This window comes from Medicago truncatula, chromosome 5 (genome assembly GCF_003473485.1).
Source record: "Medicago truncatula cultivar Jemalong A17 chromosome 5, MtrunA17r5.0-ANR, whole genome shotgun sequence".
Taxonomy (NCBI): Eukaryota; Viridiplantae; Streptophyta; class Magnoliopsida; order Fabales; family Fabaceae; genus Medicago; species Medicago truncatula.
In genome coordinates this window covers 20,046,844-20,118,932 of record NC_053046.1, presented here as the reverse complement: position 1 = coordinate 20,118,932, position 72,089 = coordinate 20,046,844, and the positions used below count along the sequence as shown (strand labels likewise).

The 72,089-nt window shown below is 32.7% G+C and overlaps 6 protein-coding genes, 1 long non-coding RNA gene and 2 other non-coding genes across 12 annotated transcripts; 4 read left to right on the top strand and 5 right to left on the bottom strand.

The window, feature by feature from the left end:
* The first annotated feature begins 2,496 nt into the window (after window positions 1-2,496).
* TRNAD-GUC (transfer RNA aspartic acid (anticodon GUC)) lies at window positions 2,497-2,568 on the top strand. Its single transcript has one exon. It is a non-coding gene; the product is annotated as a tRNA-Asp (tRNA).
* A 10,885-nt stretch (window positions 2,569-13,453) lies between these two features.
* LOC11433134 (probable UDP-arabinopyranose mutase 1) lies at window positions 13,454-16,154 on the bottom strand. The gene is made up of 4 exons (XM_003614140.4): window positions 15,781-16,154; window positions 14,665-14,915; window positions 14,406-14,574; window positions 13,454-13,978 (listed from the first exon to the last, which is right to left on the bottom strand). Exons 1-4 carry the CDS (start codon window positions 16,099-16,101, stop codon window positions 13,631-13,633), a joined length of 1,089 nt encoding a protein of 362 aa, XP_003614188.1. The 5' UTR covers window positions 16,102-16,154; the 3' UTR covers window positions 13,454-13,630.
* A 9,362-nt stretch (window positions 16,155-25,516) lies between these two features.
* Window positions 25,517-25,622, top strand: LOC112422273 (small nucleolar RNA R71). Its single transcript, XR_003012640.1, has one exon. It is a non-coding gene; the product is annotated as a small nucleolar RNA R71 (small nucleolar RNA).
* A 9,247-nt stretch (window positions 25,623-34,869) lies between these two features.
* On the top strand, window positions 34,870-36,509 carry LOC11432076 (UDP-glycosyltransferase 73C4). Its single transcript, XM_003614136.4, has one exon. The coding sequence runs from the start codon at window positions 34,907-34,909 to the stop codon at window positions 36,407-36,409; it is 1,503 nt and encodes a 500-aa protein (XP_003614184.4). The 5' UTR covers window positions 34,870-34,906; the 3' UTR covers window positions 36,410-36,509.
* A 591-nt stretch (window positions 36,510-37,100) lies between these two features.
* On the bottom strand, window positions 37,101-38,942 carry LOC11423436 (UDP-glycosyltransferase 73D1). The gene has a single exon (XM_003614135.4). It carries the CDS (start codon window positions 38,744-38,746, stop codon window positions 37,262-37,264), a length of 1,485 nt encoding a protein of 494 aa, XP_003614183.1. The 5' UTR covers window positions 38,747-38,942; the 3' UTR covers window positions 37,101-37,261.
* Window positions 38,943-41,840: 2,898 nt separating this feature from the next.
* Window positions 41,841-46,472, bottom strand: LOC25494670 (uncharacterized). Of its 3 annotated transcripts, none has more exons than XR_005646210.1 (3): window positions 46,263-46,472; window positions 42,304-45,681; window positions 41,841-42,212 (listed from the first exon to the last, which is right to left on the bottom strand). It is a non-coding gene; the product is annotated as an uncharacterized lncRNA (long non-coding RNA). The 3 variants fall into 3 exon arrangements; XR_005646209.1 differs by having other exon boundaries at window positions 41,841-42,979; window positions 45,437-45,681; XR_005646208.1 differs by having other exon boundaries at window positions 41,841-45,681.
* A 3,428-nt stretch (window positions 46,473-49,900) lies between these two features.
* LOC11435839 (CTD small phosphatase-like protein 2-A) lies at window positions 49,901-52,679 on the top strand. Of its 2 annotated transcripts, none has more exons than XM_003614131.4 (2): window positions 49,901-50,036; window positions 51,692-52,679. In XM_003614131.4, exon 2 carries the CDS (start codon window positions 51,742-51,744, stop codon window positions 52,654-52,656), a length of 915 nt encoding a protein of 304 aa, XP_003614179.2. In that variant the 5' UTR covers window positions 49,901-50,036; window positions 51,692-51,741; the 3' UTR covers window positions 52,657-52,679. The 2 variants fall into 2 exon arrangements, with proteins under 2 accessions (XP_003614179.2, XP_039690527.1); XM_039834593.1 differs by having other exon boundaries at window positions 49,979-50,036; window positions 51,716-52,679.
* Window positions 52,680-53,702: 1,023 nt separating this feature from the next.
* Window positions 53,703-58,381, bottom strand: LOC11426659 (39S ribosomal protein L41-A, mitochondrial). The gene is made up of 4 exons (XM_024783626.2): window positions 58,230-58,381; window positions 56,458-56,608; window positions 54,926-54,990; window positions 53,703-53,995 (listed from the first exon to the last, which is right to left on the bottom strand). The coding sequence occupies exons 2-4, from the start codon at window positions 56,600-56,602 to the stop codon at window positions 53,927-53,929; spliced, it is 279 nt and encodes a 92-aa protein (XP_024639394.1). The 5' UTR covers window positions 56,603-56,608; window positions 58,230-58,381; the 3' UTR covers window positions 53,703-53,926.
* An 813-nt stretch (window positions 58,382-59,194) lies between these two features.
* LOC112421961 (receptor-like protein kinase 2) lies at window positions 59,195-63,298 on the bottom strand. The gene is made up of 2 exons (XM_024784249.2): window positions 60,218-63,298; window positions 59,195-59,932 (listed from the first exon to the last, which is right to left on the bottom strand). Exons 1-2 carry the CDS (start codon window positions 63,123-63,125, stop codon window positions 59,445-59,447), a joined length of 3,396 nt encoding a protein of 1,131 aa, XP_024640017.1. The 5' UTR covers window positions 63,126-63,298; the 3' UTR covers window positions 59,195-59,444.
* Between the last annotated feature and the right edge of the window lie 8,791 nt (window positions 63,299-72,089).

The window sequence follows — 72,089 nt, the reverse complement described above, 5'->3', positions numbered from 1 at the left end:
AAAATAAAATAAAAAATATAAAACACCAAATTAAAATATAACCCTAAAATTTTAAACTATAACATAATCATTGCAAACATTTTAACTAAATTAATTAACTAACATCTAATCTAAAAATGATTTATAACATGTAAATCTAATTAAAAACTAAAATAAAAAAATAAATATAAAACACCAAAATAAAATATAACCCGAAAATTTTAAACTATAATATAAACATCATACAAACATTTTAACTAAATTAAGCAACTAACATTTACTCTAAAAATGAATTATACTATGTAAATCTACTCAAAAACAAAAATTAAATAAATCTACTCAAAAACTAAAAAATAAAAATATTTATAACAACTAAAATGTATGTTAATAGCATTATAATTACTTACTTGTGATTTTGTTGAATAAATTTTGTTGGGTTTTTTAGAGAGATTTGAAAAAAAAAATTGGAAGATGAGAGAGCTTCTGCCAGATTTGTAGCAGAAGATCCTCGGCATTTAACTATCGAAGTTTTCCTCGGCAGTTAACTGCAGCCGATTATTGAATTCTTCAGCAGTTAACTGACGAAGGGGCAAAATCGTATTTTACTTGTGTGCCTCAGCCTTATGAAATGTGTCAACAACAATTCTCAAAGGCTTATAAGGCTTATCCAAACTGATTGGACTATGATATTTCAGTATCATCTTTTTTTTTTTTTTTGACAAGGATAATTCAATTTCTTTTGATAAAAAGATATTTCAAGTTTTAAATTGGCAAAAGAAAAAATATAAAAGTCGAGGCAATAAATTAATCTTAAGTAGGGGTGTTCTAAGTGAGGTTTAGTTCGGTTTTGATGTTAAAAGTCATCTGAACTGCAAGATTAAAAAACATGTGATTTGATTTGGTTCGGTTGACTTTTAAAATAAAATCCGAACTAAATCAAACCAATGCGGTTTGAATTGGATCGGTTTGTGCGGTTTTTATCGATACAATAATTTTTTTTTGTTTTCAACATTAAAACAAGTTAATAAACTAAAACACAACATATACTCAAAAAAGAAAAAAACTAAAACACAACATATTTCCAGCAATGTTTGCAACAATGTTTTAAATTTCATCGAACATTAAAATTTCATTTTCATCTAACCATATTCTGAACAACATAAACCAAATTAAAAACGTGTGCAAAAAATAAACTTATTATGTAAGAAATGCAAATATATACATTGAGAAAAAAAATATTTAAATATATTTAATTTTTGTTTACACTATTACGTATAATAGTTATAAATAAATAAATAGAAGGATAAAATCTATATCTATATTTTTATAGTATTATTTATGTAGTTTTTTCCTAAATTTTGAATTTTTTTTTTTGTCAAGTAGTCTAGTGGCCAGAGAAATTTACCTTAAAGGTGAATAAGTGGAGTGTCCGGGGTTCGAACCCCGACCCCTGCATATAAATGCATTATCCCTTACCAAGTGAGTTAAGCTCACAGAGACCTTAAATTTTGAATGTTAACTAGTTTTCAAGAATACTAGAGATTTAAAATAATGACTAAATTGCATTTTTGGTCCCTTAACTATTTTTGGTCCCTGTCTGAGCTCAACTCGATTCGTTAAGAATTAGCTCGTTCGAACTTCGGTTTGAGTTTGACACGAGCTTTTTTTTCAGCTCAAGTTCGGCTCGTTTAAAGTTCACAAACAGTTTGGTTCGGCTCATTAGGTTCAATTCGTTTGTTCAAAGCGCATAACTTTCAGTATGAAAACGAGTAATGCCACTTGAACACGAAACTCAAAAGTAAAAAAATTTAAATTTTTGACACATAAATATATTGGAATTTATACTAATTTTTAATGGACCCAATGAAGCTATTATTACACTTAGTAATTAACTTTGGTATGCAACCATCAAATCCGGTTGTGCCTTATTGTGTCATGTGTTTATCTTATTATAGATAATTGTATCCTTCATTTTTCATGCATGTTCCGCATCAGGACTATCTTAGTTTTGAAATCCTTAAAAACTACAACAACAACGTGCATAGTGTTGTCTATTAATTTTAATGTAGCTCATTTTTATCCTATTATTGCTAAGTGTTTGTATTAGTTTTTAAAGTATTATATATAGAATTAATTATCTAATTGTGTAAAATCAATTATATATATAATCGAGTCATCTCATGAACCAAACGATTCGAACTACATATAGCTCAAGTTCAGCTCAATTAGGCAGCGAACTTAATTTTGAGCTCAAGTTCGGCTCATTTGGTTCATGAACCAAGTTCGATGAATCAATTATCGAATCGAATTACGAACTTAATAGAGTTGGTTCGGTTCATTGCCACCCCCCAATTGTATCACTTTAGTCCATTAATTAAAATTCAATTTATTTCTTCAAATAAATTGATAACAAGCTTGGTTTACAAGTTTAAATGCGAACAAAATTCGAAATTGATATAATAGGGAACTAGCAAAACCGGAATATAATTGTTATCTGGCAAAATTGAACATCAAAAAGTCGTTGTAGTATAGTGGTAAGTATTCCCGCCTGTCACGTGGGTGACCCGGGTTCGATCCCCGGCAGCGGCGCTTTTTATTTTTTGTTTCTATTTTTTCTAAAAAGCACTTGTCTACCTTTGCTTGTTTTATCACGCACTAATATCAGTCAATTCACCTCAACTTTTTTATTTTTTACTTTATAAATAATGGATGAAAATTATTTCACCTCGACTAGCAATAAAAATTGAGTGTAATTTTGACCCAAAATAAATGAATGTAATTTCACATTATATTTATGAATTTGATAACCTTAAATAAAATTATCAAAAGCTTTTCTTTGACAAAAAAGAAAAATACTCCATCCGTTCTGGATTAACTGAGCCAAAAGCTCATTTCACGTATTAAGAAAAATGCATAAATGAAGGAGAGATAAAAAATAGTTTTAAGTGCATTTGTTAAGTACTGATGCATTCTCCATTATCATAAATGTAAAGTGGAATATATTGAATTGAGAATGATGAAAGTAATATTAATTAGAGTTATAAAGGGAAAAAAATAATTAATATTGTATTAAAAAGTGAAATGACTCAGTTAATTTAGGTCTTTTTTTTTTTTTTGCAAATGACTCACTTATTATGAGACGGAGAGAGTAATTTATATTTACAAATCTTTCTCAACGAACCAAATTTCAAATGATACTCTCTCCTTAACGGTTATCAGCTATGTTTATTTGTCACATCCTCTTTACAATATGAAATTACATTTATTATTTTATTTCGTTAGTTTTTTTGTTAAGTTTTTTATGGGTGATTTAAAATCAATTTTTACCATAAAAGCTATCCTTAAACTAATAATTTTTTTGTAAAGCTATCCTTAAACTAATAATTTTTTTGTAAAGTTAAAGTTGTTTAGCAATTTTAAATTTTTCAACGTAAAAGCTATCCTTAAACTACTAATTTTTTTAAAGATCCTTAAACTAATAATAGTTTGTTGATTTTTTTTATTGAAAGTCTTGATCATAAAAAATTATTATATTTTACAAATTGAAGAAAAAGTATTTTAAAACTATATTAAATAACGGACTGATTATTTTAACACTATATTGAAGATGCAACATTTATGCATAACAAGTTGGTACTGGCTAAAACTACTTCTTTTCATTCATCTCTTCCAAGTCAAAGAGAGGGTAGCATTTGGTCGATATCTTCAATAACTTATCCCTTCAAAAAAAAAGTTCTTCGATAACTTATGTTCAAATTTATTGGTTAGGTTATCTTTTTCTTTTGGGGGAGAAAAGAAAATTGGTTAGGTTATCTAGGAGTAGGGCTGACAATGAACCGAATCAACTCGATTAGAGTTCGTAATTTGATTCGATAATTGATTCGTCGAACTTGGTTCATGAACCAAATGAGCCGAACTTGAACTAAAAATTAAGTTCGTCAACTAATTGAGCTGAACTTGAGCTATATGTAGTTCGACTCGTTTGGTTCACGAGATGACTATATATATACAACACTTAAAAATATTTTTAAATTTATATATAATTGATTTTACACAATTAGATAATTGATTATATATATATAATACTTTAAAAACTAAGACAAACACTTAGCAATAATAGAATAAAAATGAGCTACTTTAAAATTGATAGACAACGCCATGCAAAATGTTGTTGTAGTTTTTAAGGATTTCAAAACCAAAATAGTTATGCATCGGATCATGCAGGAAAAATAGATGATGTGATTATCTATAATAAGATAAACATATGACATAAGAGGGAAAAACTGGATTTGGTGGTTGCATACCGGTGTTAATTACCATATGTAATAATAGTTAATTCTTTGACTTTTTAGTTACGTGGTTCAAGTCAATCTACTCATATCCTTACCTAGAGTTATGTGCTTTGAACAAACGAATCGAACTTAATGAGCCGAACCAAACTGTTCGTGAACTTTAAACGAGCGGAACTTGAGTTGGAAAAAAAGTTCGTGTCAAACTCGATCCGAGATTCGAACCGAACAAATTCTTAATGAGTCGAGTCGAACTCAGACAAGTTCGATTCGACTTGACTCATTTCCAGCCCTATCTAGGAGGTAAGACGATACAATATCCCATAAATTAACTAGGGTGATTATATAAGTATATGGTTAATCCCCAAATTTTTATTTTGTTAGTTCGATTGTATTTTTCCTAATCTTATTTTAATTAATGAAATGGATTACATTTATTGATACTCTTTCTTTTCGAAAGATACATCTATTGATACTTGAGAATACTATATTGCCTCGAATTATATTTATTTTTTTGTTAATTTAAAACAATTTTTTAATAATTCACTACTAAAAAAATAAAAATTAGTGAGAAAAATTTAGTGAGAGAAAACGTAGAATCACTCTCTAATTCTGTCATTAAATTTTGCGATCAAGGAATTTGTGAGGAATTTTATTTTTTCCGTCACTAATTTCCTTCGCTAATTTTGCTTTTGCTAATAGTGATTTATTAGTTTAAAACTTCAAATATCTTATTATTTAACGAACTACACTAGCAATAATCGTGTTTTCCACTAAATATATTTTTTTGTTTTTATTTTAATATTAACATAATATTTGTGTAATCGACCATGGTTAGTCTCTTTTCTTCTTTTCAAGCCATAGTCGTCCCAACTTTTTATTTTTGATCTACTGAAGATATGGGTGATTTAAGATCAATTTTGACCTAAAATATTCCATCTTAATTGTTTTTTCTTTATTTTAGTTAAATAAGTTATTTCTATATATCTTCAATTTTATTTCGTTTGTTTTTGTGATTTCGTTGGCTTTGCATCACTCTGTTTGTTTTTATTTTCCGTCTTTGTGCGATGTGTTTTTTATTTTCTGCATTAGTGCGATGTTTATTTGATTTAGGTTAAAAGACTAGGTTTAAGCAAGTGCGGATTCAATCAAGGTTGCAGATCCGAAGCATGAATATTTCAGAGACTTAAATATAGTAATATTTGTAGGCATAGATACTCTGTGGTTTTATGCTATTGACATGAATGTTGTGAGTTTGTTCGTAAATTTATTATATTTGTGTTTTAAGGCATTATTATTAATTTGTAGTGTGTCGATGTACTCTATTAATTTAAATAAATGAATATCATTTATTTTTTTAAAAAAAAATCCTGGTTGATAATGAAAAGAACAATAATTTATGTTTTCAACATAATATTTATTGTTGATTGAAGAAAAAGATGCATAATAAATAAGGGTATGTTAGTAAAGAAATAATTAATGTACTTGAAAATACTAAAAGAATCTTATAATTAGGGACGGAGGTAGTGGTTATTTTGAAATGGAGATCCCATGGAAAACAAACATTGTTGTTAAAAAAATGATAATGCAAACCAGTGCCCCGACACTTTTTAAGGATGCGAAAAAATGATGTTTTTACTATTTTTTTTTAATTTTATTTTGTCAAGTAGTCTAGTGGTTATAATTCACTTTTTTCAAGGTGAATAAGTGGGGTGTCTGGGGTTAACCCCGACCCCTGCATATAATAATGCATGTCCCTGCCAACTGAGCAATGCTCACGGTGACTAATTTTTTCTTTTTCTACTTTTTATTCATTAATTACACAATTTTCAATGGAATAACTACTACTTCCTCCGTCCCTAATTATAGGGCCCTTTTGAAAAAATAACGGGAATTAAGATAGTGGATATTTGTATTAAATATGTTTGTAATTACTATTGTTTTTACAATTTTATCCTTTAAGAGAGAGAGTTGGTTTATGTTTTCAATATGTTATTTATTGCTAATTGAAGAAAAAGATGTATGATAAATAGGGGTATGTATGTAAAGAAATAATTAATGTAGTTGGAAATAGTAAAAGGGTCTTATAAAAAGGGACAAATTTTTTTTTCAAAAGGGTCTTATAATTAGGGACGGATGTAGTATATAATTTCTCTTTTTAGTATCACTAATCAGTGCTCCGAGGCACCGGTTAACATTTTCCTTAAAAAAATGAAAAACAAACAATGAAATGTTAATTAATATTTGGATTGATAATTTAATTTGGCAATTGGCATTGTTAATTGAAATTAATGGTGGTCGATTGATAGCCTAAAACAATTTTTTTTTGCAAAATTACTTGTACAATCAATCCATCATCATTAAACTCTTTTAATATTTACAAGGGGCAAATGTATAGGAGAATAATCAAAGTGAGACAAAATTGCAAAGAAGAACTCCTTCAAAAAAAAAAAATTGCAAAGAAAAACTAAAGCGCATCTCGCCGGTTAAAGAAAAAAGAACTAATGCTCATGAGATTTTAACTAAATTATGAGCCATTGAATACTTGAACAAAAAAAACTATTGAATCAATAAAAATATGACAAATTTGATTATATGATCATTTTTTTATGTAATTAAAAGAAATGCACACATATGATTATATGATAAAAAAATTCCCTAAAAAAAAATGATAATTTTTTTTATATCATTTGGCATCATCCTGTCTTGACAGCAAGTTTCATCCAGTAATTTAAAATAATCACTCAAATAATTAACAGTGATAAAATATTTCTTTATTTCATGGCAACTCCCCATAATCTAGTATATCTTTAATTTCTTTTTTTATTCAATACTCATTGATGCAGATTTATTGTTTTTCTGTTTGCCATGCCTGATTTACGTTCTTGAAAAAATTGCAAGGAGAGTAGTGATCACATGAGATTATAATTAATTAAATATGAATCACTGGTTCGGTAAAAATGAATAGATAATCCTGAAAAAAAACCCTTTCTATAGCATTAGCCACAATGAAGGTAGAAAAATAGTAGAACAATCTTGAATAATAGTAAAACCTTCATCCATATATATACATCCAATTTAGCCAACTAATTTGCACTAAAATTGTCATCATGCAAAGTATAAGAAAAAGACAACTTCCAAAAAAAAAAAAGTTTGAACTCCACAATATAATTATATTTATTCTGTCAAAAAAAATGAGTATATTATATATTATACTCCTCCGTCACAAAAATGTAAGCTAAAATTGGTTAACAAAATTAATGTATTTGGTTCAAAATTTGTACAAAATACATCGACTTATATTAACTCATTTTTATTTACATTTTGGGAGTATATATTTATTATTATTATTGATTGATCTAATGACTCATTTAATTAATTACTTAAAATCTCACATGATCATTAGTTTCCTGAATCGAAAGAGACCCTTATTGTTGCATAGCAATATAGCTATATATAGTAACCCTTAAAGCAAAAACAGATAGAGAATTTGTTGAAGGTGAAAAACTTTTGATCAAAAGAGACACTAATGGAGTATGAGAGTGGAGGAAGTGGTGGTTCTTTTGATTCTCAAAGTAAGAAAAAACTTCATCGTCGTCCTCGCACTCCTGACGAGATTCAAAGTAAGAAGAAACGTTATCGTCGTCCTCACACTCCGAATCAGCTTGAAAGGCTTGAAGAGTAAGAATTATAATTTTCTTGTTGATTGTTTCTCTATATATATTTCAAATATTTTTTTATATGGCCTTGTTATTTTATTTTTCAGGGTGTTTAAGGAGTGTCCAAAACCTAATGAAAAACAAAAGTTGCAATTAAGTAAAGAATTAGCTTTGAGTTATGGTCAGATCAGATTTTGGTTTCAGAACAAAAGGACTCAGACCAAGGTTCTTGCCTAATTGGGTGTTTTTAATTTTTTTTTATACATGATATTGTTATTAGGGTTATGCTAAAGGCCTTAACGACATTTGTTAAGGAAATCAAAAGTAATATGATTGTATTAGATTCAACAATGTTTTAACTTTTAAAAAGTGAAATTCATCACTTTTCACCGTTTCTCAATGCAATATTTCTATTTGTATACTCTTAATCGATGTCATAAGAGCAGTCTTTTAACATTTCCTTTATTATTATCATATTTGTGTATGTGTTATTTTTAGATGATTCTTTATAGTTTTGATTTGAACAAAACAGGCAAAACTTGAAAGAAATGATAACCGTTTACTAAGGGCAGAGAATGATAAGATAAGATGTGAGAATATATCTATGAAGGAAGCCCTAGAAAATTCAATCTGCTCCTCTGGTGGTTGTCCTCCAATCAATGGTGATTGTTATTTTGATAGAAAAAGGTTGAGATTTGAAAATATTCTACTCAAAGATGAGGTATGTAAATCATTATCTAAAGAAGAGGAATGCAAAAACTTGTGTTTATTCATTCTAATTTAGGAGCAACACTTAAATGGCACAACCCTAAATAGAAATGATTTAGGCCCACGCACATCTAAGTATATTTTGTTTATTTATTAAAAAATATGCTTTGTTTTATTTCTTTTTGAGTAAATTACACTTCCCTCCCTTCAAAGATGCTTGAATTACACTCCCCTCCCCTCTTATGTTACAATATACACTTCCCTCCCTTGAAAACTAAAATTTATACTCCCCTCCCCTATAAGATGCTTGAATTCCAACCCGCTCCCTTAATAATTAAATATGGACTACACTTTAATCTATTTTGACATAAATAAATATTTTTATAATATATTTTAAAAATATAAATTCGTTTCTTTATAATTTAAATGTCAATGACAATTAAATTTAAATATTTTGTTATTAATTTTATAATTTAGAATATAAAATTTACTTCTAAATAACCATACTTAATTGACTTTAGTAATTTTTCACATATTTTAATTTTATTTTGGGTTGTTTCATATTTTATAATTGGATTTAAAACTATATGTTAATGAAATTGTGAATAAAGAGAATAAAGAAAGATATGTATTCAAAATTTAATTATATTAAAATGAACCAGCAATATTATTTTTCTTTGAAGTGTTTTAGATTATTTTTTTGCTAGATTATTAGAAATAAAATAAAAAATTATTGAGGGACTAAAGTGTAGATTTTAACTTAAGAGGGGAGGGAAATGTAATTCAAGCCTCTCTTAAGGGAGGGTTGTGGAATATTTTCTAATATGTTTTGAATAAGAGGGAAGGGGAGTGTATATTTTAACATAAGAAGGGAGGGGAGTGTAATTCAAGCATCTTTGAGAGAGGGGGAGTGTAATTTATTCTTTCTTTTTCTTTTAATTTTATTCATTCATGTATGTGTCTAAAACCTTTATATTTAGGTTTGTGACCAAGTAAGAAATGACCCTAATTTAGATGAAAAATTTAAAAGGTTAAATATGCTTTCAACGTGTGTATTCATTCACATTATACACACACAATTTCAAGGGTTAAAAAGGTTTTTAAATCTTACAGTATTACCAATTTTTAAGGATACTCTCTTAAAAAGTTTGTTCAATTTAGTCCCTCTTTCTTTAGTCTCTATAAAAGAAAAATAAGAACCAAAATTCATCAAAATATTTGTAAGGACTAAACTTAAAAATCATGAATTTTACAAGACTAAAATCATATTTATTCCGAATTTAAAATTGTGGCTGCATGGTTGGTGTGAACATTTATATTGTGCTAAAATGTAGAAAAAAACACTCGAAATTGATGTTGGAGCGTCGTTGCGAAAACCTCAGATCAAAATCTTTATATTGCGACCACAATTGCAATTGCTGACCAAAAATTTAAAACATATTTACTTGTTTTATATTTGTGATTTGAATTTATGAGAACATTTTTTTATTCAATTGAAATTGTGATTTTTGAACTTTTGTAGCTTTATAAAGAATCAAGCATTATATCTGAATACACTGGAAGATCAGTTTCATGGTTTCCACCAGTTCCACCAATTCACATATCATCTTTGGATTCAACAATGGGGAGTTTTAGTGGACAAGGATTGGTTGGACATTCATTTGATATTGGTGAAAGTCATAACAATCATTCATCGTTGCTTTGCCCTAAAGGAAAAGGAAAACTCTTGAATCCATCAAGTTTACCAAGTAGTGGTCAGTTGTTGATGAATGAACAATTACCTCAACAATCATGGACTCCGAGGTATCAAAATATGCAGGTCGATACCTTTGGCAACGCAATGTCGCATGCGCAATATTTTGGACAAGATTCGGCAACTGTGCCCCCACATTTTGATTTAGATGTCCAAAATCATATTCTCTTAGGTGTCGATTTCGATTCATCCGATCTTCTACTCCCCACCATCGATTCATCCGATCTTCTACTCCCCACCATCGATTCATCTGATCTTCTACTCCCCACCACTATCCCGGGTTACACCACTTCATTATGTGAGACCGGTGCTTCGACAATGCAATTAGGGGAATTTGGATTCGAGGGTTTTGATGATCCGTGGGAGTAAGTACTAGTTTAAATTACATCAAGATTTTTGCTGAATTTGCAATTAAGAATTGTTTATCCTTTTATTTTTAAATTATATGACATGCTATTGTTTTTCATTCTTTGTAGATCATTCATGAATAGCATTTGGCATGATGAAATACTTTCACCTGAAGATATTCAAAAGATAGGATAACATGGTAGAAACACTTGTGCTAGGTTAAGGACAAAGGTTTAAGGGCATTGGTCAATCTTACCACATTGTTTCTGGACAACAAAAATGTAATATTTAGGTTCCACCTGAATACTATTTAATCTTTTCCACGTGTCATCTTTATTATTTATGTTAGGATTTGAGAAGAAAATATGTACATTTATGAATTATGATAAGAGACAAACTTTTGTGTCAATCTAAACTTAAGCTCTTGATGTTCTTTTGAATGCTCCAACTTCTACCTCACTTGAGCAATATCCTAATTGCTCACTTTGCTGAATCATTTTCAGCAATCATGTGGGTATTTCAACAATCATGTGTATGAGATTAGGAAAAGAATTCTCCACCAAAAGAATCATTTTCAATGTTGCAAATATTATTATTTTTTAAAGAATGAAAATAAAACAGGAATGTCAAGCCATGCACTATAGTTTATGATGCACTGTACAGAAATGATGATGTGACAGAAGGACAAAATTGAAAACATTTACAAACTTAAATGACTTATATTTGACCAAAATAACATAAATGATCAATCTATTACAACCCTCAAATTTAAAAGAGCTCTAATGTAATTTAGCCAAGATAATATGGATACTTATGTGTAATAAGAGCTCTAATGTAATTTAGCCAATTCATTCTTTTGAATGAATTATAATCTTTTCAATTCAGTTTCGTTTTCTTTTTTTTTTCGGCTGCGGTTCGAACCCCGGACCTTGTATATATTATGTGTTGTTTTTGGATTTTTTAAACCGTTGTATTTGGATTTCCAAATTCTATTATCTACTGAAATTGTTATTAGGTTGAGTCACGACCAGGTCACTCTCTTTAAGACGTTTCGTGGCATTGTCCAAAATTATGCAAGACAGACTATTAACCACGCCACCTCCATGATAAAACAAGCTCAACTACAATTGTGCGGTTAACTACTGCACTGTAGAAAACTGTTCGAGATTTACACCCTCAAATATGATACCAAGACCACTCTTTAATATTGAAACCACTTTAATACGGTATTGCTACCATTCTGTTATGGTGCTGAGACCACTCAAATATGGTGTTGCCACCATTCTAACTTTAATTTCTCCAAAATATCAATATGGTACTACGACCACTCAAATATGGTGATACCACCATTTTCACTTTTTAATTTCTCCTCAATTAGAAAAATATTGAATGAATATTTATATACCGTTAAGATCATTCTTAATTTTGAAGGGACATTAAACCGAACAGGGACTATGGTCTTAAGAACACTCTTAATTCCGAAGGGATAGAAAAAAGGAGATGAAGAAAAGAAAGACTCGTCAACACAAGTCAAGAAAGGGAGAAGAGATAAACAGTTCCCGACAACTCAATGAAACTCTTTGGTGTGATTTTTGAACTGAGTGGAGTCCTCTATTTATATAGAGATTCTGTAACTGTTTTAGCAAAAGTTGAGACAACAGTTACTCTAATGGATAATATTAAAATGAAGTTTATCCATTAATCAGTTCAACAACACTTATGGATAGGATCAAAAGAAACAAATCCACATAAGTGGAGGAAACAAACTATTGAATTTGAACGAAGGAAATATAAGAAATTCAATTAAATTCTTATTCTTATCACAACCACCATAAGCTAAATTTATAGGAAGTGATATTCTCGAATAAAAATAATAATTACTATTATTTTTATCATTATCAATTTAAAATTAAATACCGTAATTTAAACACTACTAATGTGTGTGTTCTATTTTATGTGGGTCCCACATCCTATTTTCTCAATTCACACAACATTAGATTAAAGTATAATTACTTGGTGTTTAATCTTCCAATTTTTCTACCAGCATCACACCAATGTTCCAACATTATGTAAGGTCCTTACCAACTCAGGACAATTTCATTTTCTCTCTATTTTGCTATGTTCCATTCTATATCAATCCCTTCGTTTTAAATTATCCAAACAAATATATGACGTCAGGCGTGAAAGCGTTCCAAGTGGGAAGTGTCTATATTTTGCCAAGAGACAAACTCTTACTAATTATTTCACAAAATAATTAAAGACTCTTGGTCCTTACTAAATTGTTTACTTGATCTATAAAACAGATAGATTATATTTATAAGACTAAAATGAGTACAAGATACCAAAATAGTTCTGCTTTTCTTCCTTCTGATTTTGTCATTAGATGAATATAACATGCTTTGTATTTATCTTTTTTCTAGCATCGGTATAATTTAAAGAGCCGTTCCCGAGTTTACTGTCGTAGGACAATTGCTCTTTAGACACTTCAAAATTGCCCATGTTGCTAAAAATAGTCGGTCAGACATTACAATCAGAACAGATTTTACATACAACAATAGCTGATCGGAAGTTAACACCCGATTGAGAGCGAATTTGATGTGCCTAAAGAGCAATTGTCCTGTCGTAGAAGCTACTTTCCATTTTGGCCGGCTTGACTAGTCAGGCCCAGACTGGACAGACCCGCAATACAATAAGGATCATATTTATTATAAGAGTAATAAGAATAAGAATAATATATAAATATTAATAACGACATCAATATCAATAAGTTGTTCTGGAATCTAGCAAAATCAACAAGAATCATAATATAATAATGCTAACAAATATGATGATAATGATAAATTAAAACTGATAGAAAACTAATCTCCTCCTCATCAACTATAGCAAGTTGTTTCTCACTTGGGACCAGCCTCAGAAGCTTTGTCTGAAGTTTTCACTTCAGCTGAGTTGTTAATCTCATCCCAAGCTTCAATCCAAGTGACCATGGCATCAGCTAGTTTGACGAAATAGGGATCAATAGTTCCAAGTTTCTCCTTGACTTGCTTCGAGAGTTCAATGTAGCATTTCTGAACAGAGGTGCAATCTTTTGAAAGGGTTGCAGCTTGGAAAAATGGAATGATCTCTTCTTGCCAGAAGATACCTTTGTACTCCTTTTTCAGATTCACAAATGGGTTACTTGCTTTGCTGTGCCAAATGTATGGAAGTCCAGTCTTCACTCCAAGTCCCAAATGGTCACAGATAACCTGTCCATTCATCAATGAGTTGTCGATCGTGTTAGGTTCGGAGAAGTAGCAATTAAAAATGCAACTAGCTACTAGTTAGGTGGATAATGCATTAATCTATTGAATTTTATAATCATTCACTAACAGAAAAATGTATTATTATAGGTGGAAGATGCTTGGAAGCAGTAAAGAAGGGTCATTTTTTATTTCACAGAAAAATAATCCCAAGGAATTTGAAATCACAAAGCCAACTAAGAATAAACAAAAACTGAATAAACAAAACAACACTCGTATAATCATTAGTTAAGAATATATCAACTAAAACTGAATACGAAAGATAACGCAAAAGCCAACTAAGTAATCACGTGAGTAATTGTAACAGAAACAGCAATTTCGTATACTATATATTCAAGGGTTGTTAACAGGAAAAGAGACACGATTTATATACCTTTATGCACCAGCCAGCCCACATATCATCGTAACGTCCAATAGGCTGACCATCACCCATGAGTCCGAAGTACATTGCAGGTCCGATCAGCTCACGGTCGAAGGCCAGATTCATACCGCACATGGGAAACAGCGTACCCTTAGGAATGGTCATAACAGCATCAACGAACCTGAAAAATATACTCAATGGCTAAGCAAATGTCCGTAAACAAAAGCATATGTATATCGAATTAACCACAATGAAGAAGCTAATTACACACCTAGTGTTCCTCTCATGGGGCTTGACAAGCTGTGTTGGAGCATCATAATCAGGTATGTTGAGCCAAAGACCGTGAGAAACGGCAGTGGGGACACCTTCACGAAGACTGAAAGGGTATCCACGGACGAAATCGGCACCGTCTCTGTATGGATCGTAAAGGGTGTTGAAGAAAAATGGAGTGGATGGACTGAGGAGATTCTTAATGTGCTGCTCAAGTGCATTGATCTCATGGCCAGTTGGGTCTTTAGCAACCTGCACATTGAAATATAAAACATTGAGAAAATCATATATATACATTTTCATATGAAATACATTACATTCCATGAAATTACGAATAAACATGCTGTTATTATCGTCACAGATATCGAAAAACCAACTTACACAAATAACAAATCAGACTCAACAATTCAATGTTAGCTGAAAATGGGAAATTCAAACAATAAGACATGAAATTTCACTTTTGATTTGACTCGAAACCATTATATCCACAATATATATGTTCACATTATTTGCCTCAATCATTCCAGAAAGATAATGAAAAACAAGATCCATATAAATGTTAACAATTTGAATAGATCCAGCTGAGAATGTATCAAATCAGAATCAATTCCTTTTAAAATCAATTCTCATGTTTGAAAACTTCGTATAAAATCCTAACTCCGCATTGAACAGGAATCAAGGCATTTGATTCGAACAATCAAACTAAAATCGAATCAAATCAAACAAAACTATAGTGTATTTCAAAATGCTCAACAATTTCCAAAGTCAAAACTCATTCTCCAATTTTAAAAAAATTCAAGCAAAAAATAAAACCTAATCATGAAGTTCCTAACAAACACACTCAATTCAAAAACCAAATCAAGCTATAAAAACTAGCTCAAATTCAACGATCTTCTTATCAAAAACCCAGATCTAGCTCAAATTCAAAAACCCCTAAAACCCTTCAAAAAAAAGCAAATCACTCAAATCAAGTCAATTCACCAAAACAAAATCCACAATTAAGTCAATTCAATTTCAAATCACAACAACCCATAAAACAAATCAATGAAATTAAAGTCAAAGCTACAAACTTTCCGATCCAAAAACAAAAATGAACAAAAGGGTAATTAAAACTTACAAAGCAATCATCATCAATGGTATAAATATACTTCTTCTTAGAAACCATATAACCAAAGCAACGACAAGCAGAATCCTTAAAGGAGATACAAGAAGCTTTAGGACCCAAGATCCTATTGATATCATTACGATTGTAAAGCTCGTAATCGAAACCTTGAGGAACTTTGATGACTTTTGAAGGGTCACCATCTTGAACAATGATGAGATGATATTGTTCGAAAAAGGGTCTCCACATCTCGAGGAAATCGAGGTTGCGGATGGTTGGGATAACGATGTCGAGTTCATCTTTGAGAAGTGGTGTTGGTTTGGATGAAGAAGCCATTGTTGTTGTTGTTGATGAGAGTGTTTTTGTGTTGTGTTTGGGTTTGTGAAGGTTTAACTTGTTGGTATATATAGAAAGATTAGGAAAGTAACAAATGAGTGTTGGATTTTGCGTAACACACGTAACAAAAAATAAGAATAAATTTAAATATTAAAATATGTAATAAATACGATATGAATATATATGTTTTTTTTTTTTTTTTCTCTAAGTGTAACAAACTAAATGAATATATTTATACTTATTTTTTTATTGTTCCAATTATACTTTTAAATAATTTTTTCTATAATAAAAATTGTTTTTTGTGTCATTAAAAAAAGAATTTAAATTATATTTTTTGGTGAATTTGTTTTTTTTTTTTGAAAGAATGGTTTGTTTGGTTTGTTATAACTTGAAAACAGCAAATATTTATATTTTTTATTTTAATTTAAATTTAAATTTCATAGAAAAAACACCGTTCATAATTTTTAAACGTTAGGGCAATAAAAAGAGCAAGTGTCCGTCTTTTCGCTAGTGTATCATAGAGTCTTTTAAGTTTAACTTTTGTATTAGATTAGTCATTTTAGTTTTTTAGTTTCAAATTGATTTTTAGTTTTTTAAGTAAAATTCGAAAGTGGAAATTTGTTGTTTTAACCCTAAAGGAAAGTCATATCGTTGTCAAATGTTATTTTTTGACTGGGATGTGCTTGTCAAAGATGAGTGCCATATAATGAGCTTGAAATTGTTATTTGAAAATCATTTTGCTTTCCGTCAAAAAAGAAAATATTTTTTCTATGAACACTTTCTACGAAAAGGGAAAATATTATTGTTTCGTACGATTCTCCAATTAATTACCTATTAATATTATGTTCTTATTTTGTTTAAAAAAATGATAACGTGAATTCAAAACACACTATAGTAAATGCCTTTTTTGTGGTGGTGTCAGTGTTCGAACCCCGAATCTTGCATATTTTATGCATTGTCTCTAACAACTGAGTTAAGCTCACGAGGACATAGTAAATGTTTTTTTTTTTTTTGTGGTGGCCGGAGTTCGAACTCTGAATCTTGTATATATTATACATTGTCCATACCAACTGAGCTAAGCTCACGAGGAGAGTACATGCCCTTTTAAAGAAACTAATCACGTTTTAGTCTTTTTTTAGAATAAATCAATTTTATTCATTATACAACATATGTTAGAAGTATTTGACTTTTCATATATTTTGGTTGATTATATTTGTTATATATCTACATAAAATTGAAATAAATTAATAAACTTAATGAAGGAGAACACATGAAGAAAGTGACTGATATTAAGTATAAGTAACGTGAAGAGAATATAAGATATTAATTGATGATATTCATGATTGAATTGGGAAATGGCCCACATGAGTAACGACCGTCTACTCACGATTAATTGATGGGTGTGCTAACCGGTGTCCCAGAGCACTAGTTAAGCATATTATAAAAGGGAATTATTATCATAAAAGAAAATTGTTTTTGACTTTATTATAAATTAATTACACAATTTCAATGCATTAACTACTATATAATTTCTTTTTTTATATTTTTAACCAGTGTCTCGGAGACACCGGTTAGCATTTCCATTAATTGACAGTGGAAAAGCAGGCAAAGTTAAAATATTGCAATGCATGTGTTTGTTCATGTTTGTGAGTGGTGAAATGCTGTATATCCTGTAAAGTCTTGCCAGGCAATGACAGGGTAGATTACGGAATAAACAAACAAAGATTTTTCAAATTTTTCCCTTTTTTCGTGTTTTGGATCTTAGAATAACCATCATCACTCAAGAATATGCTTTCTAAGTTGTGTTCACAAGCACATCCCTTGTGATATGTGTAAAAATGTGTGAAGTGTGGGACATGTTCATTTAAATGATAAGTTTGGCTTATTTTTCACATTTAAAGTTATAGTTTTACTTTTAAAAAAAAAGTTTATTTTTTTAAGGTAAAATTAAAAGTGTTATTTCATCGTTACGATTCAATGACATCTCAACTATGTTGACGCTCTATTGAACCAATAATCTTTTTTTTTTTTTTTTAAGGAAAGAAGTTTATAACATTTCATTACTTAAAATGTGTTCAATACAATCTGATATTTCTATCAAAATCTAGAAACTAGCTGAAAATGCGGCCGCCTTAACTAATATGCAGGCTGTTTCATTTGCTTGTCTCCTCACAAACTCAACACTAGAATTGACATAATATTGTTCAAAGATAGTTTTACAATTATGAATAATCATCTCAAACTCTATAACATCTTGATGTGTAGATAAAAAAACTATCCACTATTTTGGCATCAAGCTAAAAACTGATAGGCCCAAAGTGTAATTGATGGACTCATTCTAAAGCTCATAACAATCCAAGAGTTTCACCAACATGTACCGTTATTGCCAAAACAAAAGTGTATGTATCATCCCTTATACAAACTCTTATTCCCGCTTTATTAGAAAGTTACTAGAAGAAAGAAACATTAATATTGCACTTAAATTTTCCTTTAGTTGATTTGAACCGCGAATCTTTTGATGAACTTCTAACAACAACAACACCAACAATAATGATCATGATAATAGCTTGATCAAAAAATAAGAAGAAGTGGAGGGGGGCATAAACCAAACCCACAAAACAAAGTTAACAAAAAACGATAATTAGTCAAAGCAAATATATCACTAAAATGGGTTTCTCTAAAGGAAAATTCTATGGTGAAGTTCGAAAATTGACTTTTTCGGTGAAGTAACCCTACAGCTAATAATAACGCGCCACGTTTGTTAATGATGCCATGTCATACTGGCGGATGCATGGTATGTACTGTGTTCCTTTAGGCAAAAATTTAATTGTACTTTAGCCAACTAATTATAATTGCACTATTTCCTTGTTGTTTTTAAAAGATCAAATTAAATTATATGTTAACAATTAAGTTAAGAAATTGAAATTAAGTTCAAAAATAGACTTTCAACATTTCCATGTTCATCATGTTCGTTCTCCTCTCCCACAATAGTAAAAGGATTGTGCCTCCAATCTCCACCCTTTTCCAGATCGTTGCCCTTCCATTGTCTACCATTCACTCGTAACTCACACTTTCATTTCATCCTTGCCCTTGCATCTGTATTTCAATTGTGAAGCGCGAATGGTATCAAGAGTTAGAGAAGAAACTGATTTAAACTCTAAGGTAAGTTCTACTACACCTTTGCAACACATCTCCGCAAGAGTTGATCGGCTTCAATCATGAAGAGATATGGGTCATCCCACACATAATGAGTAGAGTCTCGAAGAAACTTCTTCTTCATTTGATAATTGAAATCCTCCGGTATGAGCCCTGTTTCTTTATAGTTCGCCATATCGGCAAACCACGGCCTCTCTTGCACCATTAGCAACTTCTCATCCGGGAACTCTTCAAGAACATCTTGCTCATTCTTGGTCACCTCAATGTTGATTAACCTTGACAAGTGATCGGCCACCAAATTCTCCGCTCCCTTCTTGTCCTTGATCTCCATATCAAACTCTTGTAACAAGAGCATCCACCTAATGAGCCTCGACTTTGGTGATCAAGTACTTGATCGCTGCATGGTCAGTAAACACAACAATCTTGGAACCAATGAGATAAGAACGAAATTTCTCTAATGTATATACAATAGCAAGCAATTCTTTTTCGGTTGTTGCATAATTGATTTAAGCATCATTTAAGACATTGCTCGCATAATCTATAGCATGAAAAATTTTGTTCTTTCTTTGGCCTAGCACAGCACCCACCACATAATCACTAGCATCACACATAAGTTCAAAAGTAAGGGTCCAATTAGGAGCAGTGATTATGGGTGCGGTTGTCAAGCTTTATTTTAAAGTTTCAAAAGCATTTAAACATTCTTGATCAAAATCGAAAGACTTATCTTTGTTGAGCAAATTGCTCAATGGCTTTGCAATCTTGGAGAAATCTTTGATGAAGAGCCGGTAGAATCCGGCATGACCAAGAAAACTTCTTACCCCTTTGACATTAACTAGCGGTGGGAGCTTTCCAATGACATCAACCTTAGCTTGGTCTACCTTGATACCCTTTGAAGAAATCTTATGACCGAGAACAATGCCCTCGGTAACCATGCAGTGACATTTCTCCCAATTTAGCACCAAGTTGGTCTCCTTACACCGTTTCAGTACAATGTCCAAGCTTTTCAAGCACAAGTCGAATGATGATCCGAAAACCGAAAAGTCATCCATGAAAACCTCCATGCATTTCTCAATTAAATCAGAGAAGATGGCTTGAACACACCGTTGAAAAGTTGTGGGTGCATTGCACAAGCCAAAGGGCATTCTTCTATAAGCGAAAATACCAAACGGACAAGTGAAAGCCGTCTTCTCATGATCTTCCAAGTTTACGGTGATTTAGTTGTAGCCGAAATAGCCATCAAGGAAGCAATATAAGGCTTGACCGGAGAGTCTTTCAAGCATTTGATCCATAAAGGGCAAAGGAAAGTGATCATTCCTTGTAGCTTGATTAAGTCTTCGGTAGTCAATGCACATTCGCCATCCGGTGACGATTCTTGGAGGAATAAGCTCATTCTTCTCATTTGTGACCACCGTCATACCTCTTTTCTTTGGAACCACTTGAACCGGGCTAACACATGCACTATCCGAGATTGGATAAATCATGTCGGCTTCAAGTAGTTTGAGCCACCGGTTTGAAATTCTCCTCCATCATAATCTTATGCATACAATAGGAAGGACTTAAACCTTTGAGATCGGACAACTTCCAACCTATTGCTTCTTTATTACTCTTGAGGACTTCGACCAATTTTTTTTCCTCTTTGACGGACAAGGAGCTACTAATGTTAACCGGTTTGGTACCATCATTTTCAAAAAAAACGTACTTCAAGTGTGATGGTAAGACTTTTAGTTCAACCTTGGCATCACCAACTTTGGATTCTTCCTTGGACTCATCTTTCAACTCCTCAAGTTTAGCTTGATGAGGAGGAATTTCCTTCAAGGAATCTAGCTCCTTCAAGAACTCTTCAATATCTTTTTCTTCTTCGGAACCTATGACATTGAGTGCATCCATCAAAGCACTTTCAAGGGGCGTTTGGTTATGAAATTGCTTCCGAGTGGTCATGATGACTTCTTCGGTTGCATCCATTTTAAAGCATACACTCTTATCTTTTGAGTGCTTAATGGCTTCACGAATGTTGAAAGTTACCTCTTCATTAACAACTCTTAACTTTCATAATATTATCATCGAGGTCAATCATCATCCGTGCCGTTTGCATGAAGTATCTTCCCAAAAGTATAGGTACATCATCATCCTCCTCGATATCCATCACCACAAAATCCACCGAAAAGAAAAATTTATCAACTTTCACTAGCACATCCTCCGCTATTCCCAATGGTTTTGTGTAGGATTTATCGGCCAATTGCAAAGTCATCCTAGTCCGCTTAATACACAAGTCACCAACTCTTTTGGCAACAGACAAAGGCATGAGGTTGATGCTTGAGCCAAGATCAAGTAGTGATTTGCCAACATGAATAGTGCCTATAGCTACCAGTAAAGTGACTTTTCCCGGATCTTGTTCTTTCTTGGGCAACCTTCGTTGAATGATGGCACTACAATTTGCATCGAGTTGGATGATTTCTTCATCATTAATTATCCTCTTCTTGTAAAGAATGTCTTTCATGAATTTGGCATAAGACGACATTTGCTCCAAGGCTTCCGAAAATGGAATGTCAATTTGTAACTTCTTGAAGAGTTCAAGAAACCTTGCGTATTGCCTTTCTTTTTCTTTCTTTGATGGAGCATGTGGATAGGGAAAGTGTTGAGTCAACACATTTTTCTCAATTTCTTTCTTCTTTCCCTTCTCTCTCACCACATCTTTTTTCTTTCTCTCCATCTCATCTTTTTCAACTTCTTTTTTTTCTTCTTCATTTTCAACTAATTCTCCTTTATTTTCTTGCTCTACTTCCTTCTCACTACCTACCTCATCACCATCCTTATCGATATCAAAGTCTTCAACAACCTTCTGCTCCACTTCAATGTCATCGCCTACACCTTTACCAATTACCTTACCACTCCTTGTTGTTATGGCTTTGCACTGTTCTTTTGAATTGGCTTGTGTGTTGGTGGTGAACGCTCCTCCTTGTTGGGTGACTTGAGCTAATTGTTGATCCATTTGACCCATTTGTGTCTCAAGACCCTTGATTGATGCATCGATGTTCTTTTGGTTGGAAATAGACATTTGCATGAATTGGTTCAAGGTTTCATCCGTGCTTTGAGGGAGATTTTGTTGTTGTTGTGGATTATTTTGTGGCAGATGTTGATAATAGTTGTTGTATGGTTGTAGATAGTAGTTGGGTGTTGGTGGATAGTAGTAGTTAGGTGGTGGTCTCCATGGTTGGCCATATTGGTTCCCTCTTGGAAAGTTATTGTTGTTACCCGGATATCTCCCTTGATTGGAATTACCCGGATATTGGCCTTGATTGAACTACCGGCTTGTTGCCCTTGTTGTTGATTTGGACTTTGTTGGTTTCCCACAAAGTTTACCTCTCCTTCGCATGGTGGTGGACAAAACCCGGTGGGATGGTCACCGGAACACAATTCACAAGCGTTTACTTGTGAAAAACCTCCTTCTTTTTGGAATTGTTTTAGGATTTGCTTGGGCATAGCTTTCCTATCTTTTTGCATTGCTTCCATTTGTTGAGTAAGGATCTTGTTTTGTGCCAGCACCGCATCACTAGACTCCAATTCAAGAATACCGGCTTCCCTTTTTGAAGGACTTCGGTTGTGAGATGCTTTGCGGTCATTGAGTGCCATTTGGTCAATAATTTTCACGACATCAAATGGAGTATTTACCATTAAACTACTGATGAATCAATAATTAGTAGTTTTAATATAATATTTGATTCCGTTTTATTTAGATTTAAGTTTATTTTATTTAAATATTATTTCCTTTTAGAACTATTTTACTTAAATTGCATATTATTATTTTTCGGGAATGAATATTTGATAGATTGAGTCTTGGAGCAAAATAAAGAGGATTAGAAGCTGATTCGGGATGAAAATACGAAATATGGGAAAAAAATATGTCACTCCCCAAGTCAGAGAGGAGGCACGGCCCGTGCCACCAGCAGCACGGCTGTACCAAGCTTCAGGGTTCTCTTTTGCTGCTTTTGCTTCGGAAACAAGCTACCTATTTTGACCGAAAAGCCCGTGATTTCTTGTAGAACATTCTAGTGAATAGTTGCTTAGGTTTTGAGTCGACATAAGACTTTAAATAGAGTAGCTAGCTATCACAACAATTCATCTTTTGTTATTGGAAAGAATAAGTGACAATTGTTTCTTTGAATAAAAGTCCACCTTTATTTTATGTTTTTCTTCTTCTCTTCTATGTCTACAATGAACGTTAGTGAGTAGACTATTCTTGTCTTCGGATTGTTGGATAAGTCTAATGACATAATCCTAATCAAACCAAGCCTTAAACCCTAATTTTATGTAACCCTAATTTCTAATCTAAATTCACCGTTTTAACATGAATTAACAATTATAAAATTGTAGAAGCGAAAGCGGGGGGTTAGTAATTGTTAATTCATCATCTCAAATATCAATTCAGAAAACGAAAGTGGAGTTTTGATATTCGAACAAGTGAATTTAGGCAAGGATTGTGAAACATGAAAATAGTCTAGCAAAGCTTGAGACATATAAAGTTTCAAACTTCAAGGATTCTAATAGCAATCAACCATGAAAATAGGCGTGGTTGCTAGAGGAACCCACTCACTGAGACCGAAAGGAGATGTGATAGGCTAAAGAGAAACCTGTCTTTAGAAATTAGGTCTAACATAAGGTTCTAAAGGTGAGAAAAACACAAGAAGGGGGGGTTGAATTGTGTTTTCTTTTTCTCAGAAAATTCTTCTTCTGATATCACTTCAGAAGCTGGATGAGAGTGCTTCTGATGTGATGTTCAAAATCCGATACGCAGCGGAATAAAAACAGAGTAGAGAAAAGAAAGAGAGACATAAGCAATTATCCTGGTTCCTTCCACAAACCGGAAGTAGTCTAGTCCCCCTTGCACTTCCAAGGAGATTTCCACTAAGAAATAATCACACAGATTACAACTGCTCAATACTACCTAGTATGAGACTTCCCAAATGCTCAAGCACGCAGGCGAGAGACTTTCTATGCTCAAGCACTAAAGCAAGAGACTTCTAATCAAACAGAATTACACAGAAAATTGTTTGACTCTGAACACTTGATATACAATCAGTGGTGTTCACAATACAATGCAATAAAAGACTCTAGACTTAAGAATTTCTAAGATATATCAAATCAGTACAGAAATTCAAAGTGCTTTTGAGAAACAAATTTGGCAGAGTTTTGGAGCTTTTAACTTGTGATAATGTCTCTACTGATCTTCAAGTCTTCATTTCCTTATATAGAGGTGTGTAGAGAGACGTTGAGATCTTAAGCACGTCTAAAGAGTCGTTGAGTTCCTTTGATCATCCACCAGTAATCTTTTGCCTGATTTGGATGTAGTCCTATGAAGGATCAACTTCAAATTCATTCCTATCTTGAGGGAACAATTCTGCAGGCAGAGCTGTTATCTTGTCTTGTAGCGAGGACACACTCAGGGTCGTGGAGGTAGTGGTTGTACATTTGTACTTTGTCAACTCTTCAATGAAGGACAAGCACCCAGTGCTTTTCAAATGAACGTTGGCACCTCCCTTTTGATCCTTCGCTCTCTTAGACGAGGTTAACTTCAAGAGACAGCTCTTTTGAGATTTCAGATTGAATCTTCTGAACAACTATAACTTCTGGTGATGATATAGCTTCTGATGAACTTTGCTTCTGATGACTTCTGCTTCTGATGACATCATCACTTCAGAGGCACTTGAAACTTCAGAAACACTTCATAACTTCAGATGCAGTTTTCTTCAGATGCTTTAGGTTCCTCTTCTTGATGGTTCCTTTGCTCTCTTTTGTTCTTCCAAGACATATTGAATTGATTAACTTTGTCTTTGGTCCTGTACACTTGAACAAATATTAGCAATAACCAATTGACAATTTTTAATACCTTGTTATCATCAAAACTCATTAGGGTTTATTGTAAAACACATTTTGTTCCAACAGGTTCTAGGTATAAAAGTTTGGTTTGTGAAGGATTTGTCGCCATGACGGACCAATAATCCCAAGACACCTTTTTATTATTATTGTTATTTCTCTTTTAAAACAAAATCCAAACTTTTTAACTAAAACTCTTTTCTAATCATTATTGAAAGTTAATTGAATTCATAACTCCCTATCGGAACGATACTCTTTTATTACTACTTCGGTAGAACCGTGCACTTGCGGTTTTACTCATCAACTACCGCCGACAGTGGCATCTAACATAACCTTGGTGTTATTTTGAAGCCCTTGGCGGAAGAGGTAGATTTGCATTTGATTAGTAAAGCCATGTTTTGGACAATTCCTCAACAAAGACTTGTAACGCTCCCAAGCTTCACAAAGTGGTTCACCAACACCTTGATTAAACGTTGTAAGTGCAGTTTTAGCTTCCAAGTGTCTATCCTCTTGGAAAAACCTGTCTTGAAAAGCTTTCTCCAAGGCATTCCAATCGGTCATCACTTGAGTTGATTAATCCAAGTACCATTCTTTAACTTTCCCGAGCAACGAATGAGAGAACAATCTTGAAAACATTGTCTCTTCCTCCTCCTCACTAGCTCCAAGTGTGTTGGCTAGACCATAGAAAGTTGTGAGATGTTGATATGGGTCCTCATGATCAAGACCGGAAAAGGGATGATGAGTCACCAATTGAACCGTTCCCGATTTCATCTCAGTTGCTTTGTATTTTGCCTTCCAAGACGAGCAAGCCTTCTTGGACTAGTCCAACACGGTAGTGCATTAGGTTCCTCATTTGCCATGACTACAGTTTCAATGACAATGTCTTCTTCACTTCTCGAAGATGATGGTGGAGAAGATTGTGGAGACTCCCTAGGAATCTAAAATTGATCTTTTGACTTAGGGAATGCTAGACATAGACTTCCTTTATAAAGGATATGGATAAAGACATTTGTAGATGCTAGTTGTGAGACATCATATTAAATTTACAATCGCACACACACACTGTCGAAACGTAATGTCATTCTATTATCCAACTAAGCGAGACTTCAGAGGTTAGAGAATATAATGGACCTTCCACTATCTACGATACATCGAGATATACGGAATGCAATAGATGAAGGTATAAATGATTGGTTAGCGAAACTTAATCCAAACAACATCGTCTCGATGTTCTTTGTTTTCCTTTTTAAATGTATACATCATTTCATAAACATACAACCATTCTTAAAACTATAGTAATTAGGTTTAAATGTGTCATTGGTCCCTGCACTTTCATCAGATTTTGGCATTGGTCCCTGCACTTTTTTTTGTTTGGCATTGGTCCCTGCACTTTGTAAAAATATTGGTATTGGTCCCTCTGTTAACTTTCTGTTAAAAAAAAAAACACACAAAACCAACGGAGTGCCACGTGGCCCAATCATTTCACGCCACGTGGCACCAATATCAATATTTTTACAAAGTGCAGGGACCAATATCAATATTTTTACAAAGTGCAGGGACCAATACCAATAGTTTTGTGTTTTTTTTTTAATAGAAAGTTAACAGAGGGACTAATACCAATATTTTTACAAAGTGCATGGACTAATTCCAAACAAAAAAAAGTGTAGGGATCAATGCCAAAATCTGATGAAAGTGCAAGAACTAAAGGCATATTTAAACCTAATAATTATTTAAAGGCAATAGTATTGTACAAGTCCTTGTACATGACAAAACCTGAATACTTAACTTTGATGTTAAAGCACCTATCAGATGGCGTCGTTACGAGGGACTTAGATATTGAAGCATTTCATTAATTTTTATTGTTTAAATTATTTTTTCATTGATGTATTTAATTGTTAAAATTAAATATTAAAATGCGCAATATATAAACATGAATAATTGATAATAAAGAAAATGACACTTAATCAATTACTTATATCCAAAAGAGAACATCATTACTTAGTCAAATATATACTCCCTCCGAATGAAATATAAGCAAAAAAGATAGATGAAAATTTGATGTACATAGACTAATTTTTTAATCATATATAATGACTTTACAACTACCACTTTCACTTATATTTCATTTTGAAGGGAATATATCCCAAAAAGAGAACATCGTTTTTGTTAAACTTTATTTTAATGTTTTTTCATTTTTCTTATTTTTTTAAGAAAAAGGAAAGAAATTAGAAAAATCACTTTTCCTCTTTTTTCTAAAGAAAACCAAAATAATAGAAAAATTATGTATCATACATTTATCGATTTCCACCTCTGTATTCCTCGCGTAATCAGGAAGTATTTCAAATGTATCAGTCAATGGTTTTTAAAAAGGATACTCTTCCGATACGCATTAGAACATATCAGACACGTATCAATGCATGATATGTATCGGATACCGATACTTCATGAATTTTAAAGCATCGAGGCTTCATAGGGCTCAAGTTGAAAATTTTACCCATTAAAGGACAATTTTGGTAGATAAAAGCAAGGTTGTTAGGGGATGACCGGTTTATATTTTAGATTTTAATGGCTATTTTTAAGTGTTTGAGAGATTTTGGATTCAAACACAATTTTCGGTAAGAGTTCAAATGAATGAATACTCGGACAAGGATCCTTTATATAGATGCTTCTATTTCTCATAACAAGGATTTTTTTTTTTTAATTTGAATTAAGATTGAGATTGCACATAAAGTGGAACTATTTCTCTCTTTTGAAACACTACACAAAAATAAATATCCCGTACATTCTGATAAAAATCAATTTTTACCAATAGAAAAAAAAAATTAGAGTAAACTAATTTTTTTTACCTCAAAAATCGATTTGTTTGTAAAAATATAATCTTACCCATTCAACTATCATATATTGATATCTAAACATTCAAACATCAATCAATTAGTATATCTCAGTTGGGGTTTTAAAAATTGAAAATACTAAAAACTTGGGGTTTTACAGTTTACACTCTACCCCTTAAATAAATTTCATCCTAATAATTTCACTAACATGAGGTAAACAAAAAATGGTTTTGCTAATCAGGATTCTAAAAGCATTGGATAATAACCTCATTAATAAAAAATTTGTTTCGAAAATACAATTTCTTAGTTTTGTCTTAGTAATAACTACAATATTTTGTTATGCAAACTTACTTCATTTAATACTTTAAAGACACTCATTAACTCCTACAAACAAAGAAAGATATGAAATATTTACCTTTCTTATTGACGAGAAATACTTGATTGGGCATAACCCCAGATCAAAAGTATGTGAGCATAGACATAAATGATAAAGTATAAAAGAGAAATAATTAAGTCATATCGCTTAACATCATTTCACTTTTACATTTTATCATCTATGTATGTGACCAAATAAATTTCATTTGAAATTGTGTCTATAGAAGAGTTGATCATCATCGGCATTCCCAAATCACTATTCCAAAAGGTTTCACTTTCTTCTTTAACTCATTATTCTTTTGATTGGCCATTCTCTTAGAAAAAACTTCGAAAGTCAAGTTGTCATTCAATTATAGGCTCAATCTACGATGGGAGAGCTTGATAGGTCTCCCATCGTGAGTGAGTATGAATATTTTTTTCAACCGTTGGATGCCGAAGTTTTATAGTTATTATTATACGACAACAATACCGAATACTTTTTATTTGTTTGTCATCTTCTCTCTCTCTCTATCTCTCTCTCTCCCTCCCTCCCTCCCTCCCTCCCACTCCCAATGTTGTTTTTTGGAAAATAAATCTTCGATGATAATTTTGGACCAATCCTTTTCTCTCTCCTTTCCCAAGATCAAAATTAATATGTGACCTCTTCTCCTAAGTAACATATCATATTCTATTGACAAATGATAAAAGGTTTTAAAGTTCTAGGTATGAGGGAAGTGCATTTTATACTATTATGGATTTATGATGATGAATGATAATGAAGCTCTTTGAGATATTTTAGAGTGGTAAATCAATTGAATTATCAAATCAGATAATGAAACTTTTATAAAGTTTGGTATGTCTACTATCGTTTTGTTTAGCTTTGTTCGGTTTCGTTCGGTCCGTCTAATTATTATTTTTTGTTTTGTTATTCTTTTTTATTGATAATATATAAGACAAGTTGCATTTGACACGCAATGTTTTGGAGTATCAGCATAATTGGGATTTCAAAATATCGTATTATGGTGACCGCTATGAATATGATTAATGCATATCTCATCCATCGTTTATAAAATAAAATTAAGATCTTTTATATAAGTGGGTCCTTTTCTCAAGCGAAAATTGTTCTTGTCCCTTTGGTTTTCGCTCATTCCCACATCAAATTTCCTAAAATAACCCCAACGTTAGTTAACTTACGCTCGGTACTCAGCGTGAGTTAAGTCACACTGAAACCCAGCGTGAGTTAACTCCTTTACAGTTTGCTAGTCGTGTTGTGTGGTTCGTCAGCTTGGAGCCCTATATATAGCGTAAGTTAACTCTCGTTGAGGTGCCAGCGTGAAATTACTCACGCTGAGGGTCCAGGATAACTTAACTTGCATGGAGCTTCATGTTTGAATTTTGGTGCCCTTTTTTTTTTCTTTTTCTTAGGTGCCCTCTTATATTATTTTTCTTTGTCATTTTTTATTTGTTCTTCATAGTGATGATTGAAAATCCGGTGGATGATGGTGTTGAGGAAATATCATCCATCATCGAAGCTTATGTTGATGTCAAACCTTCCATTGTAGCTTCCTTTGAAGCAAAATCTTCTGGTGTTTCCAATCTTCGTGATAATGAAGTAAACACCGCGTCATTTTTTTCACTAAGGATAGATGGCGAGTGCAAGATAATTTGCTTGATTGGGATTGTCGACAAGCGGTAAAGGCAAAATTTACTATATCTCTAGATAAATTCAATATAAAAAATCCAATGTTGACGTTGTAATGTGAAAGGAGTGGTATATACAAATCTAATGTTGACGAAGAAGAAATTGAAGCTTGAAGGCACGACCTCAAGGAAATTTGATTCTCCATTTAGGATGTGTGATTATTTTGAGAAGAAGACAAATGAATGGTAGTTGCCCATTCTTAATGGAGTTCCCAACCATGAGTTGGAGTCAAAGTTAGGCGGTCACCTTCTTGTGCATAGACTAAGAGAGGAAGAGAAGAAAAAGTCATTGACATGACAAAGATGTTGATGTTTCCTAGGAATATTCTCATGGATTTGAAGGAAAAAAATCAATAAAGTTTGACGAATATAAAACAAGCGTACTATGCACGTGCTAGATTGCGAAATTCTATAAGAGGTGACAAGACGGAGATGCAATGCTTAGTTGAGGAGTTAGAGAAGCATAAATATGCCTATTTCACAAGAACAAATTGTGAGGAAAACCACTCTTGAAGACATATTTTTTGCTCATCCGGAGCCTATTTATTTTCTTAACATTTCTCCAACCGTTTTGGTCATGGACTCCACTTATAAAATCAATATGTACAGAATGCCATTATTTGATATAGTTGGTGTTACCTCTACCGACATGACATATTCTGTTTATTTTCCTTTTCTTTCCTTTAAAAAAGAGTGTAACATTACTTGAGTTCTAGAGATGTTGGTTGGTCTTTTGTCCTCAAAACTCAATATGCCTAAGGTGATTGTCACTGACATGGACACTATTCTGATGTATGTTGTTGCCAAAGTTCTCTGTGAAACTGTTGCTTTACCTTTTCATTTTCATATTGGGAAGAATGTAAGATGTAAACGCATTACGAACTGCAAAGTCAATCCAAAGTCGAATGATGTAAAATTTAATAGGAAAGAAGTGAAGGAAGAGAAGGATGTGAAGGCAAGTGACATAGTTAACAAAATCATGAGAGTTTGGGATGATGTGGTTAAATCTCCTACAAAGGATTCACATGCAAGTTCGGTAATTCAATTTTGAGATGTATGAAAAAAATTCTCAAAGTTCCTTGACTATGTTGAAACTACAATATTGAACACCGTTAAGGAAAAATTTATGAGGTTATGGACAAACGGTGTCTTGTATCTAGGCTGCAGAACCACCAATAGGTTTGACTTGGCTCATGGACAGTTGAAAAGTTATTTGAATAATATTGTGGGAGATTTGATAGCATGTTGGGGGTGTAGTAGACAAAATGTTGACTATCCAGGTGCATGAGATAGAAGCATGTTTTGGGAGAAGCCGTACCGTCTTGGAACACATTTACAAGGTCAAATTTTGGCACTTTGAGTTGGAGGAATGTGTTTCTAGAGCCGCATTGAGTTTTATCTTGATGAATAAAAATGCTCCAAGACAACCGAAATTGTTAAGAAAAATTGTGGTTGTGTGATTAAGACATTGTATGGGTTGCCTTGTGCAAGTATTCTTGCAATTAAGATAAAAAATTGCATATTCGATTGGATAACATAGATCCCCATTGCTAAAGGTTATGTGTATGTGAAGAAGAAGTTGAAGGTGATTTTTCTGTGATGGAGAAGATAGTGGGTATTCAGAAACATCTAAAAAAGTCCCTTACAAATTGAAACCTTATATCAAGGAGTTGATGTGTCAACTAGCATTTACAGAAGACACAATATTGTCTACACCTCCAAGAAAGGTGGTAGCCAAGGGAGCAAAGAAAATAGTAAGCTCTACACCAAAAGAGTCATCTACGGGTCAAATCCCGAGTGTTTTGATTCGCAATTTCCCGATAACCAATCGTCACAAACTAAGTCATCATTTCCAAATAGGAAAAGTGCATGTATTGACAATTCATTGCGCTATCCGGTTTCGACGCCTACTATACATCCGAATTTATTATACATTATACATATTTCAAAGATCACGACACCTTACATTGAAAATATTATGAATGTTAAAGAGGATGGTAATTATGGATACCGTGTTATAGCTAGACACATGGGGATGGATGAGGAAATTCACGTATTGGTTCATAGTGCACTTATTCATGAGTTGAAAACTAATAAGTGTGACTATTTGCCGATATTTAGTTTGGAGGAGTGTTTTGAATATATCATGAATAGTTTAAACCCTCCCACAATTAGTGGTGTAATTTCATACATAGATAAGTGGATGACATTATCGGACATGGGTCACATTATTGCAACTTATTTTAATAGAGTTGTTGTTCAGTTGATATGTCCCGAAAGAGGTATATGTGAGACTTTTTTCCCTATCTAAGGTGCTCCACCCTTAACCCACGTGCCCACGTAATGTGGTCTGGCTTAATTTCAAACCACTTTATTCATGTTTAGATGAAAGAAGGTTGTTCAATACCATCGTCTTGTACAAAGTGGAAGAATCAGAAGATTGGTGAGGATGAGAAATGGAAATTTGCATTTATGGTTAGACAGACTTTGTTCAAAGACGTCATGTCTAAGGTCGAGAAATCGCCGAAAAAACCAACAAATCATCTCAATCCAATTTATTGCGACACTCCCACTCCTGAAAAATAAAAGGAGAATTTGAAGTAATTGAAGAAGATGAAGATGATTCCCTATCACTAGCTAGTTTGATAAGCTATGACATTTTTTGTCGGTGTTCATCCATTTTTTTTTGTCGATATTACACAACATAATTTTTTATGGTCGATTATGTAACGTCAATTTTTGTGGCAAATATGTAACTAACACTATATAGATTATATAAATATGTGACATTTTTGTGATGAGCAAAGCATCGACAATTTTATTCCTTATTATTATTGCTCAGATTTTATAAAAACATATGTCTCTAATTATGAAACTACTTATTTTATCTTTCATTTGATTTTATTATTATACTTGTTATTCCATAAACTTTTGTGTAGTTAAACATGTCTGAAGATGCACAAGTTGAAGTTGAAGCTCATGTTCGATACTCTGCCTTCATGAAGACGATTAAGGTTTTTTTAACCCCCACTAACAAATTGGATGAGTTGAAGACACAACTTGACAGATACTTTTCCCATCTTGGTGAAAATCAAAGAGCATCTCATGTATTTGTACAGGTGTCATGTGTAAGTCTAGGGGAGGATAAAGATGAAGACAATTGGAAGACCATTTATTTTCCAAAAATTATTCCTGATGATGGCAATATAGATTACATGTTTAGATTGATGGTTGAAAATAATATGTTACATCTTTGTGTGCGCTCCATTGAAGTGTAATACGTATTGACATGTAATAGTGTAATCTGTTCGAAAAAATCTGTAATGTTGCACTTTTGATTAAATTCAATCTTTTGTGGATTGTGTATGTAATGACAAATTGGTGTAATTTGGATCAACTATGAGTGATTATGTTATTATGAGTGAGTTATGTTGTTGAATTGGTGTAATTTGGATCAAGAGTAGTGCTAGCAACACTATCTCTTCAACACTCTCTCAAATACTCACTTTTTTTATTTGGCTTGATTTGTGGCATTTAATGTTGTTATATTGGCATACCAGAACTCAGTTTGAGTTAACTCACGCTAGGGTTAATTTTAAAAATCTGTGGTGGGAATGAGCAATTTTAAAAGGGAGAAAAGCCGTTTTCTTCTCAAACTTGGCCTAAGACCCATAAAATGTTAAGAATGGGCCTGAACTTTCACCATAAAGTTTTGAAGTTTTTAAACTAGGGACGAATTTAATTATGAATTGTTTAAGAAACTAATAATTATGTGGAATAAAAAAATTTATAACTAATTCTCCCAAATCGGAAAAATCTATTTTTTTTTGTACAACTGTATTTTAACATCCTAAATACGCTTGGAAAAATCAGGAAAAATTCAACCTCTAGATCACTTTTTTGGACTACGTATATATTATAGTGACAAAAATAAAAAGAATCTCAAATTTAAGGATTAAAATATGTTTTTTTTTTTTTTTTTTTTACATAATCATTTTTCAGACATCACTTGTATTTCATAGTCAATTTAAACAATTATCCGGAAAAAAAAAATGTTCAAGGTCATAATAATAATGATAACATTGCTCGGAAGAAATGTTAAGATTTGATGAGGGTCAAAGATCCTAATTATGGAAAGTCAAAAAGAAAATAAGAATTAAATTTTGGTCATAGTCATAAATTCATAATTAAGGAATAAAATGAAAAATAAATTTATTTTATTTTTAAAAAAATGTCAATTAATTTAATATTTTTCTAAAATTTCATTATCTATGATAGAGAGAATATTCATAAAAACAATCGATTGAGATCAAGTAGTTAAAGAGATCTACCTATGTGGAACAATACTTGGCCATACTTTATAACTTATCTCCCGACCAAACTTCTGATTATCACGTCTCTTTTCTTGTGAACCAGATTGCTAACACACACACACACAAAAAAAAGAGAATATTTATTTTAGTATATAAAAAGATAATGTTGTAACAAATACTTTTATTAAAAATATAATTTTTTTTATATACTTATTAGTTAAGACTTGAGTCAAGAAATTCAAATTTATTATTTTGTAGAAAATATTAATATAGAAGATGCCAAATACCACCATAAATATAGATTGACTGAACAATTATAAAAACAAATTATTGACCAAAAAAAAGAACTATAACATTCTAGCATTTTGTACAAGCTCATATCTCATCAATTTTAGAGTTATTCATGGCCAGGAATTTGATGGTACGTATTCTAGCTTTAAAGTTCATGTATGATATCAATTTTTATAGAGTCAATGTATATGATATCAAGTTGGTAACAAAATTCTTTCAAAAAAAAAAATGTTGGTAACAAAATATTTCATTTTCTCATTTTTTTTTTCCCTTCATTTGCAGCCTAAAATGACACAAGAACTAGCAATGGATTCAACTTCACTAAGCAACCTTCACATTCTATGCATTCCTTTCATGGCACCAGGTCACATTCTTCCTATGGTTGACATGGCAAAGTTATTGGCTAGACATAATGTGAAGGTGACCATAATCACTACACCTCTTAATGCAATCCAATTCAAAACAAGCATCAATAAAGAGATTGAATCAGGTTCACCAATCCAACTTCTAGAAGTGAATTTTCCGAATGCCGGGGCAGGAATTCCAAAGGGATGTGAAAGCTTAGAAACACTTCCTTCAATGGATCTCAAAGGAAATTTCTTAATAGCTGTTAACCTTCTGCAGAAGCCAATAGAAGAGCTTATTCAAAAGCTAGAACCATTTCCAAGTTGCATTATATCTGATAAGCATATTCCATCTCTAGCTGATACAGCTAACAAGTTCAAAATCCCAAGAATCATATTTGATGGTACTAATTGCTTAAACCTCTTATGCAACCATAATATTCATGCTTCTAAGGTTTATGAAACTCTATATGATTCAGATCAATTTGTTATCCCTGGATTGCCACATAGAATTGCAATGAAAAAATCTCAGCTTCCTGTGATATTCAAGCCTGGTCCGAATCAACTGTTGAATCGTTTACGTCAACGAATAAGGGATTCGGAAGTTGAAGCATACGGGATTGTGGTGAATAGTTTTGAAGAGCTGGAAGATGGTTATGTTGAAGAGTATCAAAATGTTACAGGACATAAGGTATGGTGTGTTGGTCCAGTTTCATTATCGAATAAAGATGATATAGAAAAAGCTCAAAGAGGTAGTAAAAATTTTATTGATGCAAATGAGTATGTGAATTGGCTTAATTCATGGCCTAAAAACTCAGTAATTTATGTTTGTCTTGGTAGTCTTAATCGTGTAACACCTAAACAATTGATGGAAATTGGTTTGGGATTGGAAGCTACTAATAGACCATTCATTTGGGTGGTGAGAAAAGCATATAAGTGGGGTGAAATGGAAAAATGGCTATTAGAAGATGGATTTGAAGAGAGGGTTAAAGGGAGAGGAATTTTGATTAGAGGTTGGGCTCCACAAGTTTTGATATTGTCACATAAAGCAATAGGTGCATTTTTGACACATTGTGGATGGAATTCAACATTAGAAGCTATATGTGCTGGTGTACCATTGATAACATTTCCTATGTTTTCTGATCAATTTTATAATGAGAAATTGGTTGTACAAGTGATTGAGACTGGTGTGAGGGTGGGAGTAGAAAATGCTGTGCATTTTGGAGATGAAGATGAGTTTGGTGATGGTTTTCAAGTGAGTAGGGAAAATGTTAGAGAAGCTATAGAGAAGGTGATGGGTGAAGGTGAAGGGAAAAATGAGAGGAGGGAAAGAGCTAAGAAGTATGCTGATATGGGAAAGAAGGCTATTGAACAAGGTGGATCTTCTTACCTCAACATGTTGAAGCTAATTGAAGATATCATGCATGTTAAACCATTTGAATTTTGAAGTATTGCTTCTTTGTTATACTTTATTGCTTGCTTGTTTATTCCTTATATTTTACAATAAATGGTGAATGATTCATGACATTCTATGTGTTCTTTGAAGTTTGAAACTATGTAAGAACTCTTTGTTCCTCAATGATAATTAGAGTCATTAAATACTATCAATAACATATTGTAACAAACGCTGGAATAACGTTAACCAGGTTGCTTGGGCTCCAGTGGTAAAGAGCTCCTTCCAATGATGTATTCGGGGAATATCGATTTTGATTCCCATGGAGAACAACACTTGGCTAGTGCGCATGCATCTATGCATGAGTCAGATTAATCGTCCACCATTAATGGATCGAAAACCGATGCAAAAGTCAAAAAAAAAAACTAGAATAACGTTATCAACACATCTTTTGTCTTATATGTAAAAAAAATAAAAAAAAACACATTCTTTAATATGTATTTTGCAATAGATATTTTTAATTGATTAAAGTTTAAATGAGTTTCACCAAATTTATATGGGATAGATGCACATAATTTCGTAATATCCATGTAAATTTTAACTATTAAAAAGATTGTGTTAGAAAGTGTTTTACTATCACTCCCAGAGAAAATATATTACGAAAAAAGAGAATAATTGTCTATAACAAAATCTATTTTCTTCATCAATATAGGGTAATTGATCATATCTTATGATATATAGGCTCCATCGAAATCTCCACCATTCATTCAAAATTAGAAGAAAGAAAAAGTCAATTGGCTATATAAAGAAAATTAGGGAAAAAAATGGATATCCTTTTTTTCAACAAAGATCTAAACTCCTCTCATCAATATAAGAAAACAAAGTTGATCACTCAAAAAGACTATACTAATACTTTTTAGTAGATTGATGCTCTATAATATCCTGAATTAAGCATGAAATGTTGAAGTAAGAAGAACCTTCATCCACCTCTAAAGTCTTTGTAGCCATGTTTCCAAGTTCTTTTGCTCTACACCTCCTCTTTTCTCCCTCTACACCTCCTTCCATACACATCTCTATAACTTCAACAATTCTACTTTTCTTCACCAACACCCCAGTTTTCTTTTCATCACCAAACCTTACTGGAACCTCAACACCAATTCTAACTCCAATCTTCAATACTTGCACAATATATTTTTCATTTAAAAATTGTTCAGCAAATAAAGGCCATGTAATCATTGGCACCCCAAAGCATACACCTTCAATTGTTGAATTCCATCCACAATGTGTCAAGAATCCTCCAATTGAAGGATGAGAAAGTATTAAAATTTGTGGTGCCCATCCTTTAATCAAAAGTCCTCTCCCTTTAACCCTTTCCTCAAAATTTTCCTTTATTAACCAATTTTCTAGCTCAAAATAATTTTCACCATTATTTGTAACCACCCAAATAAATGGTCTATTTGATGATTCTAAGCCTAATCCAATTTCTATTAATTGTGAAGAAACAAGCCTACATAAGCTACCAAGACAAACATAAATAACTGACCTTGTTTCCATTAAGTTAAGCCATTCCAAGCATTGTTTCTCTTGAATAGAAGATTTATTTCCTCTTTCAAATTTATCCAAATTCTTTTTATTGCATAAAGAAACTGGACCTATGCAATAAACTCTCTTGTTCATGACTTTCTCATACTCTTTAGCACACCCTTGTTCTAATTCCTCAAAGCTATTTACAACAATTCCATAAGAAGACATTTCAGCTTCATGCATTTTGTTTCTATAGTCATCAAGATCATGAAGTGGAAAAAATGTTCCTGGAAGTTGTGCTCTTGTTATCTCAATTCTTTGAGGCATAACTCCAGGAATCACAAAAGGATCCGAGTCGGAGTCAACGGAACAATGAGCATTGTGTAGTTTGATGTTATAGGAGCTTAGTAATGAGAAACAAGACATGCCATGGAAAACAAGTCTTGGAATATTGAACTTTTGTGCTGTTAAGATTGTCCAAGAGATGCATTTATCTGATATAATGCAACTTGGTGGAAAAGTATGGTTTTTGAGGTAATTCTCTAAAGGCTCTTGAAGCATGTGAAGTGCATTGTAGAAGTTTCTGAGTAGGTTTCTTGATGGTAAAGCGTCGAGATTTTCGCAGTCTAATGGAAGTTGAACTTGTTGACATGGAAATGGGATTTCAAGGAGGTGAAGTTGAAGGCCTAATTTTGTTGCTCTTTGAATTATGTTGTGAAATCTTGAAGTGTTTTGAGGTGTTGTGACTAGAGTCACCATCACACTTTTCTCTGCTAAGATTCTTGCCATGTCTATCATTGGGATCATGTGTCCTTGAGCAAATAATGGAACCAAGACAAAGTGAAGGTTCTTGGTTTGAAAAGCCATTGCAATATGTGTTGATTTGGTAGTAGTTAAGCTTATATATTTATGGTCACTAAATCACATACTCTATAGTATTTAATCAAAGCTTTGTATTCTATATAACACTTTTCTTTTCTTGGGTCAAGTAGCTTAATATGTTATAAATTCACTTTTAAGGTGAACAGACGAAGAATACGAGGTTCGAAAATCGAAACTTGATCCATTGTATATATAACACGATGTTCTTACCAATTGAGTTATGCTCTGTGTATTTTGATGTCAAATTTGACAACAATTATATTTTGCCCAATTGCTATAATTATTTATAATTGAGTCTAAACCTAATACATATTTTATATATTTGAGTATGAAATCTGAATATCATAATGTAAATAAAGGTGTTAAAATCACATGGCTCATGAGATTGGTTTGGTATAGTCTCACGTATACACAGCAACGATGACCTTGACTTTGAAGAGTTCAAACGTGGGCATGCATTCCACTTGTTACATTTTGGTTTACTTGGTATTCCTTTTCACATTCCAAGAACATTTATACACACACACAAATATATATATATATATATATATATATATATATATATATATATATATATATATATATATATATATATATATATATATTTTGCTTGACTTACAGTAGATTACGCGTTCATTAGGTCAACTGTTGCCTTGAGTGACAATCCAGCAAAACTAATATTGTAATTTGTATTCCTACTACTGTATACATTGTAATCTGCTATGTAGTAATTAAGAATGGTTTTTAAATGTGTTCCACTTGTACATATCATTTATTTATAATTTTTTTTATAAAAATATATAGGCTTAATGATGTGTTTCGTCCTTGCAATTAGGTGTCATTTAAAAATTAGTCCTTGTAATCGCTAATCGCAATTTACCCTTGCATTGTTTAATCATTTAAAATTTCATCCTTTGACCAACTTAATCACTGCTACGTCATCAAATTAGCAAAATGACATGGGAATGGACAAAAATACCCTCGTCATCCATTCGCGAAATGACATTTTTACCCCTATCTTCATCTTCTTCTCATAATAAAGACGAGGGTATTTTTGTCCATTCCCATGCCATTTTGCTAATTTGATGACTTGGTAGTGATTAAGTTGGTCAAAAATACCCTCGTCATCCATTCACGAAATGACATTTTTACCCGTCTTCATCTTCTTCTCATAATAAAGACGAGGGTATTTTTGTTCATTCCCATACCATTTGCTAATTTGATGACTTGGTAGTGATTAAGTTGGTCAAAGGACGAAATTTTAAATGATTAAACAATGCAAGGGTAAATTTCCAGGATTAGCGATTACAGAGACTAATTTTTAAATGACGCTTAATTGCATGGACGAAACACATCATTAAGCCAAATATATATTAAAGATTCCACGACTCCAATGTAGTAAACTAAAAAGAGTCTTTAGATAAGTCCACTAATATACTCTAACATGTGCATTTAATAAATAAATAAATAAACATTGATAATAGCAAAAATCACATGAATTTGAGATGGTGGAACCAACTTTTATTTACTTTTTTTCTTAATTTAATCTTGAGACTCGTTAATTGCTGAAGAGAAAAGGTCATTTTATAGTTGCATGTAACTAATGAGTACCCAAATTTTTCTTTCTTCAATAAGGTCCTTAAAGATTGTGGTCCTTATTAAGTAAATGACTCCTCGTTAAAGATGCTCTAAGAGCACCTCCAATAAGAAACTCACCCAACGTTATTATGTGGGTCCTATTAAAGTCACGTCATCTTAAAACATGTTACTTATTTTATAATCCAAAACTTTAAAAACTCATTTTGAGTCCCACAATGAATAACGTTACTTCAGCGAGTAACAGTTATGCCACTGTGGCGGACCACGATGAATGGACCAACAAATATACTATGTTTTGGGCACTCCATGCTAGCGGACGAAACAAAACTCCAGTCACTGGAGTTGCTCTAAATTGATTGTTATGTTGGTATTTTCCTCTTCATCCGACAATGATCTTAAGTCTGAAAACTCCTCCAACTCTTTCAACTTCTATCTTAAACAAGTTGAATATAAGATCTCTTTATAGTAACATTTTTGCATATCATAAAACCGCACTTGGATTGATTTGATGGTGTTGGCTTGGGATCTTGGTTGGAGCATGCTCTATCTGATGCCAATTTGATGCCAATTTGGGTTGACTGGTTTAAGTTCTTAAAAAATAATCATTTTTGTAATCATTACTTGAAAAAATTAGTATTTATATTTTTCTTTTCATATAGGTTATCTTCATGTATGTTCAAGACATTGTCGGACGTTAAATGTAGACACTCTTTTCTAATGGGATTTGAATTTTGATTCACTGTGGAATATTAATCTTTTCCGTTACACAATTTTTATTTATATTAAAATTAGTACATTAATTAATATTGAGTATTTTTTAAAATTTTGTTTTTACTTATTAAGAGTGTTCATTTTTTTTAAGAAGTTAAATTAACTCATCCAAATAATACAGCTATAGCGTTCGTTTTCTATCTAATGTTTACCGTTTACAAGTTTTCATATTTTACTTTCAATATGATCTCTCTCAAGTTACCTAACCATTCAAAAAAGGATAATATTTCATGTACACCTTTTTTTCCATACATACATTATACCACCCCATGTGAGAGTGTGTGAGAGACAATAAATGTGAGTTTTTTTGTATGTGGGGATCACATGTCATAATTATGTGTGGGTGTTCAAGTGGTATATGCTACCTAAAGTGGTCTATGTATCATTACTCTTCAAAAAACCGTGACTATATGTTTTTATTTTTTTATCTTTCATAGTTTGACTAAATTGCTATGATCGTCACAATCTTGCATTAAATAGTCGTTTTAGTTTTTAATCGTAAAAGTCCGTCAATTTATTTCTTCAACTATACTAAATAGAAAATTAGTCTTTTGAAATTATCAAAGAGTATGACTATCAATCAATTCTGTCCTTCCATCAAAATATTTCTTTTAAAAAAGACAAATATTGACTTCAATAGTCTTTTGATACATCCAAACAAACAGAACCTTTAGAATTATGGTGCAAAATTAAAAATAAGATAAAAAAATAAAATAAAAAAGACTAAGCTGATTGATATATTTCAATTTAAGGGATTGTTATTTCTCAAACTTAAAATACTAAATTGACAACACTTACATATACAATCTCTTTAAAAAAACAATAAAATTTACCGCACATCCAACAAATACATATACATCAAGAGATTAAAATTCATCTAAACATCTGGATGGAAACACCTGCTCTCAAAAATTTACAACAAAAGATTGAAACAATGTTCTCGACAACAAGGATATTTCAAGGTCTAGTTCGTCGTAATAATCTTTAGTCACTCAGCAAATGAGTGATACTAATCTGACTATCTGTCACCCAACGCCAAAGATCATGCTTCTCATGACTCATTCTTCACAATTTAATCAGCCTGAGATCATCTACAAATTTTAAATATGCAAAACAACAAATAAAAAATACCGCATCTATTTGATAGAGATACCAAATAATCACTGAAATACCTAATAGGCTGTCTCCAAAATGATAAATCCCTCCGCAAGCAAATCACACTTCTAAATTCTAATCAATTAAGATGATCGGTTTTGAGAAGAGATGTGCTTTATGCCCTTGCAAGGAGATTTTATGGAAGATAAATAAATTTGGCATTCCCATATAATATTATGTGTAAACATAAAAACAACTCATTCCATGTTATTTTGCTTCTAAGTTGAATGCAAGTTCAATTTCCAATTCATTGAATTCATCAATTTCTATAAAAACTTACAAAAACTTACTATTTAAGTTTGTTACTCTTAGGGCACTCATTAGCATTTCTTACAAGGGAAGGAAAAGCCGAGATTGACCATCTTTGGACGTTTCTCCCCTTTAGTGTTTTAATGCAGCTGCTGCAAAAGTGTCTGCAGCATCTGCATCCGCTTCTGCAGTCAGTACCTCCTTTGTTGCCTCTTCAGCTTCCGCAATGGCGGCTTCCGCTTTAGCAACAGCTCCAGCAGCATATGTATGTGGCTGCCTCTTGTTCAGACATGAACCTTATCATTGCTAACTCTAAGTCTATCCCATCCATGGACCTTATCTTTGCTAATTCTAAATCCATCTCAGACAGACTTCATAGTGATAAATTTAGAATTAGAAAAGATGAGGTCGATGGATGGGTGTCTTCCTACATCTGCGTTTCACCTGAAATATAAAATTCAGCCCAAGATCTCTAATTGAAACAAGTAAATATGACATCCAAATGTGAAAATAGCATCCAAATATAGCTCGAAGTAAATGTGCAAGACTAAATCAAGAAAAAAATATTGATTCCTTCCTAAAATACAAAGAAAAACTATTTTCAATTCACGTCAAAAGCTACTAATTCTGACCAAGTCTACATTAAAAAATGTCAGAGTTGTATGCTAGAATCTCTGCCTAAACCCACAGCCAGCAGTTGTATCTAACTAATCGACTAGAGAGTAGAATAAAACAAGTAACAGCATCAGCAATAACACTTTATTTCAAAAAGATATAAGCAAAAGCCGGTCAAACAAAGTTTATGTATTTGGACCAAATAGATAAACTTTTTTGACCAATTATTACATATATTTGAGACCAATTAGTATGATGTATTCTGAAGGAAAAAAAAATATACAAAGATTGTTTCTCGTCATTTCAACTCGATAAGTCACTATTTTTCATTTTAACTCGACATCTTTTCTTTATGTTATAAAATGTCAACAACTTTGTTATCCTTTTTTATCAAAAAATATCAACTTGTAAAAAAAAAATTATCAAATTCATAAACAAACCAAAATCTTCATCATAGAAACCTAGATTTCATTGAAAAAATCCCATAAAGAATGATACAACATTGGCATTTTGTAACAAAGGATTAAATCGGGAAAAAAATATATAAAAAAAAAAAAATGACGAAATTGTTACCTGAAATGAAATTAAGTTACGGGACGAATTATGTAATTTTGCCTTTTTTTTATATTCAGTTATTACATCATCATATCTGGCCAAATTTCCACTCCGCAGACTCGGACCTACAGTGAAATAATTGGTAATACCATGGTTTGTCTAATTTGTAGGGTTTGGGGCCGAACTCAACCCCTCAAAGCGGCTTGTAAGGTGAAGATTGCCTAGACATTAGAAATTGTATGTAGGCCTTATTTCCCACCAATGTGAGCCTTGAGATTTTTCTAATACACCTGCTCATGCCCAATACTACTAAACTTAGTTCATAGATAATACGGTGGCCCAATAATGTGTCTAGGATAGACACTAATACTTCTAAGGTGAGGATTGCCTAGGCTTTATAAGCTCTACCTATGCCTTATTTCTAGCCAATGTGAGACTATTGATTTTTCCAAATACTAATACATCCACTATGATTTTGTATTATTAGTGCATGAACCAGTAAGATATAAAACAGTACTATAACAGGTCAGCCTCTACTATAAATGGGATATACACATTTCAATCTCATTAAATACTCATGTTCTTACATTAACCGATAGGATAGGGTTGTAAAGTGCACCCACGCTGCTGATTGAACAAAAACACAAACAAATGCAAAGCTGAAAACAAATGCATTTGTGAAAATTATTATTTTATGTTTGCATCAGATGCATGAGTTTTTGAAGTCTGCCGGTTTCCAGTATTGGTAATACAGAATACAGAGTGATAAACTTCAACTTATGTTAAACACAGACAATATTGAATGAGAAATATAAAATATACAAGTATCCGACCAAAAGGAATGCTATAACACTTTAGTTAGTATTGTAATTGTAATAATCAATATAATATCATTTCTTAACCACATAAGATTTAGTTAATTGAAAGTAGAAATAGCATCATAGATCTCATTATACCACAGGGGACATTCGACGCACCTAAGGCTCTAGATGCACCAAGTTTCTACTCATAGAAACCACGAGTCACAGTAACCAGGTTTCAAAAGGCATGGAGATGTTACACGACACTTCATGCAAATTGGCTCACTTGTCTTTCAACACAATGGCTCAATATCCGACCTTTTTTTTTTTCAAACTAGCTCTGCTTCATGATGACCCCCGACTTAGCAAAATCAAATCAATTAAACAATTGCATAATCAATGTTATTATATGTAGTAGATTATCTTTACTTATTTATTTTGTATTTGTTAATTTTCTTTTCATATTTCTTACATTTTCTTCTATACAATTCTTAGTACAATAAAGAAGGATAGTTTCTCGTAATTTATACACAGAACAAGTGATATCCATATACCAATCTAGCGCCCTAGCGCATGAGGCTCCCACAAGAGGCAAAAAAATCCAAATCAAAATATTATCAATTGTGGAGACAAATACCATATGGTTTAAAATTCAGTTTTACCTATTTTTTTATTCATTTTTTAAAACTCTGGATCCGAACAATCTAAGGGGTTCAATTCCACCGTCCACTTATGGGACTCATTCGAAGTGAGAGCAAAGCTCTGAATAGACTAGCCAAGTGGGTTTAACAAACAAAAATGGAAGCATAAACTACGATTGTATCAAAGATCAGTTTCTTCTACACAATTCCTAAGAGGCCTATATTTAATATTTAAATAAAAGAAATACGGAATGAAGTGTGTGGAATAGCGATGTATTCCCATCATTTACCTCACTCTCCAACTCGCACTTATCTTTACCAAACAATGTTTTCAATTTAGCATCTGCAACAACCTCTTCTTAGTTGCCTCTTCGGCTTTCGCTTGGACACTTGGCAAATTCTAATCCATCCATGGACCTTAGCTTTTCTAATTCTAAATCTATCTCGGAATTCATTGGAATTCATAGGGATAGACTTAGAATTGGAAAATATGAGGTCATGTATGGGTGTCTTCCTTCCTATACCTGTGTTTCACCTGAAATATAAAACTCAACCCATGAGTAACATCTCTAAATGCACAAGACTAAATCAAGAAACTGTTTTCAATTGACAAAAAAATCTACTAATGTTGACCAAGTGTACATTAAGGGTGTGTTTGGATTGAGGGTTTAGGAGGGGAAGGGAGGGTTTACTTTTCATTTTTAAATTACGGATTATATACATGTTTTTCTAAAATAAATTAAGTGTAATTAAGTGTGATTGAAATATTATATGATCGCTTATCATGTTAATATGTTAACTTTTTAAAAAACATTTCATAGTGACCGTAATTTAAAAATGAAAACCGAAGGAATAACTCCCATTCCCTAAAAAGCCTTCCCTCACGTTTCCTACTAATTCCCAAACAAAACCCCATAAACATATAATCAAAAGTTGAAATTTTACACAGTCGTAACACATTCACAAGTTTTACACAGTCGCAACACAAAACATATAATCACAAATCTGTCGTCTATCGTGGCAGAATCGCTTCTGTAACGCAATTCTCATATGCCATGCCCTTTGCAAGAGCAGAAGGCAAATCGGAAAATGAAAAGGAAAAAGAAAATCGCTTACTTGCGGAATTGCTTTTTCGCGGCTCCGTTTGGATCAGTGCTTCTTGCGGCGCTGCGCAGTTTCTATGTTTTTGTAGGGCTTTTTGAGTTTCTCATGTCAAGAATTCCACGGAAAGTAAATACTATTTATTAAAAACAATTACTCCTCATTCCTAAAGTTCTATAATGTAAGCAAACGGATCTGGTTCAAAATTCGTATCAGATATATTAACTTGTGTTAATATATTTTTGTTTACATATTAGAATGGAGAGACTATTTTAAAATTCTGATACATTGAAGACTATTGTCACTACTCAAAATACATTCAGGATCAAAATGGCTGTTATATCAAAATGACTATTGTGATTATTATTGCAAAACTAGAATTGAGCAATTCAACTAATCATCTCTTGAAACATTTTGGTTATTCTTTCGTGATTTTGTCGTCTTAGTGCGACGTTGTTTTGTTTGTCGTCTTTGTACGGCGTTGTTTGTCTTTCCCCTCTTGTTCAGGTGTTTGTTCGGTTATTGTTAGATCAGCTTCGATCTAGTGCAGATCCAATCAATGACTTTGGCGTCATGAACGTTGCAGATCCAGATGCATGTCTATTCCGAAGATTTTAATATAGTCATATTTGTAGGCTTATGTACTTTGTCATTTTATGCTATTAACATTGATGTTGTGAGTTTGTTCACATATTCATTCTTATTGTTTTTAGCGAATTTGTATTGCATCGATACACTCTATCAATTTGAATGAATGAGTGTTGAAGCTTGAGTTATATGTTAAATTTATAGTTTTATTTGAATTATGAAATGAAAAGAAAAAAATTACTCTCCTTCGATCTAAATTATGTAATATTTTGAGCATTTTATACGTATCAAAAAATATAATTAATTTTATATGAAAAAGAGATATTACGAGTTGTTTTACCAAATTGTCTTTAGTAGATGATATGTAAAAGATAAATTAAAGAATTCAAAACGAGAAAGTAATAAATAGTTATGGGTATTATAGAAAAAGTAACGTCCCCATGAACTTAGCTTAGTTGGTAGGGATATTGCATAATTTATGCAAGGGCCGGGGTTCGAACCTCGGACACCCCACTTCTCCACATTTAATTGTGTGAGCTCTAGCTACTAGTCTACTAGACCAAATATTGAAATAGTTGTTAAAAGAAATCATGCACATAATACATATTTATCATAGGGAAGTACACTATAGATCTCCAACCACTGCAAAATTGACACCAAACGTTTCCAAAATAATCACACACCAGGAAACATGATTGACCGGTCCCTCCTTTCCGTAGCCACCCGAGCATAAAAGCGACCTTTGATGAAGAACTCCATGTGTGAGCCAACTTATCCTTAGTTTGAAGTCTTTTATTAAGCAATCTCCATGCAAAAGTAGATACTTTGAGAGGCACGCCTTATTCCAAATGATATTAGTAAACATCGCTTAAGCTTGCGGGACATTAGTAGGTAGCAGGTTGAAAACACCCTTTACCGAATAACCATGAACTAGATCGTGTTTCCAGAACAAAGAATCCTTAACATAATCTTGCAAAATAATATTATCCAACAAATAACAACACTCTCCCACCAAATCCTCTTCATACACAGTCTCCTCGTCCAAGCCCACCATTCTCCCTCAACCCCCCAACATAATCTCTTCATCTTAACCACTAAAATGTGGGGGAGTGTTGTTATCACCCTTTACCTAATAACCATGAACTAGATCGAGTTTCCAGAATAAAGAATCCTTAACAAAATCCTGCAAAATAATATTATCCAAGAAATAACAACACTCCTCCACTAAATCCTCTTCCTACGCAGTCTCCTCCTCTAAGCCCACCATTATCCCTCAACCCCCAACCTAATATCTTCAACTTAACCACCGAAATGTTAGGATCGACATGAAGATAAAAAAATCGACTAAATCTAACCTACAAAAAATAGGTTAAAAAGGTGATTTTGACATTCATCTTTTGATATTTATTTTATCTCTTCTATGAAAGTATCTATTTTTTGAAAGCTACTCTTTACAACTTTTTATTTGAAGTTATTTTTAGATTTTTTTGTCGATTCAGATTTTTTTTAAAGTTGTGACAAATAGATACAATACTTCGTTTTAAAAAAAAAGTAATTTTTTTTTATCTTGAAAAATGTTATAACAATAGACCTCATATGCCTCGTTTATTACAGGATAAAATAAAAATTATTATAAAAGGTCGTTTGTCATAGCTTTTTGAAGAAAAAAAATCACTTAATTTTAATTTTTTTTAATCAATTTTAAGAGTATTAGTTTGTTGCAATTTTTATTAAAAAAATAATCAAAATCTAAAAAAATCTTAAAACAACCTGGTTTCATAATTCTAATCATATTCGCAATAGTTACATAGAAAATTCTAATAATTTTCCCATCATCACTGGACGACAAATTTAGTACACTTCTAACCACCATTAATTTTTTGGCACGTCACTGGGTATTGTTGATAAAATTAATAAATGTGCATCTTATTTAAAAAAATTTCAAACAATCTCAATATTTATAAAAAAAAGTTGTAACGACGCCAGATGTTCATTCCGAGCGTGGCCGATTTGAGGATGTGTGGTTGAAACAAGTTCCGCTTAAGGTTTCTGTCTTTGCTTGACGACTCCTCCGCAATCGAATCCCTACTAAAGACAACCTTTTCCATCAGCGCATCATTTCTTTCGACGACACTTATTGCACTGCCGGTTGTGGTTCTTCCGAGACCGTGGATCATCTCCTATTTCAGTGTCCTCATTTTGGTTTGGTGTGGCATCGCATCTATCAGTGGCTAGGCATTTCGTTTATTGCTCCGGCGTCCATCAGTGATCATCTATTTCAGTTTTGTCATTTGGCGGGGCTCCCGCGTGCTATTCGCTCTTTTCTGACGGTAATTCGGATGGCTATTGTTTGAGTTATTTGGAAGGAAAGAAACAACATGATTTTTAATCAGAAGATTGACACCTTGAATCATTTAGTAGATAATGTTAAATTTATGTCTTTTTCTTGGCTAAAGGTATATAAGCCTACTTACACCTTCAGTTATCATGACTGGTGGCAACACCCTTTACCGTGCATGGGTATTTTGTTGTAGCTTGGTTTTGGTTTTTTTTTTTTTTTTTTTTTTTCGGAGTGCTCTTTTATGGCACCAGACTTTTAGCTGTATTTTTTTATGGGTGGTTCTCTTTTGCACATCTTATGCGAGATGAATCATCTTTGGTGATCTAATATATTCCATTTTAGCTTGTTAAACAAAAAAAATTATAAATATATTGAATATTTTTGAAAAGATCACGCGAACAAAAAAGGAAACAAGGGTCTAATTGATCCTGAATGATCAAGATATTTTAGTCCTGGATTAGGAAAAAGATTGACTTCAAAATTAAAATATAGTCAAGTTTGATTCGTAAAATATAGTCAAGTTTTTTTTTGGTAAAACCTCTGAAATTTTTTATTTATTTTTTGATAAAAATATAATCAAGATATTTTAAAGGGTGCAACAAAATGAAAGTGATATTATTCAAATGAGATTTTTTACCCTTTATAAAAAGTCTCATAAATTGTTAAAAAAAAAAGTCTCATAAATAAAATAAATTTTGATAGAGTATCAGTATGATGGATTTAAGTGGTTTTTAGCAAAATATGTTATATAAATACTACTCTCAAACCCTTGGTCTTTAATTTGTTTTCTTCCACCATACATATTTCATTCTCTCTACCAAAAAATACATAATTTATTCTCTCTTCCTTTTCTTCTGCAGGTACGTTCTTATTCTTCTTGATTCAATGTTTTTCTTATTTTTTTGCACTTTATTTTAATGTTTTTTCTTTCTTTTAGTAAGTAGTGATGATAGCAAAATAATGTAGGAACAGTTTAATGAAATAGTTGTTGCTCAATATTTTTCCATGGCTTCGTGTACGTTCTTATTCTTGTTAATTTTTTTGCACAAGGTTTTAATTTTTTTTTCTTCCTTTAAGTTGTGTTTTTTATTTTTTGAAGAAAAAAACACACACTACTTAGAAGGAAAAAAAACATTAAAACCTTCTTTAAGTTGTGTTGATAGCAAAATCGTGTAGGAATGATTTAAACCTTAAGCCAAAACTGGATAGAAAGATGAGTATTTGTTGAATAAACAATCAATTTAGTCAGTAAACAATCAATTTATTCCAACGCTGTATGATTTTAAAATATAGTAATTTATTGCTCTCGCCTTTCTAATTGGAGGGAAAACATCAAAATTTTGTAGTAAAGGAAAAAACATTTAGGATTCTATTCCGTTCTTTAAGCTTATTTTTTCCGAGGTAATTATGTATAATTTTGCTTGTGTTATTAGATACTACCTCCGTCCCTAATTATAAGACCCTTTTGGAAAAAAAAATTGTCCCTTTTTATAAGACCCCTTTGCTATTTCCAACTACATTAATTATTTCTTTACATACATGCCCCTATTAAATATACATATTTTTCTTCAATCAACAATAAATAACATGTTGAAAACATAAATCATCTCTCTCTTAAAGGATAAAATTGTAAAAACAATACTAATTACAAACATATTTAATACAAATATCCACTATCTTAATTCCCGTTATTTTTTCAAAAGGGCCCTATAATTAGGGACGGAGGTAGTACTTGGTTATAGTTATTTCCTATTAAACTAGATTACTTGTTTTACAAGTTACCATAGTTAGTGTCTTAACCATAGTTCTAGCCAATGTTTTAAAAAATGGCCCGTTAACGAGAAAATGGACGCAACAAAAAGGTATATGTAGCCACCCTTACCGTTTTCCCAGTTTTTACATAGTGACAAAAAAAAAAAAATCACAACGAAACACTGTTACAGTCGCGACTAAACACCACTATGTCTGCAACAAAATGTCGTTCATGACAATATACAAAGATTCCTGTTATTTTTCAATTTAGATGGATGAAAATCATATCTTTATTACAGATTTGAACATAAATTACATAATTTTATCTCCTTTAGGCTCTTTCTCTAATTGAAAATTTCAAATCTATCTCTAATTTAAGTTGTTTAAGTTATTATACATTATTTAAGAGTAGTGCGTTGTTGTGATTAATTCACACCATGACAATCGCAATCCATAACACATCCTTCGCAACAACTGAAATCGTAGAATCTTATACAAGACCGCGACCGTTATTCTAACTAACTTTTGGTTATAGTTAGTTATGATTGGTTAAGGGTAGTTATAGATCAGTTAGTTGCTTAGATGAATTTTCCCTTCAATTATTTGGTTTTCACATTGTATATATACATGTACTCATATCCACTCTAATCAATGAATTCAATAATATTTTCTCAATTCAATCAATCTTGTTAAACTTTCCATATGTGCTGGTCTGAATGTGATTGTTGCTGCAAGAGCTTACTGATTTTGATTTCCACATCAGGATAATTATTTGCTGCTTTATTAGGCCGTGGAGCATAACTCAAAGTGAAGATGCAAACTAGGAGAAACCGTAGTCGAGAATGCTGTTCTCCTAAGGTTTCAGGAGCACAGAGAAAGGCCTCTGAAAATGGCCAAGTAGCTGATTTAATCAAGTCTTCTGGAAGAAAAAATAATGAATCTTCTTGCGCTTTTGAGGATAAAGATGCTGAGCAATGGCCTCTAAATCTGGGAACTGAAGCAGTTGATGGTGGTTCAATAGATATCGAGGGTAACCAGCAAACTGTAACTCCGGCGACTATGTTCTCTCCTTGTCTGTATGATTTTGACGCTTACTCATTCATAAAAACCTTACCAGAGTTGTCAGAGGTTGTTCCCACTTTTAGACAGATGTTGCTACCTAGGCAGACTCGAGGCTGCCCTCCTACTACTCTTGTTCTCGGCTTGGATGGAACTTTGGTGCATTCGACACTAGTAAAACCTAAGGAAGACCATGACTTAACTTTCACTGTGAGTTTTAATTCTGTAAAGGAGGATGTCTATGTACGCTATCGTCCTCACCTAAAAGAATTCCTTGACGAAGTTTCTGGTATTTTTGAGATTATTGTATTTACTGCTGGTCAAAGAATTTATGCTGACAAACTCTTAAATAAGCTTGATCCAAGCCGGAAGATATTTCGTCATCGTTTATTCCGTGAATCCTGTGTTAATGTGGACGAAAAATACGTCAAAGATTTATCAATACTCGGTCGTGATTTAGCACGTGTTACAATGATTGACAGCTCCCCGCATTCATTTGGGTTCCAAGTGGAGAATGGAATACCAATTGAGACTTGGTTTGCAGATCCTTCAGATAATAAATTGCTTTCATTGATTCCTTTCTTGGAGAGTTTAGTAGAAGTTGATGATGTCCGAACCGAAATTAAAAACAGGTTCAACCTCCAGGAAAAAATTGCTGATGCTTATTAGGTGCAATGGATTTCTTGTCTTAAGAATAAATTGTGCAGCATTTTCTTTTTTGATGAAGTTGTAATGACAACATTATTGAACCAGAAAAGAGGCTTATGAGAGTGTTAGCATGTCACTAATACATTTAGACCTTTTGGTAAAATTTGATGGGTAACATATTTTTAAATGTTACTAACATAAGTTTAAGGTAACGTTTCTTTTTGTTATAAATTGTTGCAAGAATATTAGTTTTTAATCACTCTAATTTTTTTCGCAGACCGTCTCTAGATGAAATTGCATTTCGCAACTCTGCAGTTCACTATGCTTTCTCAATTTCCGAACAAGATTCGCATCTTGTTCACATCTTCTGTTCAATTTTGCTCTTGTTTTTGTATCTCATCTCGTTCGAAATTATTCTTAATCGATGGTAGGTAAAAGAAAAAAAGTAAGCAACATCCCCAAATTAAGGAAAGCCAAAATACAAACAAACGGTATCAATCTTCACAGTCAACAAATTTGTAAGTTCAGTCACCCAAAATACCATTCATCTTGCTTGAACCAAATGAAATTCAGGTTTCCATCAAACGCAAGATCAATGATCCCTTTGCCCCCGACCTCTCATTGAAGCCGAAGGACGTCAAATGAACTCATAAACATCAGTGTTGTTGTCGTCGAACAGAATTCGTAAGCTTCTACTAAATGCTTAAACTATAAATAAATTCTCAATTATACGATTACATAGCTATAAATGTGGAATTTATGTGAATTGTGTTATTTTTTTGTTGATAAAGATTGTAATCAACCAAAAAATGAATTGTGTTTAATCACAAATAAATATGATGGCATTTAAAGGTTGAATTATTGAAATTCAGTATCTTTATTATTTGATTAATCAGAGCGAAATTCAATATCTTTAATATTAATCAGAACAGCTCTACTAAGATAAACGTGTTGGGAAAACTCTTAAACTTGTAACATCTATCAAAGAGAGAAATAAAGGATGTGTCATCCCAAACCACCAAATTAGGGGAGGGGTGATTTTCTACCTAATAACTTTAATCCATTCATAATTGACAAAACTCATAACTTGACTTTATATCATTTTACCATTCCCTTCCATCCACTCCAAACATAAATCATTGAAAACTAACATTAGAATACTCCAAATCATTCATCATGTTACTTATACGGAATTGATAAGTTTATATCCACAGTATTAGATGTCTCAGTCAAATTATTCATGGAGAAAAGATTTGCAGCTAACGAAGTACTAAACTACTGAATTTGGTCATTAAGCCGTTTGAGAAGCCTCGTCGGAGGTCTTTGCTTCTATGGGACATTGGGATACGTATGGTTTGAGCTGCATAAAAGACAAATAGCATGAATCAGCAATAGTGAACAATATAAACTATAATCATTACAGTTTTAATCTTGTTGTTTGAGTTATGATGTAAAGGGAAGGACTTGGGAGAAAATGAAGAGTAAAAGGGAAATAGAACCATCGATAATCCTCCACCTTGTGTGCGAGAGATTATTTTTCAGCATAAACGAAAACTCTCCTATATGGAAGAATTCAAAATATGTACCGAAGATTTTGGAAGACTTGGACAAATACACCAAATCATTTTTATCTTTTTATAATTCTCTCAACAAAAAAATATCAATTCTAAGCAATCCCATCTCCTTTGAAAATTTTCTCCCAAACAAGATGAGAAACTCCCTTCCCTTTCACTTTTCCTTCTTTCCTCGGAACCTTCCCCTCCAAACTCCCAAAGGCTTTCTTTTCTAAACTCCCAAAACCCTTTCCTCCCCATCCCTCCAAACTCTCAGAATTTCTCAACCCCGAATCATTCCTAAAAGAAATTATATTGTTCAAAGCTCGTAGTAATTTTCATTGAGATGAACCCTTTCTTTGCCTCATAAACAATTGGATAATGCGGATAAGGACAATGAATCAATTTTCATATCACTATAAGAAAGAAAAAAAAGATAATACAGTGCAATGAAACAAAATAACATGATGAGAATCGAACATCTAAGTTCTTGCTATTTCCATGGTCAAAATAAGGAAGCTAAAGATAAATATAGAAACCATAAATGAGCTAAAACAAAGTTAGAGTTCACACAAGAGGGAGAGGAATGAAAAGGAACAATGTCAAACTATATTATCAAGGAAGCAGAAGAACTGAATGCCAGCCAATGGTTATCCATGTAAAGTTTGACACCATAAACAAGTAGAAAGAAAACAAGGCAACATAATCATACAAATAGATGAGTGGAAGATACAAACCTTAAAACCAGTCAAATCAGGAACTACATAGTTTGGTAACTTTTCCTTCACCACCACATACCCACCTGAAATAATATGCAGGATTACATCCCAATTAATATTACAAAATAGATTAACACAATTAGCATATAGCTTAGCAAACTATTTTATTACAATACCTAAAATGTGCTTCGTGGTTAAACAAAACAACATAGAAAAGCAATGCTGCTGAGTTTTCTAAATAAGCCTAAATAATGATTCTAGTGTTTTATAAAGTCACATTTACTAACTATGGACAACCGGAACATGAGAAGCAGCATAAATTATTACAAGATCAGCCACTTTCAAAAGTTCAACATAGAAATGCCAGTATTTCTTTCGACAAAACCCAGAATAGTAAGGACTACCAGCCCTCACAAAGATAAAGCGAAACACAAGTAGGCATCTTTAGTCCTCATAAGTCAAAATCAACTAGTTACAGAAAATTAAAACCAGCCAAATTTACAAATCATTGAAAAGGGGTTTAAAAGCATTTTAGCTCTGGTCCTGTGCTTTCCACTCTAATTTGTTGAACTAGCATATTACTCCCTAATTTAGTGCTACTCAATGTATCTTACCACCTTTATTTAAATCAACAGTCCAAAATAACAAAATAAAACAAAAAATTGATGTAATATATAACTATATAGACAATTATCCAAATCCTAAATTTTCATAAAAAGGACCAATAATAATCAAATTCCAAAGTGTTAACATTTCATGTTTTAGTGTCATGGTATTGAAGTATTATTACACCTTCAAGTGATATATAATGCAAAAAGTGATAACACTCCATCATATGTAAGAATTGTTCTTCAATAGAAACCTTATATAAGAATTGGATTATGCTTCACTATTACTCACCCAATGAAAATTATAGCCAAATCAGCTTAATGACCAACGGAAAATCACTTCTTTTAAAGGAAACTAAAACGTGCAAGTGTTACGATTATAAGTGCAAGTGCAATGACTTGTGCATTTCAAACTGAATTAAAATGTAGAAAGAAAAAAAAAATTGAAATAATCTATACTCAAATGTGACTATACAACCTATAATGATTTATCTTATTACATTACATATACCTAAACATTGTAAGTTATGCTTTTCAGTGTATGAAATATCTATAGCTCATGCTATATTGAATTTATCTATTCAAAGTAAGATCAAATTGAATGCAAACATCATCAGCTTGAGTAGTAAATGTCTGCAAATAGCCAAGTACATTAAGATTGTATTTCTTTCTTTAGATTAAAATAACTAACTAATGTTTTTGGACAATTTGGAGATAACGTTACGCAATATTAGCCACTAACTAGTATGCATAATCAAACAAATCTGCCGCATTTGTTCCAAAATAAAATATGTAATGGAATCAAGTAATCCATGGAGTTCAGTCCAGAGATAGTGATAAAATGCTGGACTAGTACAAAAGTGCATTCTATACTTCAATTTTAAATGCTCCTAAAACAACTACAAAAAGATAAAGCCACAACTTCCATTAAAGAAAACAAACCTTTGCGAGTGAAGAAACCAGTGGGCTTGCAGTTCTTTCCCTTGTAAAAACCTCGAGGAGCACGTTTTGGTGATAAAATATCAAGTGTTGATGCTCGCTTCAATCGATATGCCCTCCCAATTCCTAAAATTAGCCCCAGAGGCATCTTCTTCTATGAGAGACAGAAAAAAACAATAACCACCATCAGCAATGCCAGTCAAATAACATCTGCACAAATGATGCCAGTAATAATGCATAATAAAAAAAATCATAGAACTATTTTCTCAGAAAATGATGATATCCAAGAAAGTCCACCCGTAGAAAAGCTCAAAGTCCAAAAACAATGTGGACAAGGGCCAGATTATAGACACAACTTTTTAAAAAAAAAAATAATATATTTACTATGAAATAAATCGGCCAGCCTATAGACCAATTCAATGGGCTAGCTCACACCCTGGGCTGGTTGGCCGTTTACACTTATTACCTTCAAATTTATTTGAAAAATAAAATAAGTAAGAGAATACAATCAAAACTCACACTCAAAAGTCAGCCAAACTAAACTTACCTATAAAAGATTGAAACAATACATGATATTAAAAATAAAGCAAACATGATGCAAATTGGAATAGAAGTTCCTAACAATTCAAAAAGTCTCACAATTACCATGATAGTCTGAAATATTGTCAATTTGACAAATATTTGAGGGCTATTACCTATTACAATAAAGGGCAAGGGCAACCCGGTGCACTGAAGCTCCTGCATATGCGGGGTCCGGGAAGGGGTCCCACCATTATTGGTGTATTGTACGCAGCCTTACCTTGTTTTTTACACAAGAGGCTGTTTCCAGGCTATTACCTATTACAATATCTTCGGAAGAAAATAGGATGCTAAAACTGTATTGACTATTGAGTGCAATAGGAGCACTATATTCCTAATATTCATTTGTCATTTATAATTCTGAAAATACAATGGTCGACTATATGGACTCATATAAGTGCAAGCATATGAAATAGTATTTAACATGAGATGATAAAATCCATAGACATGGTACAGATCAAACATAATGGAGGAAAATTTCAAACACTGATTCCAATTAAAAGTACAATTATTAAGATAATGCTCCTGTACAAAATCTCTATGAGCCCTGCCCTCATATTCTCCGTAACCACTTCATTAATATTGATATACTGATGAAAATGAAGATCAAGTATAAAATGTAATTGAGTTATACCCTCATGCAGGGGAGGATCTAGACATTTGATACTGCAAATATTATTAAGCAACACCAAATACAAGCCGTGAATGGAGGGCAAGACACGCCCATAAAAACTTCTATCAGGCTAAACCTTCAAACCAGACATTATAGGCCATTTCACAATGTAAAAATACAAGTATTGACGTCTCCACCTCGACAACACACCACACACAATCAACAGAATCATTTGGCCCTATATAGCAAAAATATGGGAATATAACAAACAGACTATATCAAAAAGAAAAATACGAGCGAGATTCATTTAGACATTTGAACAAACACTTGATATATATCAAAATACACAATACAAAAAATGCTTAATTTCATTGTTTCACCAATATATCCCTATTTTCCCTCTTATATGTCTGAGATTCATTCAGACATTTGAACAAACAGCAGATATACATCAGAATAAATAACAAAAACATCATTTAAATCAATAAATGTGCATATTCCTTCAATCTCAAAGAATTGAACTTAGAAGCTAGCTGGAAAATGAAGGAAATGGAAGCAAAGAATGAAACGTGGAGTTTCTTACAATGTTTATCGGTGGCGCTTCCTTCTTGCTACGACGACCACTGCGTTTTCCGGCGACCTGAGTTCGCGATTTGGTGATTCTGATACACAATGGCAGTGCTTTGATGGACCTGCAGAGATGATGGGCTTTTCGAATAAAACAGAATTGGGCTTCGCATTACGATACCATCTTTTTTAGAGAATTTCTTTTCTTGAGCCCCCCAAAGTCTTTTAGACCCCTAAAAAAATTCGGGTGCGGTTATGGTGCATAAGGAAATCCTTATGCACTCTGCATAAATCCAGAAATGGTTTTGGAGTACAACTCACATAAATCATTTCCACAGCAAAATGGTTCTGGCATAATTTTATACAAAACATATTATGATATATGCAGTGTGCTGGAAACCATTAAGTACATCTAATGATTTTGGAATACAACTCACAGAAACCATTTCTGGATTTATGCAGGCTGCATAAGGATTTCCTTATGCACCATAACCGCAGCAAGAAAATTCAGGACATAACTCTTCCAAGGAATTTTTATTTTATTTTTAATTTTAACATATTCGAGAGATAACTCCTGGAGGATATTTTTTAGCACAAAAAGATTTGATTGGTGAAAATATTGTCTCAACCGGATTTTGATCCAAAATGATATTACCTTTGTTTGGATTTTATTTTATGAATCCTATTGAGATTTGAGACAATATTTGGATGGACCAAAACAATATATTATGATCCAAAAATTATTAAAAATGGTTTGGATTATAAAATCCGAACGAAAATTTTTGAGGGCGTCTGATAAATGCGGAGGGTGGGAAAATAAATTCTTCCAAGTACTTTTCACTCATGAACCTTACCAAATGTTCATAAATTAAAGTCTAATTTATGGAAAAATGGGACAATGCTGGTGAGTTGTTGAGTTGATGAATAACAACATTGCTATAGAAGCATTGAATCTTTGGGAATTGAAAAGATACTGGATACTGCATCTATAACACTCATTATTTAAAATCAATAATAGTAACACCAACATTGGCTACATTTCATTGCTATGCTGACATGATCTTAATTTGAACTTAAACATTGGTCAGTTCAAACTATCTAGATTTGACATCAATGACACTCCAAAAACACCACACTTGTAGTTTATGGATCTATTTGTTGAATTTAATCCAACTATAACAAAATTTACATACATATAATTTATAAAACACAATAACACAAGGCTGATTAATCATTTGAAGCTCATCTTTGAACTTGAAGATGAATGAAGCAATGAAGACACAGAGAAACTTGTATTATTGCTTTTATTAAAACTTTGCATGGCTGATGCCGATGAAGATGTTGCGAGAACTTTTGCTTCATTTGCAGGAGATCCTTTTAAAAGCACATCAAATTTTGCATATTCTTCTCTTTCATTCTTTATTTCTTTGAGCATTGCTGCTATATCTCTCATTGTTGGTCTTTCATCAGGAGATGAATTTACACACAATAAGGCTATTCCCAATGCTTGGATCATTTCTTCTATTTCTGATTCCGGTCTTGAAAGTAGGGTTGGATCAAGTACTTCAAGACCTCTTTTCTGTCTCACCCAATCAACAACGTGTAAACCGTCTGGTATGGTTGGATCAATTGGTTGCTTACCCGTCAAGACTTCTAACAAAACTACACCGTAGCTATAAACGTCGCTCTTCTCTGTGATCTTCATCATATAGCCATATTCTGAGACAAATTTATAGTCAAATTTAACATGTTAAAACAAAATAGAGTTTACTTTTTATATAATGTCGAAGTAATAGGTTTTATACGGCCAAAAAATCGCAACAAATCATATGTAGGACTTTAGAAGTAAATATGGTTAAAATCAAACATTTTAAGCATCTGAATTGGTTATGATTGATTTGAGTGAGTAAGAAATCTTTACACTGATGGTGTATATGAAATAAATACAATAATAAGTGTTGAAAGATGTAAAGTGTGATTTCAATCATGTGTAGGCACACTAACCTGGAGCGATATAACCATAGGAACCGGCAACTGTATTGGAAGAACGACCGACATCACCATCATCAACAAGCTTAGCCAAGCCAAAATCAGCAATATAAGGTTCAAATTCAAGTCCAATCAAGATGTTATTGGCTTTAATATCTCTGTGGACTATAGGAGGAACACAGTCATGATGTAGATATGCAAGTCCTTCTGCAGAACCTAACAGAATTCGGAACCTAAGTTCCCAATCAAGAGAGCTTCCAGTCCTCTCATGAAGTACACTGCTTAAACTTCCATTTGGCATATAATCAAAAATAAGCAATCTTGTTTTCTTGTTCCAACAACAACCTAAGAACCTGACAATGTTCTTATGACGGATCGATCCAAGTGCTTTGACCTCAGCTGAGAACGAGTCTCGAACTCCACTTTTATAATCCTTCAACGCCTCTCCTTCATCAGTTGCTATAGGCCACAGTTTCTTCACTGCAATGACTTCACCATTATCCATTTCACCTCGATAAACAACACCGGAGCATCCTTTACCGATTATATTCCTATCAATCAAACATCTCAGTATTTGTTCCACTGAAAAGTTTAGCTTCTGGAATGGTATGAATTGCCATGGCCACGAGTCTCCTAATTCTGAATCATCGTCTCGAATGGTTCTTCTTGCTTTGATCACAGCAGTTATCCCCATAAGTAACATCACAACTGTTAAGGCAATCAGCAATCCAACAGCTAGCTTAATCCTTCGCGACTTCCTTATCTCATTCTTATTCAAAGCCATATCGGTTTTGCTTGAGTCCAATACAAAGCATGAATCCTGACCTGAAGTGCAAAGTCCTTGATTTCCTGTGAGGTCTTTCGATGTTAACTGCCTGAAAAGCTTGTTATCTGGAAGATAGCCGGTAAATTTGTTGTAAGAAACATTGAGGGAGACAAGGTTATCTAGGTCTGAAAGAGTTTGCAAATCTCCTTCTAACTGGTTATGTGAAAGGTCTAGTATGGAAAGCTTGTTAAGAGAAGATATCTGAGGAGGTATTGTTCCACTTAGTAAATTGAAACTAAGATTGAGAGCGATTTCTAGAGCTTCAATTTCGCCTAATTCGGCCGGTATGCTTCCAGTGAGCTGGTTGCTACTAAGATCAATAAGTTGGAGATTTGAACATAGGCTTAGTGATGCAGGAATTGGTCCAGAAAACAAGTTATTTCCAAAGATTAACTTACTTAATGAAACAAGACGACCTAAACTTGCCGGCAACGGACCTGAAAACTTGTTAAACGATGCATCCAATACCTGAAGTGAAGATAATGATGACAAGGAATTAGGAAGCGAGCCTTCTAAGTTGTTAGAGCTGAAGTCTATCATTTGAAGTTGTACGCAGCTTCTTATTTCATCGGGAACCGGCGCTGAAAGACGGTTCCCAGAGAGATCTAAAAAGTTCAAATTCCTGAGATTTCCTATTGTCTTAGGAATGCTTCCAGTAATCCTATTGTTTCCAAGCCTCAACCTTATAAGAGATTTGCAACTACCTATTTCTGATGGTATAGAACCTGATATATCATTTGAAATCAAAAGCAGTTTTGTGAGGTTTTGAAGCTGAAATAGTCCTGAAGGAATGCTACCAGTGAGTGAATTTCTAGACAAATCAAGTGCTTGAAGTTTACTACAGTTTCCTAAACTTGAAGGAATGCTTCCTTCAAGCTGATTCTGCCAAGCGAAAAACACCAAAAGATTTGACAACTTTCCAATCTCTGGTGGAATCAAACCTGAGAGTTGATTTGTATCAACTTGCAACTGTTGAAGATTTTCAGCATTTGAAAGAGTTGCAGGAATGGAACCAGATACATTATTATCACTAATCATAAACTCTTCAAGCTCTAAAAGACTTCCTAAAGACAAAGGTATAGTTCCAGATAATGAATTCAAAGAGAGATCAATGTTTCTTAAACTTGAACAATTACCAATCTCATTTGGAATAGCACCAACAAGACCATTCTGCCACAAAAACAATTGTTCAAGCTTCTTCAACTTACCAATCTCTGAAGGAATAGAGCCTGATAAGCTATTTTCATACAGAAACAAATCAACAAGTTCAGAACAGTTACCTAACTCTTTAGGAATTTCACCAGATAGCATAGTTGTATAAATTGACAATGTTTGAAGCTTTTTAAGTTTACCAAAAGAAACCGGCAAAGAGCCTGAAATTCTAGTATCAGCAAGCCCTAAAACAGTCAAATTACTACATTCACCAATCTCTTCAGGAATCTTCCCAACTATATCTTTATTTCCACCTGCTCTAAGAACTTCAAGTTTCGACAATTTTCCGAGGGAATTCGGAATACTCCCACCTAACTGATTATCAAAAAGGTGAAGATTTTTGAGACTAATGCAATCACTTATCTCAAATGGAATTTTTCCAGTAAGCTGATTTGAATTCAAAGACAAGTTTACAAGATTCTCTAACTTTCCAATACTTGAAGGAATAGAACCAACAAGATTGTTGAAACTAAGATCAATAACAGTGAGTGAAGAACAATCACCAATATCAGAAGGAATGGTTCCAGTAAGGTTGGAATCAGAAATGACAAGCTTGTCGAGAAATGGAAACGAAGAGAGGTTGGAAGGTATAGGAAGTTGAAGAGTTATGGATTGTATATTGATTTCAGTTACAAAAGAGAGTGATGAACATGTTATGGAGGTCCAGTTGCATGGATTAGGATCATTGATGTTCCAGTTAGAGAAAGATGAAGGTGGCTGTGATGATGAAGTATGAAGCCATGTGAAGAGAGTTGAGGCTTCATGGTTAGAAGAAGAGAAAGAGAAACCAAAAAGAAGGAGAATAATGATAGAAAAGAATGAAGAAGGAGAAGAAGAAGAAGAAGAAGAAGAGAAAGAGTTAAGCATTGAAAACAATGAAAACATTTGCCTCAAATTCCAAACTTTTCTTCTTGGGTTTGAGTCATTGGGTTTTGGTGCATTCTTTCATATCTTCTCAATAGTAGTGAATGTGTATGTTTATGTGTGTGCAGTGCTTTCTTTGTTTGAACTCAAACTCAGAGTAGGAATTAGTTTAATCACTTTTTTCTAAAACAAAGATAAAAAAAGAGCACAGTAACTTTGCTGAGAGTTAACTAAAATAAAATTTATTGCCTTGAGATTTGAAAAACCTGCACCACACCACCAACACCTAAAGATGCTTCTTTGTGTCTAAGCAAAAACATTAGTTTAATGAAACTTTGCCAGGTGCTGTTTCTTGCACTTAAGAGAGGTATCTTATTAATTTCTATATATAGCTTTTTGCTTTATAAATAAAAATTAGATTAGGGAAAGTACACTCGATGCAATGCCGGTGAAAACCATGTTCATCTCGTTGAAGATTTACAATAAAATTTACGTATTGTCTACAAATTGCGGAATTTCGAACTAGAACCAAAACCACATAACTAATGTGAGGTGAAGGTTTAACCATTTGTGCTGATGGTAATTTCTTTGGAGCTTTGCTGCTATTGAGAAAAACTCAAGTCACACATTAGATGGATAGAACTTTCGATAAGATTTTATAAATAAGAGACATTTTTCACCTTACAAGTCAGTTGAATGTGAGACCGTGCATTGGAAAAAATTCAAGTCTCACATTATATATATATATATATATATATATATATATATATATATATATATATTTGGGGTGTTTAGTACTTTCCTTGGCCCCCCTATGAAATTTAATGTTTAAGAAAATTTTGTAGAGGAAAAGATTTTATATTGCTATGTTATAAGATTTGGAGGTACTTGCAAATGGCATATATCACCAGTTTGATTTTATTATCTATATGGATTGAATCTGCTACTTGATGAGCATGCTTGGGAAAATAAGGTTACAAGTTTGCAAGTGATATTTCAAATATGTGTGAATGTACTGGTCATGTAAATTTCTATTTTGGTGTTTGTCATTTATTGTCACAGGAATTCAACTGTTGAGTATAGGTTTCTATATTTTATAAATCCTTTCATGTAACAATTGTTTACCCTTAAAGCCCCTGACTGAACTATACATAACCTCATCTATAAGTCTTAGCTTATTATGTGAAAATTCATTAATAACTATATTTTAATTTTTTTTTATCAGAGGAAAAAAATCTATTTGTACATATTGAGTAAGACTTACATACTATGCTGATATTTTTTAAAACATAGTTATTCATGAATTTTCACTTAATAAACTACATTAAGACTTACATGAGTAAGAATTAAAAATAAAAAATAAAATTACGAATAACTATATTACTATTATTCATTAATATTGTTTTACATACCATGTCAATGATTATATGCATCCAAAAATACTGTTTATAAAAAAATCCTTGAAGTTGAATTCACTTACAAAATATACATACTATTACTAGCATTTACAAAGTCTTACTCAATCAAGTCTATTTTGATAAAAAATAAATAAAAATGTTGGTTTAAGCTGATGTTGGTTTATGGATGCTAGAGCAAGGACTTCATGATTAGTAGTTCAATTTACACGAAGATCATAAGATGAAGATGAGAAAACTTTGTAGACTTAGGTGACCAACGTAGCTCTTATCAAAACAAGAGAGGTTGTGCTTGTTGCTATCGCAAGGAGTTGTTGGTTCTTGAATCCATTTCGTGTTGACGGTTGGTCCATACACCGCACATTAGATATTTATCGGTGTTGTTTTTATTTCTTTGTATTACTCGATTGGGTTGGCTTACACTTTGTGTGGATTGACTGAGTTAGTTAGGTTTATGCCCCACAGTTTTTTTTTTTTGTATTTCTTTTTTCTTTTTTTTTAATAATATTTATGAGCACCTGACATAGACTGGAATCTACAAGACATTCCAACTATGTTGGACTGTATTTTATAAGGATTAGGTGTTGGATATTTGTTTGTTGGCCTCACTTTTGCTAAAACAAATATTCATTTAAGATGTTGGATACGATGTTCCAACATCTGGGTACGGTTCAGTGTGCCCTAGTTTTGTGTCTTGTATCGCTTTCTTTGGATGTTTTATTTTTGCTTGAGATCACTGAATATTCTCTGAAGATTTGATTCACTTGGATTGCTGCCCAAGAAGTGTGTTCCTAGAAGCAAGGAAAGGCAGTTTATAATTAGCTTAATTCTTTAGAATGTTGTTGCGACATTTAAGGAAATAATATATTTGTTTCTAGAATATTGTGGAGACTGAATATATGATTTGGTCTGCTGATTTTTAGCCTATGACGAAAAACCCATGTTGCTGAATGACTATATAAGGAAGACTCATACCCTAATTTTATTCACCAATTCAATAGTATTGAATTGAGTCTTTTAGAGTTTCGTTGTTAAGCCTTGTGCTTTATTTGCCAGCCTCTCTTTGTATCACCTTGATGCATTGAGCAGGACCTGTAGTTAAGTTGTAAGTTTTTGATACTCCTAAGCTTTGAAGCACGGAGGTAGTTTGTCTTTGAAGGTAACTTCACCATATTGAGTTGTAATCTGATAATCACAGGGGTTGTAATTGATTGAGGGAAGTGAGATGGGATCCAAGATCTAGAAGTTCATGGGTTGAAGTCAAGACGGGTAGGTCCTAGGTTTAGAGTTGTAAACGAGGAGTTTGCTGAGAACTTAGAATAAGGATTACACTAGTGGATTTCCTTCCTAGATTGGTAGCTTCGAACTGGGTTAACAAACCTTCTCTGCCTTTTACTTTTCTGTCCTTTATATTTTCCTTATTGTGTTTGTTTTCTGCTAGCTCGATGTTTAAACATCAATCAGAACATCCTGTTTGTGTCTGATGTTGAAACATCGTACAAAACATTAAGTGGCTAGCATGCCGGAATTTCATTTGGGATGAAGATAAAGCCTGATTTTATTTAATTTTTCATTCTAAAGAATGTTAATTTTTATGTTGGCAAAGACATGGAGATGTCATCATTAAAATTAGTCACGTCAATATTTTTTAGGCTTAATAGGAGTTTTGGCCCCCCCTATGTTTTAAGAAGTTGCGATTTTGACCCCCTAACTAAATAAACTACAAAACCGCCCCCTAAGTATTGATTTTTTTTGCAGTTTTGGCCCCTCAGACCAATTTTGACCAAGTCAATGCACACGTGGCGTCCATGTGACTTTGTCAAAATTGGTTTGAGGGGCCAAAACTGCAAAATAGTCAATACTTAGGGGGCGGTTTTGTAGTTTATTTAGTTAGGGGGTCAAAATCACAACTTCTTGAAACATAGGGGGCCAAAACTCCTATTAAGCCTATTTTTTATCAAAATTTCTTAAAATGTGCATGATGAACTAGTAAGTATAAAAATGGTTAAAAGGGGCTAAAATGACTCATTATAAACTTAGGAAAAAACTGCACAATTGTAAAGCTTGAGAGCAAAATGCACAGTTAATCTTATTATTTTTCCAAGTGTTTGACTTATATTTTTATAATGAAATTCCTTTTAACTTGTATTTCCATGATCAAATTATTTTTAAAATTTTTCTTAAACAATGCAATTAAAACACTAGTTAACATTCTTTTAAAAAAAAAAAAAAACCAGTTAACATGACCATTATATTATTTCTAAATCTTTATTATTGCTTATTCACTCTTGTTAGTATGAGGTTTCCAATTTAATTATTCAGACCTTGTTTTAGTTTGCAAAAGTAAAAAAAGGTATGGAATCTTTTCATTAATGGATGAATGAATCTAAATACTCCAATAAGGCATCACCGTAAGTGGGTCAAACTGATTCAGCTCAATTATTGAAACCTTATGAAATGGATGGACGAAATAAAAGTCAGCAAATCTTCTGTCAAACGGATGCGACTCTAATTTCCACAACCTTTATTTTAAAAAATAAAATAATAGTTTTCATTTAGTGATTTTTTTATAACGAAAATAACATATTTATTTATGGGTCTTGTTAACGAGTGTCTTAAAGGCACTTTTAAAGTTTTTCAATTAAGAATTATTCTTTAAAAAAGTTTAACACTTCAATTTTCGATGCACTAAATGCACAATTTTTCATAAAAATTTACTATTTAAAGTCCTTAAAAAATTCCTTAAGGTCACTCGTTGACATTTTCCTTTATTTATAAGTTGTAATAACATATTTTCAATGATAAAAAAATTAGAGTGGTGATATATATACAACTATTTGGGACAACTTTGATGACAACTTTCATTTTCTCTCTTCTCATTGGTCAAAAACAACAGAGAGAAAAAAAAGGAAGAGAGAGAATAAAAATATAACGTGAGTATTAGAGAAAAAGTTGTCAAAAAATTGTAATAAAGTGGTTGTACAAATATCATTTCTCAAAAAATTATGTTTAAAAGGACTTGAAACATGTAAATTAAATTTGTATTGCTCTTATGTGAACTTATGCAACTCATCTTTGTAGTATTTTGACTCAAAATTACTACAAAGTTGATGCAATTATATATTGTTCTATGTGTGTTGCCGTGGGCTCCAATTTATTTTTTTGAGAGAAGTTTAACTAACCCACAAAATTAACAATGAGGATAATTGAATATGAAAATTTGAGACGAGCATGCTCCAAAATCTCAAGTCAATATTACCAGACTCGAGTTTTTTTTTTTTTTTTTTTTGTGGTGGTCGGAGTTTGAACCCGAACCTTGCATATATTATGCATTGTCCTATCAATTGAGTTAAGCTTACGAGGATAGACTCGAATTGTCTTCTTGTGCTAATAAAATAATCCCTTCAGTTACTATTATAAACAACTATTTCTTTTTCAAGTTTATTGCATAATTAATGTATTTGAACTATATAAATTAAATATATTAATTATTCAATAAATTTAATATTTTTTTTTGGTTTATAACAGTGATCGGAGAAAGTAAAACCGTAGAAATAAATCATACATCGTGAATCCGTTATAGACCGATAGTATGAAGCCCCCGCCGGTGCAACATCGTTTCTTTCTTGCATTTTTATTTGCCTTTTTCAGTGGTAACATTAAAATATAAATATGCATCGAAAGGATTTATTGGGTGCAGATTATTTATGGATCCAATGGGGAATTATGCATTTCTTATGTATAAATGAGTTCTATATAAGCATAAAATTCACCAGATTGAATACTCCTTTGTAGCTAGTTTTTAAGTGAGGTTATGGATGGATTGTACTGGTCACACAAAGTTCAAAACGATGTTAATTTAATAAATAACTTTTCTGGTTGTAAAGTTCTTTAATATGATTCTCTACAATTCATTGTTCCCATACGCCCTTATGTATACTCTTCTTATGTAGTATGTTAAATAGATTAGACAAAATTAGTTTTAGTTAAAACCGAGTTCAATGTAAAATATTTTATGTCTAATACATTCATATAAAAATAAGTTGCACAATAAATTTGAGTATAAAAATCCTATTTGAAGTAAAAATAACTACAAATCATCAATTTTATATTAATGTTGGAAATGTAACCAAAAAAAATATTACTGTTGAAAAAAAAATACGATAGAGAGATGAGAGAGAAAGAGCGGCGGACAGGTATTGTTCCTCTTCTACCTTGAGCGTGTTCCTTCATCCTAATTTCCCAACCACCACCTTTGCTTTTCCCGTTCTTATTCTCCATGGCGCCCGTTATAATCCCTTGGTCATGTCTTATTGATTCTGATTCTGTGTCTGATTCACAAAACAAGATCAATCTAACCCAGAAAAATCAATCCCTAAACCCACACCATTGAACAACATAGCCAAACCTGTTATTCCTTGGTTATGTCTACAAGAGAAATCGCATAACCTTAACCCTCCATCAAAAACGATGCAACCAAACTGTAATCAATCCAAAACATTTGCACAAAAAGTTTCTAATCTGTGTGACATCCCCTCCTCACAACTCGCTCAACCGATCCTCAAAGGAGATTGTCTATCCATTGCCATTCCATAAGAGGAATATGAAACTGGTATGGAAATTTGCAAGCACAACCTCCATGGAAATAATTTGGCCAAAAGGGGCAACTCCTCTAACAGTTCATGATTTGCGCAAGAGGTTGTCAAATTTATGAAAGAATCTTGGTTAGTGGGGGCGGGTCTTCTCTAGAAGATGTGAAAAGGGTAAGATCTCTCCCCTCCTGAAATCTTAATTCTGGTTTTTTGAAACTGTTTGCATGGTCTAAAAATTTTAATCCTAGCTTGCAAAATAGTTCAATTGCTCAAGTTTGGGTAAGGTTACATGGCCTGTCTCAGGGAATATTGGCGCCCTAGAATATTTTTTGCTATTGCTAGTAGTGTAGGCACCCCTGTTTGTACAGACTCTGCTTCATCTAAACCTATGATAGAGCGTACCTTCAGCCAATTTGCTAGAGTCTTAGTTAGAGCTGTCAAAAGGGGCGGCCCGGCCCTAGCGGGCTTCGGGCTTTAGCGGGCCGGGCCGGGCCAAAAAGCCCGGTTGACAAAACGGGCTTGAAATATACTACCCGAGCCCGGCCCTACACGGGCCGCGGGCTAAACGGGCCGGCCCGTATTAAAAATTATATATTTTTTTATTTTAAAAAAGTACTATAAAACACTGCTATAATTTTTTTATAAATAATATTTTTAATATGTTTAAATAATGTCTAGCACAAAAGTAAATTGTAATCATTTTCGTACAAACGTCGTAAACTAAAACGACGAGGAAAATGATTTTAAATAAATTAGATATGTTATGGTTATAAATATTTATATATTCGATCTTTAAAACTATAAATAACAAAATGAATAAATATAATTTTATATTACATTTATATTTGTGTTAATTCATTGAATTTTCACTTTTGTTTTTTACTTTGATAATCAACTAAGTAAATAATTATTTGAAAAATATATATAATTTATAGAATTTTTTTATTATGCGGGCTAACGGGTTACCCGCGGCCCATTCGGGCTAGCCCTAACGGGTACCGGGCTTTTAAGGGCCGGGCTAAAAAGCCCTATTAAAATTCGGGCTCAATATTTTAGGTCCAAGCCCTATATTTATTCGGGCTAAACGGACCGGCCCGTTTTGACAGCTCTAGTCTTAGTGGATATGGATGTTACTAAGGAGCTTAGGTATAATGTTCTGGTGGAAAGAAAGGGCTTTGCTTTCTTTGTGGAGCTGGAATATGAAAATCTGCCTGATTATTGTATTCATTGCAAGAAAATTGGTCACTATGTGGAAATTTGCAAGTTTGTTAACAAAGAACCAGCACATGAAAAGACTGAACAATCAAGGCACTATTATAAGGTACCAAAAAAGATACATGTTCAAGTGAAAGATGGAAGGAATCGAGGGGAAAGTGACAGAGGATCCCATTATTGTGAAAGAGGCATGTAAAACTGATATGCATGATGCAGGAAAACTGAAACAGAAGGATATATAAGATTATGGAGCTGGCCCTAGTGGTACAAATGACTTGAGTTGTCTAGCACAACAGAATAAATTTGAAGCCCTGAACATTATTGAAGAGGTCCCTGTTGTAGATGAGGACCCTCTTCTAAGCGATATGATAAGGTCTAAAGAGATGGGTGCTACTACTCAAGTGGTAGATGTCAGCAATCTTGTGGCAGAGACTGATATTGGAACTCTTTCGATGCAGATTGTACAAGTGGGAGACTCTTTAACTCATGATTTTCAGATGACTGAGGAACATAATAAGGACCAACACTTTCCTGATATGCGTATAACTGGTCCTTGGTGTGATGTTGTGACTGATTTAGATTAATGTCAAGATTCCACCAACAGTGACCTTGAGCATGATTTTGGATATGATAGGAGGCAACTAGCTCTAGTTGCTCCACCTATTCATGCTGCGGTTCAAAGAGATATGGATTTTCTTAGACAATCATGGGATAGTATGGTTGAAAATGATGCCGATCAACAATTTCAAATGGTTGTCTCAAAGAAAAAGAAGAATAATCAAAAGCGGCAGGCAGAAGCTAGCAAAGGGTCTTACCCTAGAAGGCTCATGGTTACTACTTCTAAAGGTTTTCAATTGAAGCTCAAATTTCTCTTTCTATCGTTTTTTGACCCTGAGGGTTTTGGTTTATGTCCCCCCTCTTTTTTGTACTTTATTTTCTTTTTATTTATATATCTTTTGGGTGTGGCAGTAGGAGACCCCTCTGCATCATCTTTTGCTTAAAAAAAAAACTACAAATCATATCTGAGTTATAATTAATTCTAAAATGAAAATCAATTATATGAAGGAAATAAAATTCAGAAGTTTAACATAGCCTACATAATTTGCAATTACACCCCAAAAAGTTTTTTTTTTTTTTTTTGTTACAAAAAGAGGGCAAAACTCATAAAGAAAAGAAAAAACGAGTACAGAATAAAACTAACATTTTTAACTATGCAACCCCTAGATATGTCATAAAAAAATGAGACTCTAAAGGTCTCTTGGAAAAGTGTCTAAAACTTTCACCAGATAAAAATCCAGAGTTAAACTAAAAGTAGTTAATCAATCAACGCTTCTACAACCTTCACTCTAAATATGTGTAATTTGGATATGCCTTGGCAAAGAAACGAGATCTCAAATGCGACGAATCAATATTGTTGTGGTCCCATTAAGCTTGCAACTACTCATGACTGTATCCCCCAAAAGCTTGGAGTCAGTTTCCTCAATTAATTATGTAGTTCATTGGATGCTTGCTATCATCATTCTTTCATACATGTCCCACATCTATGCATGGAGAGCGTCACAAGCTCCAATCTTTCGAGTGTTTCCTTTATGCTAACGACCATCTGAGTCTCGAAATAACCTTCTAGATCAATTGACTTCTTATATTGTTTTTATGCTCAAGTTACCGTTAACCAAGAACTATGTATGTCCAGGTTTGTTCCGTGAGACAGTTAGTGATCAAAGAGCTTCTTTGATGTTTTGTCAAAAAGTCGATTTAAAAAC

Excerpts from the sequence above, each read along its gene's own strand:
- LOC11423436 (XM_003614135.4), bottom strand. The coding sequence starts at position 38,746 with ATGGCTTTTCAAACCAAGAACCTTCACTTTGTCTTGGTTCCATTATTT.
- LOC11433134 (XM_003614140.4), bottom strand. The coding sequence starts at position 16,101 with ATGGCTTCTTCATCCAAACCAACACCACTTCTCAAAGATGAACTCGAC. Across the intron at positions 14,916-15,780 it reads CCATTGATGATGATTGCTTT|GTTGCTAAAGACCCAACTGG; the intron begins GTAAGTTTTAAT and ends TTCAATGTGCAG. Across the intron at positions 14,575-14,664 it reads CCCCATGAGAGGAACACTAG|GTTCGTTGATGCTGTTATGA; the intron begins GTGTGTAATTAG and ends TATATTTTTCAG.
- LOC11432076 (XM_003614136.4), top strand. The coding sequence starts at position 34,907 with ATGACACAAGAACTAGCAATGGATTCAACTTCACTAAGCAACCTTCAC.
- LOC112421961 (XM_024784249.2), bottom strand. The coding sequence starts at position 63,125 with ATGTTTTCATTGTTTTCAATGCTTAACTCTTTCTCTTCTTCTTCTTCT. Across the intron at positions 59,933-60,217 it reads CTATGGTTATATCGCTCCAG|AATATGGCTATATGATGAAG; the intron begins GTTAGTGTGCCT and ends AATTTGTCTCAG.
- LOC11435839 (XM_003614131.4), top strand. The coding sequence starts at position 51,742 with ATGCAAACTAGGAGAAACCGTAGTCGAGAATGCTGTTCTCCTAAGGTT.
- LOC11426659 (XM_024783626.2), bottom strand. The coding sequence starts at position 56,602 with ATGCCTCTGGGGCTAATTTTAGGAATTGGGAGGGCATATCGATTGAAG. Across the intron at positions 54,991-56,457 it reads TGGTTTCTTCACTCGCAAAG|GTGGGTATGTGGTGGTGAAG; the intron begins GTTTGTTTTCTT and ends ATATTATTTCAG. Across the intron at positions 53,996-54,925 it reads CTGATTTGACTGGTTTTAAG|CTCAAACCATACGTATCCCA; the intron begins GTTTGTATCTTC and ends TCTTTTATGCAG.